General features: G+C 42.7%; 4 protein-coding genes across 11 annotated transcripts; 2 read left to right on the top strand and 2 right to left on the bottom strand.

The window, feature by feature from the left end:
* The first annotated feature begins 19,685 nt into the window (after window positions 1-19,685).
* On the top strand, window positions 19,686-21,585 carry glrx2 (glutaredoxin 2). Of its 5 annotated transcripts, none has more exons than XM_014123060.3 (4): window positions 19,686-19,731; window positions 20,486-20,555; window positions 20,630-20,806; window positions 21,238-21,585. In XM_014123060.3, the coding sequence occupies exons 2-4, from the start codon at window positions 20,487-20,489 to the stop codon at window positions 21,400-21,402; spliced, it is 411 nt and encodes a 136-aa protein (XP_013978535.1). In that variant the 5' UTR covers window positions 19,686-19,731; window position 20,486; the 3' UTR covers window positions 21,403-21,585. The 5 variants fall into 5 exon arrangements, with proteins under 5 accessions (XP_013978535.1, XP_013978533.1, XP_013978531.1 ...); XM_014123058.2 differs by lacking the exon at window positions 19,686-19,731 and adding an exon at window positions 19,738-19,777; XM_014123056.3 differs by lacking the exon at window positions 19,686-19,731 and adding an exon at window positions 19,742-19,945.
* Window positions 21,586-21,814: 229 nt separating this feature from the next.
* On the top strand, window positions 21,815-34,574 carry uchl5 (ubiquitin carboxyl-terminal hydrolase L5). Of its 3 annotated transcripts, none has more exons than XM_014122847.3 (11): window positions 21,815-22,027; window positions 22,569-22,632; window positions 23,550-23,655; window positions 24,144-24,269; window positions 24,396-24,457; window positions 31,061-31,191; window positions 31,866-31,929; window positions 32,033-32,135; window positions 33,038-33,151; window positions 33,297-33,395; window positions 33,619-34,574. In XM_014122847.3, the coding sequence occupies exons 1-11, from the start codon at window positions 21,952-21,954 to the stop codon at window positions 33,661-33,663; spliced, it is 990 nt and encodes a 329-aa protein (XP_013978322.1). In that variant the 5' UTR covers window positions 21,815-21,951; the 3' UTR covers window positions 33,664-34,574.
* A 2,700-nt stretch (window positions 34,575-37,274) lies between these two features.
* LOC106560302 (regulator of G-protein signaling 21) lies at window positions 37,275-39,261 on the bottom strand. Its single transcript, XM_014123055.3, has 5 exons — window positions 39,096-39,261; window positions 38,898-38,987; window positions 38,656-38,717; window positions 38,233-38,399; window positions 37,275-38,110 (listed from the first exon to the last, which is right to left on the bottom strand). Exons 1-5 carry the CDS (start codon window positions 39,182-39,184, stop codon window positions 37,916-37,918), a joined length of 603 nt encoding a protein of 200 aa, XP_013978530.1. The 5' UTR covers window positions 39,185-39,261; the 3' UTR covers window positions 37,275-37,915.
* Window positions 39,262-46,959: 7,698 nt separating this feature from the next.
* On the bottom strand, window positions 46,960-48,990 carry LOC106560300 (regulator of G-protein signaling 21). Of its 2 annotated transcripts, none has more exons than XM_014123053.3 (5): window positions 48,702-48,990; window positions 48,333-48,389; window positions 47,897-47,961; window positions 47,575-47,741; window positions 46,960-47,389 (listed from the first exon to the last, which is right to left on the bottom strand). In XM_014123053.3, exons 1-5 carry the CDS (start codon window positions 48,785-48,787, stop codon window positions 47,201-47,203), a joined length of 564 nt encoding a protein of 187 aa, XP_013978528.1. In that variant the 5' UTR covers window positions 48,788-48,990; the 3' UTR covers window positions 46,960-47,200. The 2 variants fall into 2 exon arrangements, with proteins under 2 accessions (XP_013978528.1, XP_013978529.1); XM_014123054.3 differs by having other exon boundaries at window positions 47,897-47,958.
* Between the last annotated feature and the right edge of the window lie 11,958 nt (window positions 48,991-60,948).

Below are 60,948 nucleotides of genomic sequence, written 5' to 3'. Positions count from 1 at the left end.
CAGTCACTCAATTAGCTATGTCAGCTAACAATTTTTAGATTGGTAAAGTAGTCTAGCCAGCTATCTAAACTTGTAGTAATCATGGCCTGATACCTACCGGTCACGCAGGACATGTGCCCAGGGGCCCTGATCTCCAGGGAGCCCTCATTGATTTTGTTAGTCACTCTCACTCAGACATCATTAACATGGTGTCAGCTAAGGCAGAATGTGTAGAATTGCAGTAAATTTGCTTTATAACTGAAAAAATGTCTCTCCACTGCATGGCAAAACGAGTGTAATTGCAGTAAATTAGCTGTAAAACTTCAAAAAGTTTCTCTGTGCCCCATTGCAAAATGAGTAGAATTTCATGAAATTTGTCATAAAATTGCAGAAATGTATCTCCGCCCCATGGCAAAATGTAAATGTATCTCTCCTCCGTCAAGAGGGGGAGGCCACAAAAACGTTTTACCCACACGTTGTAGGTGGGGGGGCCCAACCAAATCTCGAAAAGGCCTAGAGGCCCACGCATAATGCTGGCCCTGACTACAAGAACTAGATCCCTGATAACACATTATCTTCACACATAGACAGCTGCAACTCAATAATCAGCTAGGCCTATTGCCAAGCACGTTGCCCAAATTGCGGGCTTCCAAAATAGGCATAGGCCTACACACTTGTGATTTGAAACAATCTACAGCATTTATTTAATTTGAAGCTAATGATCCTCTGTGGCTAAGTCATGCTCTCCGGTGATGTATTTTGATTCATTTTATTTAGACAGGAGTACAAATATAATTTTAGCAAAACATCAACTTACTTTAGGTGAAGCCAGCATCCCAACAGTGCACTCACCAACTTCACTTTCCAATTCGCAATACGCTGAAATCAGAGATCTGTATATTTACATGTTTATAATATAGCAGACACTCTTATCCAGAGCGACTTACAGTAGTGAGTGCATACATTTTCATAAATACATGTTTTCTTACTAGTCCCCCGTGGGAATCGAACCCACAAGCCTGCCGTTGCAAGCGCCATGCTCTAACAACTGAGCCGAGAGGCTCATGTCTCCGCCCTAACAATGGGAGTCGTTGGCCCAAAGGTGGAAAGGCAGGCGACAAGCTTAGGTCTGCATGTCTAGGTCAAATAAATGATCAATATTTCACAATTTTATTTGGATGGGCAAGGAGGTACGGTAGTGCGGGCCAGGCCCCATAAGGCCCACGCATAATGCTGGCCCTGACTACAAGAACTAGATCCCTGTACAAGGGGTCCCTAATGTAAACCGAATCTCTTTCCTCCATTGGAAATGCATGCTGTCCTACTTTAGCTTGCTCAGGTTGGTAAAGTGGGACAAAAAAAAGACAATTACAAAATTGAAACATAATATTGGCAACTTTTTATGTTTTTTGATGCACCAGTACATAGTATACACATTTACATCAGAATGTGCCACTGTGATAATTTATGACAGTTTTATAACCTTAACATCAAAACAGAAAAAAAAGCTATGTCACTGATCTTACAGTATGCTTCGCAGGGATGCTTCCTGTTTGAATCTTGCTCTGCCCCCCTCTATGATGTCACAACAATGAAGTGAGTTGATTTTGATCATGTGGTTTTCTGTAAGGGCTTAGTAACAAGTTTAGATCTTTTCTTGTTGGACCAAGAAATAAACATGTCAGGATTAAGCTGTTTCGGTTTATATGATGTCCCACTCTTTCTGAATTGAACCTATCTGAAATGTGAAAATGATAAATCAAATTGCCAGACAGCCTAATGTTCTGACAAAGATGAGTCCGTAGTAGATTGCTAAACTGTATTTTATATGGATGATGAACTTAGGCCTACTCTGTTTTTGGCAGGCAAACTGGAGGAAATAAAACAAGTTATTTCTGGTCACTAATCTCGATATGTGCACCCGTCTTTGCGTGCCAATGCTGATGACCGGTCATTGGTCAACAATCAAGACAAGCATCTTTTTGGTTCTGGAGCATAGATGTGCATTTACTGCTGATTTGCACGCAGGGGGTTCAGAACAACAGCAAAAAAAGTATACAACATTTTTTTTGAGGGGGGGATTATACCACCACTAAAAAGGACACTTTGGAGACTGGAAAGGCTAAGGGGCATGTGCTCTGCACAGGTAGAGCCCCATCTGTGCACGTGCCCAGGCCGGGCCCACCCATTAGGGTCAGATTGATGAGGGCGGCATTTAGTAGTGTTTTCTTTTTCTTTTTTTAGAAATTGTTATAATTCTTCCACTTTGACATTCCACTGTGAGTATTTTGTGTAGATCGTTGACACAAAAAATGACAATTAAATACAACAACACATAAAACCAGTCACTTGGGTCAAATGTTTCGGGTAGCCTTCCACAAGCTTCTCACAATAAGTTGGGTGAATTTTGGCCCATCCCTCCTGACAGAGCTGGTGTAACTGAGTCAGGTTTGTAGGCCTCCTTGCTCGCACAAGCTTTTTCAGTTCTGCCCACAAATCTTCTATAGGATTGAGGTCAGGGCTTTGACTGAATAAGACACACCTCCAACAACACATAAAACCAGTCACTACAACCAGTCACTACACACAGGCACTACAAAGAACAGGCGTCCTTCCTAACTCAGATGCCAAAAAGGAAGGAAATGGCTCAGGGATTTCACCATGACACCAATGGTGACTTTTGAACAGTTTCAGAGTTTAATGGCTGTAATAGGAGAAAACTGAGGATAGATCAACAACACTGTAGTTACTCAACAATACTAACTGACAGAGTGAAAAGAAGGAAGCCTGTACAGAATAAACATATTCCAAAACATGCAGCCTGTTTGCAATAAGGCACTAAAATGTGGCAAAGAAATTAACTTTATGTCCTGAATACAAAGCATTACGTTTGAGGCAAATACAACACATCACTGAGAACCACTCTTCAAACTCTCAAGAATGCTGGTGGCTGCATCATGTTACGGGTATGCTTATCATCGACAAGGTCTAGGGAGTTTTTTAGGATGAAAAGAAATGGAATAGAGCTAAGCATAGGCAAAATCCTAGACGAAAACCTGATTCCGTTTGCTTTCCAACAGACACTGGGAGACAAATTCACCTTTCAGCAGGACAATAACCTAAAACACAAGGCCAAATATACACTGGAGTTGCTTACCAAGACAACATTGAAGTTCCTGAGTGGGCTGGTTACAGTTTTGACTCGAATCAGCTCAAAAATGACTGTCTAGCAATGATCAACAACCAACTTGACAGAGCTTGAAGAATTGTAAAAATAATAAATTGCAAATATTGTAAAATCCAGGTGTGCAAAGCTCTTAGAGACTTGCCCAGAAAGACAAACAGCTGTAATCTCTGACAAAGGTGATTCTAACATGTATTGACTCAGGGAGTTGAATACTTATGTAATCAAGATATAGTAGTGTTTTCTTTTTCTTTTTTTTAGAAATTGTTATAATTTTTCCACTTTGACATTCCACTGTGAGTATTTTGTGTAGATCGTTGACACAAAAAAATGACAATTAAATACATTTTAATCCCACCTTGAACACAACAAATGTGTAAATAGTCAAGGGGGTATGAATACTTTCTGAAGACACTGCGCTTTGATGAGAAAACAAAAAAAGAGCTTTGATGTGAATATGGCATATTAACAAACATCATATCCTAAAACCAGGACAGGTCAAAGTAAAATGGACAATATGGAACGGAAAATCAGGCTACTCATAACTGCTGTCCAGGAATTTTACCCTGTGGGCTAAATTGTCATGATAGTCAAGGTTTCAAGTTAGTATCCGTCAATTTTGTGACGAGATGATAAAATGCTTTTGCATTTCCTAATGTGTAAACACTTTGATTCTCATTGCAATTAGGCTCAGGATAACTCCTGATAAAGTTGGGTAGCTGATATTGAGCTTAATTAAATAGCTAAAGTTATTAGTCACAGGAATCAGGACTAATAAAGCCAATGCAACTGCCTGTTTTACAATGGTAGGCCTACCACACAGATGGGCATTCCATTGCCGGCCACTGTAGGCTACACCCCAGTTGACTGGACCAAATCTGAACCAATCATAGACATCTATGTTTCACAAGTTTGGACAGCACAGATCAGCATATCAGAGTACAGCACATAACATTACAGCGCAGTGAAGAAAATTAGAGTATAGTACAGTACAACAATAGTGCACAGTACAGTAAAGTGAAGAAAAGTAAAGTATATTTAAGTACAATAGAGTACAACAGCACAGTATAATGTACTGTATTGTACCCTACTTTACTTTAGTCCATAGGGCGGCGCACAATTGGCTCAGCGTCGTCAGGGTTAGGGGAGGGTTTGGCCGGGGTAGGCCGTCATTGTAAATAAGAATTTGTTCTTAATAACTGACTTGCCTAGCTAAATAAAGGTTAAATAAAATCAAAATCAAATAATGTACTCTACTCAAGACATCTTTTCAACTTTCGTTCAGAACCTGAAAATGAAACTAACTTCAACATCTGGAACAAGACACCTTTAAAGACGTCTTCAATGTAATTTTGTTTACTGGGACTTTACTAGTTTTGCGGGGTATAGGAGGAGGGCAGCAATTTTGGGGGTCTTGCCTAGGGTGGCAGAATGGCCAGGACCGGGCCAGCACGTGCCTGTCAATAGTATATTTTGATATTGAAAATGCATATGACACTATGTGGCGGGAAGGTCTATTGATCCCATTCCTGCGGTCAAATGACAAAATCGTCCTCTACTGACTTCATGGGTGGAATGTTATAAATATTTTTCATAATTTCACAATTCATAAACCAATTTTTTTTAAACATCCTGAAAATTCGGTGTTTCTATTTCAAACGGTTTTGTTATATTTCAGGCTTCTGTGATGTATATGAAGTGTAACATTGGGATGCAAACTCAAAATGTAATACATTTCAATTTATCTTTAACTGACATGGTACAGGTGTCTTCTTTTTTAAGACCATAACCATGTGTGAGAGGTGTATACTTTTGTTTCAAAGTAGATTTGTTTAAGACTACCAAGAAACACTCTGTGTGACCCTGATTCAGCCCACTGCAGTAAAAGGTTACATTAAATGGAATGGGTAAGCTATTGGTGGGAGAATGTATAAATTAATAATGGATTTCTTGTTTGATCAAACCTTCCAGGTCAGGGTGGGATCCGAGCTATCCAGAGAATATGAGATGAAAAATGGAACTTCACAGGGTAGTGCAATTAGTCCTATTTTATTCACATTGATGATTGATATCTTTGGGAATGTTGGACAGGATATAGGGGCGGCCATTTATGCAGATGATGGTGTCATTTGGAAAAGAGGTAGGAATGTTTCTTATGTAATGGATAAAATGTAAGGTGCTGTTTCAGCAGTAGAAGAATGGTCAAGCTACACTACCTGACCAAAAGTATGTGGACAACTGCTCATCGAACATCTCATTCCAAAATCATGGGCATTAATATGGAGTTTGTCCCCCCTTTGCTGCTATAACTGCCTCCACTCTTCTGGGAAGGCTTTCCACTAGATATTGGAACATTGCTGCGGGGACTTGCTTCCATTCAGCCAAGAGCATTAGGTTGGGCACTGATGTTGGGCCGATTAGGCCTGGCTCGCAAGCGGTGTTCCAATTCATCCCAAAGGTGTTTGACGGGTTTGAGGTCAGGGCTCTGTGCAGGCCAGTCAAGTTCCGATCACAACAATCACGAAAAAAAGTTTCTGTATGGACCTCGCTTTGTGCACGGTTTCATTGTCATGCTGAAACAGGAAAGGGCCTTCTCCAAACTGTTGCCTCAAAGTTGGAAGCACAAAATCATCTAGAATGTCATTGTATGCTGTAGCGTTAAGATTTCCCTTCACTGGAACTAAGGGGCTTAGCCCGAACCATGAAAAACAGCCCCAGACCATTGTTTCTCCTCCACCTAACTTTACAGTTGGCACCATGCATTTGGGCAGGTAGCGTTCTCCTGGCATCCGCCAATCCCATATTCGTCCATTGGACTGCCAGATGGTGTGATTCAGTACTCCAGAGAACACATTTCCACTGCTCCACAGTCCAATGGCGACGAGCTTTACACAACTCCAGCCGACGACTGGCATTGTGCATGGTGATCTTAGGCTTGTGTGCGGCTGCTCACCCATGGTAACCCATTTGATGAAGCTCCCGATGAACAGTTCTTGTGCTGACGTTGCTTCCAGAGGCATTTTGGAACTCGGTAGTGAGTGTTGCAACCGAGGACAGACAATTTTTACACACTACGTGCTTCAGCACTTAGTGGTCCCGTCCTGTGAGCTTGTGTGGCCTACCACTTTATGGCTGAGCCGTTGTTAATCCTAGACGTTTCACAATAACAGCACTTACAGTTGACCGGGGAAGCTCTAGCAGGGCAGAAATTTGACGAACTGACTTGTTGGAAAGGTCGCATTCTATGACGGTGCCATGTTGAAAGTCACTGAGCTCTTCAGTAAGGCCATTCTACTGTCAATGTTTGTCTATGGAGATTGCATGGCTGTGTGCTCGATTTTATAAACCTGTCAGCAACGGGTCTGGCCGAAATAGCCCAATCCACTAATTTGTAGGGGTGTCCACATACTTTTGTATATATAGTGTATCTCTAGGAGCTGATCCGTTGCCAGCATAGAGGAATAATTCTAATGCTAAGGTAAGATTTGAATGGAGAAAGCTGATCTGAGAGCAGTGCTGCCTTTCTTTCGATCCTATCAGTATCAACCCAATGTTGGGGAGTAAAACAGCCATCACTAACACAGAGAGGCTGCTGCCTACATACAGACTTTAAGTTATTGGCCACTTTCATAAATGGATCACTAGTCACTTTAATAATGCCACTTTAATAATGTTTATATACCTTGCATTACTAGTCGGAAGCAAAATACATTTAAACATAGTTTTTCACAATTCCGGACATTTAATCCAAGTAAAAATTCCCTGTCTTAGATCAGTTACGATCACCACTTTATTTTAAGAATGTGAAATGTCTGATTAAAAGTAGAGAATTATTTATTTCAGCATTTATTTCTTTCATCACATTCCCAGTGGGTCAGAAGTTTACATACAGTGAGGGAAAAAAGTATTTGATCCCCTGCTGATTTTGTACGTTTGCCCACTGACAAAGAAATGATCAGTCTATAATTTTAATGGTAGGTTTATTTGAACAGTGAGAGACAGAAAAACAAACAAAAAATCCAGAAAAACGCATGTCAAAAATGTTATAAATTGATTTGCATTTTAATGAGGGAAATAAGTACTTGACCCCCTCTCAATCAGAAAGATTTCTGGCTCCCAGGTGTCTTTTATACAGGTAACGAGCTGAGATTAGGAGCACTCCCTTTAAGAGTGTGCTCCTAACCGCAGCTTGTTACCTGTAAAAAAAGACACCTGTCCACAGAAGCAATCACTCAATCAGATTCCAAACTCTCCACCATGGCCAAGACCAAAGAGCTCTCCAAGGATGTCAGGGACAAGATTGTAGACCTACACAAGGCTGGAATGGGCTACAAGACCATCGCCAAGCAGCTTGGTGAGAAGGTGACAACAGTTGGTGCGATTATTCGCAAATGGAAGAAACACAAAAGAACTGTCAATCTCCCTCTGCCTGGGGCTCCATGCAAGTCGTCACCTCGTGGAGTTGCAATGATCATGAGAACGGTGAGGAATCAGCCCAGAACTACACGGGAGGATCTTGTCAATGATCTCAAGGCAGCTGGGACCATAGTCACCAAGAAATCAATTGGTAACACACTACGCCGTGAAGGACTGAAATCCTGCAGCGCTCGCAAGGTCCCCCTGATCAAGAAAGCACATATACATGCCTATCTGAAGTTTGCCAATGAACATCTGAATGATTCAGAGGACAACTGGGTGAAAGTGTTGTGGTCAGATGAGACCAAAATGGAGCTCTTTGGCATCAAATCAACTCGCCGTGTTTGGAGGAGGAGGAATGCTGCCTATGACCCCAAGAACACCATCCCCACCGTCAAACATGGAGGTGGAAACATTATGCTTTGGGGGTGTTTTTCTGCTAAGAGGACAACTTCACCGCATCAAAGGGACGATGGACGGGGCCATGTACCGTCAAATCTTGGGTGAGAACCTCCTTCCCTCAGCCAGGGCATTGAAAATGGGTCATGGATGGTTATTCCAGCATGACAATGACCCAAAACACACGGCCAAAGCAACAAAGGAGTGGCTCAAGAAGAAGCACATTAAGGTCCTGGAGTGGCCTAGCCAGTCTCCAGACCTTAGTCCCATACAAAATTTGTGGAGGGAGCTGAAGGTTCGAGTTGCCAAATGTCAGCCTCGAAACCTTAATGACTTGGAGAAGATCTGCAAAGAGGAGTGGGAAAAATCCCTCCTGAGATGTGTGCAAACCTGATGGCCAACTACAAGAAACGTCTGACCTCTGTGATTGCCAACAAGGGTTTTGCCACCAAGTACTAAGTCATGTTTTGCAACGGGTCAAATACTTATTTCCCTCATTAAAATGCAAATCAATTTATAACATTTTTGACATTCGTTTTTCTGGATTTCTTTATTGATATTCTGTCTCTCACTGTTCAAATAAACCTCCCATTAAAATTATAGACTGATCATTTCTTTGTCAGTGGGCAAATGTACAAAATCAGCAGGGGATCAAATACTTTTTTCCCTCACTGTACACTCAATTAGTATTTGGTAGCATTGTCTTTAAATTGTTTAACTTGGGTCAAATGTTTCGGGTAGCCTTCCACAAGCTTCTCACAATAAGTTGGGTGAATTTTGGCCCATCCCTCCTGACAGAGCTGGTGTAACTGAGTCAGGTTTGTAGGCCTCCTTGCTCGCACAAGCTTTTTCAGTTCTGCCCACAAATCTTCTATAGGATTGAGGTCAGGGCTTTGTGATGGCCACTCCAATACCTTGACATTGTTGTCCTTAAGCCGTTTTGCCACAACTTTGGAAGTATGCTTGGGGTCATTGTCCATTTGGAAGACCCATTTGCGATCAAGCTTTAACTTCCTGACTAATGTCTTGAAATGTTGCTTCAATATATCCACATCATTTTCCTTCCTCATGATGCATCTATTTTGTGAAGTGCACCAGTCCCTCCTGCAGCAAAGCACCCCCACAAGATGATGCTGCCACCGCTGTGCGTCACGGTTGGGATGGTGTTCTTTGGCTTGCAAGCATCCCCCTTTTTGCTCCAAACATAACAATGGTCATTTTGGCCAAACAGTTCTGTTTTTGTTTCATCAGACCAGAGGACATTTCTCCAAAAAGTACTATCTTTGTGCCCATGTGCAGTTGCAAACCGTAGTCTGGCTGCTTTTTAATGGCAGTTTTGGAGCAGTGGCTTCTTCCTTGCTGACTGGCCTTTCAGGTTATGTTGATATAGGACTAATTTTACTATGGATATAGATACTATTGTACCTGTTTCTTCCAGCATCTTCACAAGGTCCTTTGCTGTTGTTCTGGGGTTGATTCGCACATTTTGCACCAAAGCACGTTCATCTCTAGGAGACAGAACGTGTCTCCTTCCTGAGCGGTATGACGGCTGCGTGGTCCCATGGTGTTTATACTTGCGTACTATTGTTTGAACAGATGAACATGGTACCTTCAGACCTTCAGGAAATTGCTCCCAAGGATGAACCAGACTTGTGGAGGTCTACAATTTTTTTCTGAGGTCTTGGCTGATTTCTTTTGATTTTCCCATGATGTCAAGCAAAGAGGCAATGAGTTTGAAGGTCGGTCTTGAAATACATCCACAGGTACACTAATTAACTCAAATGTTGTCAATTAGCCTATCAGAAGCTTCAAAAGCCATGACATCATTTTCTGGAATGTTCCAAGCTGTTTAAAGGCACAGTCAACTTAGTGTATTAAACTTCTGACCCACTGGAATTGTGATACAGTGAATTATAAGTGAAACAATTTGTCTGTAAACAATTGTTGGAAAAATGACTTGTGTCATGCACAAAGTAGATGTCAAAGTAGATATATACTGTATTTTATACCATCTATTGCACTTTGCCTGTGTCGCTCTGTCATTGCTCATCCATATATTTATATTTATATATTCTTATTCAATTTCTTTACTTAGATTTGTATGTATTAGGTAGGTTGTTGTTGTGGAATTGTTAGATATTGCTGCACTGTCGGAACTAGAAGCACTGTCACAACGTCCACAGGTGGCGCCTCTCCCCGTTCGGGCGGTGCTCGGCGGTCGTTGTCGCCGGCCTACTAGCTGCCACCGATTTCCTTTTCTGTTTCGTTTGGTAATGTCTGGTTAGGGTAGCACCTGTTTTGTGTTTAGTAATTAGTGGGGTATTTAGTCTGTCTGTTTCGTGTCTGTTGTTGTAGGTTGGGGGATTCTTTTTTCTTGTCCTTAAGAATACGTTACGCGTTTTGGCATTAGGGTTGCTGGGCTGTGTCCCGCTACATTCCTAGACTGTGTTTGTCTTGCTTTCGAATTATTTTTACCCTGCCTTGTCGGTTCGGTTCTTTGGACTTGCATTCTTCACTAAACGTGTTTCACGTACCAAAGTCTCCTGCGCCTGACTTCACCCCTCCTGCAGAACTACTTTTGACAGAATCCCGCACCACAAATGGAGTCAGGAGGAGCTGAAGCGCCAGCCCCGTCCGTGGAGGAACAGGTCATCCAACACGCCAACGTCCTTCATCGCTTGGGGGCTGCGATGGATTGAATTGGGAGAGACGTGCTCATCCACCTACTCCAGCTACTGTCCACCACCCTGCGCCCCCCTCAGCGCCGATGGAGTCCAGCCCGAGTGGGATTAAGCTCGCACTCCCGAGGGAGTTCGATGGGACGGCCGCTGGGTGTAAGGGGGTTCCTACTCCAGCTGGAGCTGTACCTGGAGACTGTTCGCCCCACTCCCTCGGGAGAGGGTGAGTGCCCTCGTCTCTGGTCTCACGGGTAGAGCCCTGTAGTGGGCCAACGCCGTCTGGGAGGGTCCAGATTCAGCCAGGGACGACGATCCGGAGTTCACCTGCCGCTTCCGGGCGGTATTCGATCATCCCCCGGAGGGCAAGGTGGCGGGTGAGCGACTGTTCCACCTGAGACAGGAGACAAGGAGCGCACAGGACTTCGCGTTGGAGTTCCGGACCCTAGCCGCTGGAGCGGGGTGGAACAAGAGGGCCCTCATTGACCACTACTGCTGTAGCCTAAGGGAGGATGTCCGCCGGGAGCTGGCATGTCGGGACACTACCATCACCCTGGACCATCTCATCGATCTGTCCATCAGATTGGACAACCTGCTGGCTGCCCGTGGGCGTTCTCCTTGGGCCCTTTTCGTTCCACCTCCCAGTCCTCCTGCTCCAATGCCCATGGAGATAGGGGGGGCTGCAGCTAGGAGGACCGGAGGGGGGGGCCTCTCCTGTGCCCACTGTGGTCGCAGAGGGCACACTGCCGACCGGTGCTGGAGAGGCTCGCCCGGGAGTTCAGAGGGCAGGCAGAGTACCACGTCGACACCCCAGGTGAGTCAGCACCAGTCTCACCCAGAGCCCCCTGTCGGCCACATGCATCCCTTATTTTCTTTTCCTGAGTTTTCCCCGCACTCCCAGTATAAGGCGCTAGTCGATTCAGGCGCGGCTGGGAGTTTTATGGACCGTGGGGTTGCCCATAAGTTAGGGATTCCCCTGATCCAGTTGGACCAACCCTTCCCTGTGCACGCCCTAGACAGTCGACCACTTGGTTTGGGTCTTGTTAGGGAAGTCACTGCGCCACTGGTTATGGTGATGCGGGGGGGGGGGGGTCATGAGGAGCGTATCAGCCTCTTCCTCATTGACTCCCTGGAATTTCCGGTGGTACTGGGAATTCCCTGGCTAGCCACTCACAATCCCAAAATTTCGTGGAGACAGAGGGCTCTTAAGGGGTGGTCGAGGGAGTGCTTGGGCAGGTGTATAGGGATTTCCATCGGTGCTACTACGGTGGAGAGTCCAGACCAAGTCTCTACCATGCACATTCCCTCAAAGTATGCCGATTTGGCTATCGCCTTCAGTAAAACGAAGGCGACTCAATTACCACCTCATCGACGAGGAGATTGTGCGATAAACCTCCAGGTTAACGCTGCATATCCCAGGAGTCACGTGTATCCTCTGTCTCAGGAGGAGACAGTGGCTATGGAGACATACGTCACTGAGTCCTTGAGGCAGGGATACATTCGGCCATCCAAATCACCTGTCTCCTCGAGCTTCTTTTTTGTGATGAAGAAGGACGGAGGTTTGCATCCGTGCATTGACTATAGAGGTCTAAATGCCATCACGGTGGGTTTCAGTTACCCACTACCTCTCATCGCTACGGCTGGGGAGTCATTTCACGGGGCGCGCTTCTTTACAAAATTGGATCTCAGGAGCACGTACAATTTGGTGCGCATCCGAGATGGGGACGAGTGGAAAACCACATTTAGTACTACATCTGGCCATTATGAGTACCTCGTCATGCCGTATGGGTTAAAGAATGCTCCAGCCGTCTTCCAATCCTTTCTGGATGAGATTCTCCGGGACCTGCTCGGTCAGGGTGTGGTGGTGTACATCGACGACATTCTGATCTACTCCGCCATACGCGCCGAGCATGTGTCTCTGGTGCGTAAAGTGCTTGGGCGACTGGTGGAGCATGACTTGTACGTCAAGGCTGAGAAGGGTGAGTTCTCCAAACGAGCCGTCTCTTTTCTGGGGTATCGCATTTCCGCATCCGGGGTGGTGATGGAATGTGACCGCATTTCAGCCGTGCGTAATTGGCCGACTCCGACCACGGTTAAGGAGGTGCAGCGGTTCTTAGGGTTTGCCAATTACTACCGGAGGTTTATCCGTGGCTTTGGGCAGGTGGCGGCTCCCATTACCTCACTGATGAAGGGGGGCCCAGTGCGGCTGCAGTGGTCGGCGGAGGCAAACAGAGCCTTTTGTCGGCTTAAGGCCCTGTTTACCAACGCTCCGGTGCTGGCTCACCCGGACTCCTCTTTGCCATTTATAGTGGAGGTGGACACGTCCGAGGCTGTGTTGTCGCAGTGTTCGGGCGTGCTCCCCAAGCTTCACCCCTGTGCTTTCTTTTCTAAGAAGCTGAGTCCGGCGGAGCGTAACTATATTGTGGGGGACAGGGAGTTGCTAGCCGTGGTCAGAGCCCTGAAGGTGTGGAGACATTGGCTAGAGGGGGCACAACACCCTTTCCTCATCTGGACTGATCACGGTAATCTGGAGTACATCCGGATGGCGAGGACACTGAAAATACGCCAAGCCAGGTGGGCTATGTTTTTTATGAGATTCCAGTTTACTCTCTCGTACATCCCAGGTTCCTGGAACATCAAGGCTGACGCACTGCCTCGCCTCCACGACACGGAGGAGCAGTCCATCGACCCCACTCCCGTACTTCCAGCCTCCTGTCTGGTGGCACCGGTGGTCTGGGAGGTGGATGCGGACATCGAGCGGGCATTGCGGTCAGAACCCACTCCCCCTCAGTGTCCCGCAGGGCGGAAGTACGTCCCTCTCAGTGTCCGTGATCGCCTGATCCAGTGGGCGCACATGCTACCCTCCTCGGGTCATCCTGGGGTTGAGTAGACAGTGCTTGGTCTTAGAGGGAAGTACTGGTGGCCCACTTTGGTGAAGGACGTGAGGCTCTATGTCTCTTCCTGTTCGGTGTGCGCCCAGTGTAAGGCGCCTAGACACCTGCCTAGAGGGAAATTACAGCCCCTCCCCGTTCCACAGCGGCCATGGTCCCACCTATCGGTGGATTTCCTCACGCATCTCCCACCGTCTCAGGGGAACACCACGATCCTGGTCGTTGTGGATTGGTTCTCTAAGTCCTGCCGTCTACTCCCTTTGCCCGGTCTTCCTACTGCCCTACAGACCGCGGAGGCCCTATTTACGCATGTCTTCCGGCACTACGGGGTGCCTGAGGACATCGTCTCTGATCGAGGTCCCCAGTTCACGTCCCGAGTGTGGAGGGCGTTTATGGAGCGACTGGGGGTTTCGGTCAGTTTGACCTCGGGTTTTCACCCCGAAAGTAATGGGCAGGTGGAGAGAATTAACCAGGATGTGGGCAGGTTTCTGCGGTCCTATTGCCAGGCCCGGCCGGGAGAGTTGGCGAGGTTTGTACCGTGGGCCGAGTTGGCGCAGAACTCTCTTCGCCACTCCTCCACTAACCTGTTGCCCTTTCAGGTGGTGTTGGGTTACCAGCCGGTCCTGGTGCCCTGGCATCAGAGCCAGACTGAAGCTCCTGCGGTGGAGGACTGGGTACAGCGCTCTAAGGAGACCTGGAGTGCTGTCCAGGAATCCCTTAAACAGGCCGTGGGACGGCACAAGGAGAGCGCTGACCGCCGCCGCAGTGAGGCCCCCGTGTTCACTCTGGGGGACAGGGTCTGGCTCTCGACTCGGAACCTGCCCTTCCGCCTGCCCTGCCGGAAGTTGGGTCCGCGATTTGTGGGCCCGTTCAAAGTCCTGAGGAGAATAAACGAGGTGTGTTATAAGTTGCAGCTCCCTTCGTATTACTGTATTAATCCCTCGTTTCATGTGTCTCTCCTCCGGCCGGTGGTAGCTGGTCCACTGCAGGACGCTGAGGTGCGGGAGGTCCCTCCGCCCCCCCCTGGACATCGGGGGGGCCCCGGCGTACACAGTCCGGTCCATCTTGGACTCCAGGCGTCGGGTAGGGGGCCTGCAATGCCTCGTGGACTGGGAGGGGTACGGTCCGGAGGAGAGGTGCTGGGTACCGGTGGAGGACATCTTGGATCCTGCAATTGGAGAGGATGGGAATGGTGGTAAGCTTTTGCTAGGTTCCCGTCCATGTGGGTGTAGTGAGAAGGCTGAGATGGTGGCTAAGAGTGCTGTGAGAAGAGAGGGGGTAGATATTCAGGTCCTGTTGGGCCGCAGGGAACTCAAGTCCTTGATCCGGGAGAAAGGGCTCGATCTTTGGCAAAGGGAGTGGGATGCTAGTAGTAAGGGGAGGCAATTTTATCATGTGTACCGGTCAGTTAAGGATGAGGCAGGGAGTATGGAATGTAGGAGAGATTAATTTGTGTAGAGTAGAATCCTGTTAGGGCACACAGGTTTGAATGCCAAGTTGTGAATGATAGGGAGACATGAAAGAGATCTGTGTGATGAGTGTTTAGTGGAGGAAACTGTGGAGCATGTGTTGATATTTTGTGAACTGTATGACATAGATAAATCAAATCTAATTTTATTTATCACATGCGCCGAATACAACATGCTTAATTACAAGACTTACAAGACCTTAACCAACAACGTAGTTCACGAAATAGAGTTAATAAAATATTTACTAAATAAACTAAAGTAAAATCTAATCAATCAAAAAGTAACACAAGAAATGTACATAACAATAATGAGGCAATATACAGGGAGTACCGGTACCGAGTCAATGTACAGGTTAGTCGAGGTAATTTGTAAAGTGACTATGCATAGATAATAAACATTGAGTAGCAGCGGGGGGGTCAATGTAAATAGTCTGGGTGGCCATTTGACTAGTTGTTCAGCAGTCATATGGCTTGGGGGTAGAAGATGTTAAAGAGCCTTTTGGTCCTAGACTTGGTGCTCCGGTACTGCTTGCCATGCGGAAGCAGAGAGAACGAACAACTTGGGTGACTGGAGTCTTTGACAATTTTTTGGGGCATTTCTTTGACACTGCCTAGTATATACATTACCGTTCAAAAGTTTGGGGTCACTTAGAAATGTCCTTGTTTTTGAAAGAAAAGCAATTTTTTTGGTCCATTAAAATAACATCAAATTGATCAGAAATACAGTGTAGACATTGTTAATGTTGTAAATGACTATTGTAGCTGGAAACAGCAGATTCTTTATGGAATATCTACATTATCAGCAACCATCACTCCTGTGTTCTAATGGCACGCTGTGTTAGCTAATCCAAGTTTATCATTTTAAAAGGCTAATTGATCATCAGAAAACCCTTTTGCAATTATGTTAGCACAGCTGAAAACTGTCGTTCTGATTAAAGAAGCAATAAAACTGGCCTTTATACTAGTTGAGTATCTGGAGCATCAGCATTTGTGGGTTCGATTACAGGCTTAAAATGGCCAGAAACAAAAAACTTTCTTCTGAAATTTGTCAGTCTATTCTTGTTCTGAGAAATGAAGGCTATTCCATGCGAGAAATTTCCAAGAAACTGAAGATCTCGTACAACGCTGTGCACTACTCCCTCCACAGAACAGCGCAAACTGACTCTAACCAGAGTAGAAAGAGGAGTGGGAGAACCCGGTGCACAACTGAGCAAGCGGACAAGTACATTAAAGTGTCTAGTTTGAGAAACAGACGCCTCACAAGTCCTCAACTGGCAGCTTCATTAAATAGTACACGCAAAACACCAGTCTCAACGTCAACAGTGAAGAGGCGACTCCGGGATGCTGGCCTTCTAGGCAGAGTTCCTCTGTCCAGTGTCTGTGTTCTTTTGCCCATCTTAATCTTTTCTTTTTATTGGCCAGTCTGAGATATGGCATTTTCTTTGCAACTCTGCCTAGAAGGCCAGCATTCCGGAGTCGCCTCTTCACTGTTGACGTTGAGACTGGTGTTTTGCGGGAAATCCAGGATCCAGTTGCAGAGGGAGGCGCTTTTTCCCAGGGTCCTTAGCTTAGTGATGAGCTTTGTAGGCACTATGGTGTTGGACGCTGAGCTGTAATCAATGAACAGCATTCTCACATAGGTGTTCTTTTGCCAAGGTGGGAAAGGGCAGTGTGGAGTACGATTGAGATGGCGTCATCTGTGGATCTGTTGGGGCAGTATGTGAATTGGAGTGGGTCTAGGGTTTCTGGCATGATGGTTTCGATGTGAGCCATGACCAGCCTTTCAAAACACTTCATGACTACTGACGTGAGTGCTACGGGGCGGTAATCATTTAGGCAGGTTACCTTCATTTTCTTTGGCACAGGGACTATGGTGGTATGTTTGAAACATGTAGGTATTATAGACTCGGCCAGGGAGATGTTGAAAATGTCAGTGAAGACACTTGCCAGTTGGTCTGCGCATCCTTTGAGTACAAATCCTGGTAATCCATCTGGCCCAGCGGCTTTGTGAATCTTGACCTGTTTAAAGTTCTTGCTCACATCGGCTATGGAGAGCGTGATCACACAGTCATCCGGAATAGCTGGTGCTCTCATGCATGTTTCAATGTAGCTTCCCTTGAAGCGAGCATAATCAGCATATCAAATTAAATCAAATCAAAGTTTATTTGTCACGTGCGCTGAATACAACAGGTGGAGACCTTACAGTGAAATGCTTACTTACAGACTCTAACCAATACTGCAAAAAAGGTATTAGGTGAACAATAGGTAGGTAAAGAAATAAAACAACAGTAAAAAGACAGACTATATACAGTAGCGAGGCTATAAAAGTAGCGAGGCTACATACAGCCACCGGTTAGTCAGGCTGATTGAGGTAGTATGTACATGTAGATTATGGTTAAAGTGACTATGCATATATGATGAACAGAGAGTAGCAGTAGCGTAAAAGAGGGGTTGGCGGGTGGTGGGTGGGACACAATGCAGATAGCCTGGTTTGCCACTGTGTGGGAGCACTGGTTGGTTGGCCCAATTGAGGTAGTATGTACATGAATGTATAGTTAGTGACTATGCATATATGATAAACAGAGAGTAGCAGCAGCGTACAAGGAGGGGTTGGGGTAGGCTCGTGTCACTGGGGAGCTCGCGGCTGGTTTCCCTTTGTAGTCCATAATAGTTTTCGAGCCCTGCCACATCCGACGACCGTAAGAGCCGATGTAGTAGGATTCAATCTTAGTCCTGTATTGTTGCTTTGCCTGTTTGATGGTTCGTCGGAGGGCATAGCAAGATGTCTTATAAGCGTCTGGATTAGTGTCCCGCTCTTTGAAAGCGGCAGCTCTAGCTATTATCTTGGTGCGGATGTTGCCTGTAATCCATGGCTTCTGGTTGGGAAATATACGCACGGTCACTGCGGGGATAGCGTCATTGGTGCACTTATTGATTAAGACGGTGACTGAGGTGATATATTCCTCAATGCCTATGGATGAATCCCGGAAAATATTCCAGTCTGTGCAATCAAAACAGTCCTGTAGCGTTGCATCCATGTCATCTGACCACTTCCATATTGAGCGAGTCATCATGGTCAGATTTGACAAATGGAGGGTGAGGGAGAACTTTGTATGCGTCTCTGTGTGTGAAGTAAAGGTGGTCTAGAGTTTTTTCCTCTCTGGTTGCACATGTGACATGCTGGTAGAAATTAGGTAAAACTGATTTAAGTTTTCCTGCATTAAAGTCCCCGGCCACTAAGAGCGCCACTTCTGGAGGAGCATTTTCTTGTTTGCTTATGGCATTATACAGCTCGTTGTGTGCGGTCTTAGTGCCAGCATTGGTTTGTGGTCGTAAATAGACGTCTACAGATAATATAGATGAGAACTCTCTTGTTAGATAGGCTGTAGACCACACTATCATGAGGTATTCTACCTCAGGCAAGCAATACCTCGAAAATTCTTTAAAATTAGACATCGCGCACCAGCAGTTACTGACAAATAGACACACACCCCCGCCGCTCGTCTTACCAGACGTAGCTGCTCTGTCCTGCCGTCTTGGTGAAACATAAGATATTACAGTTTTTAATGTCCCGTTGGTAGGATAGTCTTAACTGTAGATTGTCCAGTTTGTTTTCCAATGATTGCACATTGGCCAATAATACAGAGGGTAGTGGTAGTTTACCTACTCGTCAGCGAATTCTTACAAGGTACCCCACCCTCCTCCCCCACTTTCTCCAAATTTTCTTCACACTGATGACTGGGATTTGGGCCTTGTCTCGACAAAGCAGTATATCCTTCACGTCGGACTTATTAAAGAAAAAAATCTTCATCCAGTTTGAGGTGAGTAATCGCTGTTCTGATGTCAAGAAGCTCTTATCGGTCATAAGAGACAGTAGCATCATTATGTACAAAATGACTTACAAACAATGCGAGAATTTTTTTTTACAAAATAGCACAGTTGGTTAGGAGCCCGTAAAACGGCAAGCATCTCATCTGGCGCTATTAATCTCTAAGGAGAGATTGCGTGAAAATGTTAGAAAGGCTGGACAGGGTTGGGGTTTGGGTAGTGTAGTGGGGGAGGGGGAGGGAAGTTGTGTTTAGGGCTCTGTTTCACTTTCTTAGAGGAACAGGACTCATGAGAATTGAATTTAAGTAGGCCGTGACTGGCCTCACACTCCAGTAGGTGGCGGTGTATGCACATTAAAAGTTGGATGCGATCTGCCAACCCAATCTCAAAGAAGAAGAAGAAAAATAACGTTTTCTCACCACCAAATATGGTAGTGAGAGGAAGTCCAGTCGCAGGTAATGGGAGATGATGGAACTAGGTGAAACTGGGCCGACATTCTGCTAATTTTGTCATCGATGAAACATCTGATCTCAATACATTGTTCTGTTCCCAAACCTAAAATATGTAACGAAAACAGTACACTAATTTGTAGAGACTTGACGGTTTGCCAAAGTTTGTTAAATAATTGCGTTTTTTAGAAGGAGCGCAAAGTCGAATCGAATTTGTGCATACGCACAGAGGCGTTCCCTAACAGAAATATACAAATACATGCTACAACGCACCAATAGGATCTCGATAGTTTGTGGTTGGCTTTGCCCACCTCCTTGCTTGTTCTGCCCACTACGCTTCATTTGCTCCCACTGTAACTGACACAGCTGAACTTTCTTGGGTTAGTTATAAATATCTTTGACCCACCCCCTCTTGTATAATAATGTACTTCCGGTAGTCAAGGTAAGCATGTGCGGCCAATTGTACATCGCAAACAGAGCAAATGGAGGTAGTGGTCACACAGAAACGCTAATGTTTTTCTACACTACTGAGTGTATATGAACCGCATGTTCCACCTCGGCCAACAGGTTGATTCTATGTTATTTGCTTTCTCTTTGCTAATGATGTTAGCGCGAGGAGGACTCCTGTCCAGATTCGTATGGAACGGTTGCCGAAGGTCACTTTCCCTGCTAGTTAACATTGAAATGCCAATATTAAATAATACTGTCAGTATAATATAATGTATGTTGGCAGCCATGTGTTATTCATTTTAAACTATCGTAATATATGTGGACGGCGAAACCTTGAAAGCTAGCGAATCAAATGTGACCAGCATGCTAATGTTTACAAGTCTCGTGAAGATAGGTAGTTAACGTTAATTGATGGTTGCGGCAATCTTTATCCCACCGCAAACTAATCCTTCAGATTAGCCAGTGCCTTGCTGTGAATGTTCGACGGGTTGCTAGCGAACGCTACAGACAGCTAGTTTACCTCAGAATGGACACACAATACAAACTGAGTCTCACCTGTTTGATTGTTCTATTATCACTGATAATGGGAATAATCTCTTCTGCACACGCCTTGAAATGTTTAAGGTTATTGCTACAATATTTTCATTGATGGGTTGGGTGCATGTCTGTATCAGTGCTTTAGCTAGCAAGTTATCTATTTACTGACATAACGTTGGCTAGTTGACAACCTGTGTGTGTCCTTTCAGGATGGGGAATTTCACATCCTTCAGCTCAAGTGGTCTGTCAAGCACAGCAGCGTGTGGTCAGTTTCTACAGGTAAGATTTAACATTTATCTCATGATTCTGTGTGTGTTGGTGACTTGGTCTGACATTGATTTTCTTCTCTTCAGGAGGTGGTGTCTCATAACTGCATTGTCATATTTTCCAAGACCACTTGTCCATATTGCAAAATGGCCAAGAATGTATTCAATGAAATTGGTGCTACATACAAGGTGATAGAGCTGGATGAACACAATGATGGAAGACGACTACAAGAGGCCTTGGCGCAGATGACCGGTGCCAGAACAGTATGTAACAACCTCATGTTTATATCATGACCAATTTGCATTCTCCATGCCGTTTTACATTGCTATGTGCTGAATTACGTATTGCATTATATATCACATATGTCATCTTAGCTTTAGTATAATAGATAATTCTCTATAACCCTGAAAGTGAAAAGTAGGTTGTTGATTGAGTACTGTTCATGGTTTACCCTAAATACAATATGTACGCTACATAGATGTACAGTATGTATCTGACTCTACTGGTGATTCTGACATTTGACCTGACTGTATGTTGCTATCTTGTTGATAGCAATAGCACTAAGTTAACACAACTGGTACCCGACCAGTAGGGACATTGTTCTTATTAATATGCACACAGAACAGCTTAACTGAACTCTAGTTTAATGAACACCATTTAGTGCTATTTTTAATGGGATTACTTGTGGTTACAGGTTCCGAGGGTCTTCATCAATGGAAACTGCATTGGAGGAGGCTCTGACACAAAGGAGCTACACCAGAAGGGAAAGCTGCTGCCTCTGATAGAACAATGTGCCCCGTGCTGCGTGAAAACTAACTCTGAAGGCTCGGGCAGCGGACAGTTTGAGTCCACCAAATGACTAACCGTTCTAATTCTCACTGTAATTTATCCTGTGTTTATTTAATGTTTCTTCGACTTTGTGTGATACATTATATGGGTTTTATGTGGTTTATTTACCAAGATGCACACTTGTTATTGTCACTCTTCGTCTACATTCAGGGAATGTACAGTATTTTAATGAATTAAACTCCAATCTTTTCAAGGGAGGACTGTGCCTAATTATTTGCATGCCTGTGAAGTAAGAAATGCATTAACTGGTTTAACATGATACACTGGTTAAAATTATGGTAGTGCTTCATAATAAAAGCAATGTTATTTTTAGCGAAATAACGTTGTAGCAGCATTTGAAATGACAACTATATATAGTATGTAGAAAATAAATGTAGGCCTATGATAAATCTGCACAGACAGCCCCCCCTTGCGCGGTTTGCACACGATTCCTGTTGAAAGACATGCCGGGAGATTTTGCTTGAACACAACGTACGCAGCGGATTGATTCATTTTACTAGCCACTACAGATATAAGCTTGTCTACTGCAATACAACTACAGTTCTTGAAACAAATAAAAATGTCTGGAAGCGCAGGAGAATGGTGTCTTATGGAAAGTGATCCTGGGGTTTTCACAGAATTGATCAAAGGCTTTGGTGAGTGTGCTATATGCTAGCATGCTACTAGTACTTTCTAGCAAGATTGCCAACAAGCCATAGCAAAGTCTGAGCTAATTAAGTAGCCTTGGCTACGCACATCCTTTGTGACCGTAGTGTTAGTTTGCAGTGCAGCAAATTTCATAAACAGCTATTTGTGAATCAGATTGAACACCATCTAGCTATCTGCTACAGCTCACGTGCTAGCGTTATTTTTTCCAGCGTGGTAGCTAACTAAGCATGATGAGATAGCATTAGCATGATACCCACTGGCTCTGTACTGGTTTAACTAGCTGACTACTGAAATTCCTTTAAAAGCTGACACATTTTTACTGCATGCTTTTCCAGTTGAATATTGTACACATTAAGGCCTAACTAGTTAGATAAACTGGTCATAGTCGATGCAATCTTCTGCGAATTCAAATGGCTAGACTAGTTAGATTGAATAGCTAGTGTTCTGTCCACTATCCGTATAGTTAGTTAGCTATTGCTTTAAATTATCATAGTAACTAACCGAGATTTCCCCTTTCTACTAACCCAGGTTGTAAAGGAGCTCAGGTGGAAGAAATATGGAGTATGGAACCAGAGAACTTTGAAAACCTGAAGTAAGCCATGCCCTAATCTCTTTGCTTCGAAACACTTCACAAATGCATAATATTGCTGTGATGCTGTTGACTAACCCCATTCCATACAAATTTGCGCAACCCATTCAAACGAGGCTGCAATGAAAACTGGACTGTTGCGTCAATCTGGGGTGTGAACTACGTTTCTATTCAAGCGTTGATTGACATGGTAACAGCCCGATAGTATTGGAGAAAAGTAGAAAAAACGGACCCTCTGACGCTATACGTTAAATTGTGACCTGTCATGACGTGCCGTACATCACGCATAATGCAACTCATTCTGTGTCGTACAACCTCTCTCCACCAGGCGCAGCGCTTCTCTCGCAGATTAAAAACAAGAAAGGGACAGGGTGACGGGGATACCTAGTCAATTGTACAACAGAATGTATTTTTGCGTTATCACTGCAAGCCATCATGAATCTCAAAAGCCGCGGCAGCCGCTGTTTACTTCTGAAGATAACTTTAGCGCCGCCCTAAAAACCTGATTCAAATCCGACACTAACCTTCAAATAGGTATGTAATGACACATTATATAAACTCTATAGTTTTTTAGTTACATTTTAGAGGTGATAAATTGGACAGATTGAATGAAAAAAAAAACTTTTCCCTACATGGCTTATCTACCCCTTTCCCTATCATGCAGTAGGTTTCGCTTCCCTACCCGCCATTTAAAAAAAAGATCGACGGAGCTCATTGCTTTCTTCAATCATGCAGAGACGGGCAGCATGAAGGTTTCGTCATTGATTTTGCTGGAAAGGGGAGAAATTGTGCTTTTTGTGAAATTACAGTTGACCTGGAAGTATTCCGTTTTTTGGGCGCGCTAAAATTAGGTCGAATAGTAAGATACAGCGCAATGTACAAAAGTGTGTTAGCAACTAGGCTTCTCTTTCTTCCTCCAGACCAGTTCATGGGTTGATCTTCCTGTTCAAGTGGCAGCCAGGTGAGGCACCAGCAGGCTCTATCGTTCAGGATTCAAGACTTGATAACATCTTCTTTGCCAAGCAGGTACATGGTTTGGTTAGACATATTTGACAAGGGGGAAATTATATATTCATTGTATGTATTGCAGAGTTTGCACATTTTCAAAATCCTCAGAAGTGTTTTCAGAAGTCACTTTCTTCCTGGCACTGATTCTGCTGATAGCAGAAGAGAAGTCTACTTGCAGTAAATGTGTTAAATGTATTGACTGCATTTGGGATCCTGAGTGGTGAGGTGGTCTACGGCACTGCATTGCAGCGCTAGAGGCGTCGCTACAGACCCGGGTTCGATCCTGCACTGTATCACAACCAGCCGTGATTGGGAGTCCCGTAGGGCTGCGCACAATTGGCCCAGCGTCGTCCGGGTTAGGGGAGGGTTTGGCCGGGGTAGCCCGTCATTGTAAATAAGAATTTGTTTTTCACTGTATTGCCAAGTTAATAAAAAAATAAAAAGTCACTCTGGTTAAGAGCATCTGGCAGGATCTCATATGTCTGTCTGTGTGTGTGTTGTTTCAGGTGATAAATAATGCATGTGCTACCCAGGCCATTGTGAGTGTGCTGCTAAACTGCACTCACTCTGACATGCTGCTGGGAGAGACACTCACAGAGTTCAGAGAATTCTCACTCAGCTTCGATGCTGCTGTAAGTTGTGCATGATTCTGGGTGGCGTTTACTTTGTGCAGGCTGTTCTTTCTTTATTGTCAGTCTGTGTTTTGTCCTTGGGATGTGCATAACACCCACACATTGATGATATTCTCTTCTATAAAGATGAAAGGTCTGGCTCTCAGCAACTCTGAAGTTATTCGACAAGTTCACAACGGCTTTGCCAGGTGAGTTGGCTTTTACTTTTGTATTTTTTTAGACCTTTTTTTTAACCAGGTAGGCAAGTTTGAGAACAAGTTCTCATTTACAATTGCGACCTGGCCAAGATAAAGCAAGCAGTTTGACACATACAACAACCCAAAGTTACACATGGAGTAAAACAAACATACAGTCAATAATATAGTAGAAAAATAAGTCTATATACAAAGTGAGCAAATGAGGTGAGATAAGGGAGGTAAAGGCAAAAAAGGCCATGGTGGCGAAGTAAATACAATATAGCAAGTAAAACACTGGAATGGTAGATTTGCAGTGGAAGAAAGTGCAAAGTAGAAATAATGGTGTGCAAAGGAGCTAAATAAATAAATACAGTAGGGGAAGAGGTAGTTGTTTGGGCTAAATTATAGATGGGCTATGTGCAGTGATCTGTGAGCTGCTCTGACAGCTGGTGCTTAAAGCTAGTGAGGGAGATAAGTGTTTCGAGTTTCAGAGATTTTTGTAGTTCATTCCAGTCATTGGCAGCAGAGAACTGGAAGGAGAGGCGGCCGAAGGAGGAATTGGCTTTGGGGGTGACCAGAGAGATATACCTGCTGGAGCGCGTGCTACAGGTGGGTGCTGCTATGGTGACCAGCGAGCTGAGATAAGGGGGTACTTTACCTAGCAGGGTCTTGTAGATGACCTGGAGCCAGTGGGTTTGGCGACGAGTATGAAGCGAGGGCCAGCCAACGAGACCGTACAGGTCACAGTGGTGGGTACTATATGGGGCTTTGGTGACAAAACGGATGGCACTGTGATAGACTGCATCCAGTTTATTGAGTAGGGTATTGGAGGCTATTTTGTAAATGACATCGCCGAAATCGAGGATCGGTAGGATGGTCAGTTTTACGAGGGTATGTTTGGCAGCATGAGTGAAAGATGCTTTGTTGCGAAATAGGAAGCCAATTCTAGATTTAACTTTGGATTGGACATGTTTGATGTGAGTCTGGAAGGAGAGTTTACAGTCTAACCAGACACCTAGGTATTTGTAGTTGTCCACATATTCTAAGTCAGAACAGTCCAGAGTAGTGATGCTGGACGGTCGGGCAGCGATCGGTTGAAGACCATGCATTTAGTTCTACTTGTATTTAAGAGCAGTTGGAGGCCACGGATGGAGAGTTGTATGGCATTGAAGCTAGTTTGGAGAGTAGTTAAGTGTCCAAAGAAGGGCCAGAAGTATACAGAATGGTGTCGTCTGTGTAGAGGTGGATCAGAGACTCACCAGCAGCAAGAGCGACATCATTGATGTATACAGAGAAAAGTGTCTGCCCAAGATTTGAACCCTGTGGCACCCTCATAGACTGCCAGAGGCCTGGACAACAGGCCCTCCGATTTGACACACTGAACTCTAACAGAGAAGTAGTTGGTGAACCAGGCGAGGAAATAATTTGAGATACCAAGGCTATTGAGTCTGCCGATGAGGATGTGGTGATTGACAGAGTCGAAAGCCTTGGCCAGGTCAATGAATATGGCTGCACAGTATTGTTTCTTATCGATGGCGGTTAAGATATCGTTTAGGACCTTGAGCGTGGCTGAGGTGCACCCATGACCAGCTCTGAAACCAGATTGCATAGCGGAGAAGGTGCGGTGGGATTCGAAATGGTCAGTAATCTGTTTGTTGACTTGGCTTTCGAAGACTTTAGAAGGGCAGGGTAGGATGGATATAGGTCTGTAGCAGTTTGGGTCAAGAGTGTCCCCCCTTTGAAGAGGGGGATGACTGCAGCTGCTTTCCAGTCTTTGGGAATCTCAGACATCACGAAAGAGGGGTTGAACAGGCTAGTAATAGGGGTTGCAACAATTTCGGCAGATCATTTTAGAAAGGAAGGGTCCAGATTGTCTAGCCTGGCTGATTTGTATGGGTCCACATTTTGCAGCTCTTTCAGAACATCAGCTGACTGGATTTGGGAGAAATGGGGAAGGCTTGGGCGAGTTGCTGTGGGGGGTGCAGTGCTGTTGACCGGGGTAGGGGTAGCCAGGTGGAAAGCATGGCCAGCCGTAGAAAAATGCTTATTGAAATTCTCAATTGTAGTGGATTTATCGGTGGTGACAGAGTTTCCTATCCTCAGTGCAGTGGGCAGCTGGGAGGAGGTGCTCTTATTCTCCAAGGACTTTACAGTGTCCCAGAGCTTTTTTGAGTTTGTGTTGCAGGAAGCAAATTTCTGCTTGAAAAAGCTAGCCTTGGCTTTTCTAACTGCCTGTGTATATTGGTTTCTAACTTCCCTGAAAAGTTCCATATCATGGGGGCTGTTCGACGCTAATGCAGAACGCCACAGGATGTTTTTGTGTTGGTTAAGGGCAGTCAGGTCTGGAGAGAACCAAGGGCTATATCTGTTCCTGGTTCTAAATTTCTTGAATGGGGCATGCTTATTTAAGATGGTGAGGAAGGCATTTAAAAAAATAACCAGGCATCCTCTACTGAAGGGATGAGGTCAATATCCTTCCAGGATACCTGGGCCAGGTCGATTAGAAAGGCTTGCTCGCTGAAGTGTTTCAGGGAGCGTTTGACAGTGATGAGTGGAGGTCGTTTGACCGCTGACCCATTACGGATGCAGGCAATGAGGCAGTGATCGCTGAGATCTTGGTTGAAAACAGCAGAGGTGTATTTCGAGGGCAAGTTGGTTAGGATGATATCTATGAGGGTGCCCGTGTTTACGGCTTTGGGGTGGTACCTGGTAGGTTCATTGATAATTTGTGTGAGATTGAGGGCATCAAGCTTAGATTGTAGGATGGCTGGGGTGTTAACTTCTTGGGGCTATGTGGGACGCTAGCGTGCCACCCGTGGTGCACCCTATCAACAGCAGGTGCATTTCAAGAGCGGCAAATTTGAAACCAAATAAATGTCAAAATTCAAATTTTTCAAACATACAACTATCTTACACCCTTTGAAAGATAAACATCTCCTTAATCTAACCACGTTTTACGATTTCAAAAAGGTTTTACGGCGAAAGCATAAATTTAGAGTATGTTAGGACAGTACATTTACAAGAGTTGTGTGTAATGTTTTGTCAAGTCAAAGACAGGGTCACCAAAACCATAAAACCAGCTAAAATGATGCACTAACCTTTTACAATCTCCATCAGATGACACTCCTAGGACATTATGTTAGACAATGCATGCATTTTTAGTTCTATCAAGTTCATATTTATATCCAAAAACAGCGTTTTACTATGGCATTGATGTTGAGGAAATCGTTTCCCTCCAATAACCGGCAGTCAAGTCAGCACCACAAATTAAATAATTAAAATTAGAAAACATTGGTAAAATATTATATTGTCATTTAAAGAATTATAGATTTACATCTCTTGAACGCAATCAACTTGCCAGATTGAAAAATAACCTTACTGGGAAATCACACTTTGCAATAATCTGAGCACTGCGCCCAGAAAAATATGCTTTGCTATACAGACAAACGGCCATGTTGGAGAGATCTAAAATCGAAAATACTATGTAAATAATCCATTACCTTTGATTCTCTTCATCAGATGTCACTTCCAGGAATCCCAGGTCCATAACGAATGTAGTTTTGTTCAAAAAAGCTCATTTATATCCAAAAAGCTCCGTGTTGTTAGCACATGATCTAAGCCAGCCGGACTTCTCGTCATGAAAGAGGGGAAAAAATATATTTACGTTCGTTCAAACATGTCAAACGTTGTATAGCATAAATCATTAGTGCCTTTTTTAACCAGAACATGAATAATATTCAAGGTGGACGAATGCATTCTCTTTTATAACGTATTGGAACGAGGGTACCCAACATGAACTCGCGCGCCAGAGTCTAATCGGCCATCACCGTTCCATGGCTCTTGTTCGGTCAGATCTCACAGTAAAAGACTCAAAACACTTTGTAAAGGCTGGTGACATCTAGTGGAAGCAATAGGAAGTGCCAAAACATTAATCAACCCCTGTGTGTTTCAATGGCATAGGCTTAAAGGTCATTCAACACATCAGGTATCCACTTCCTGTCAGAAAATGTCTCAGGGTTTTGCCTGCCAAATGAGTTCTGTTATACTCACAGACACCATTCAAACAGTTTTAGAAACTTTAGGGTGTTTTCTATCCATATATAATAAGTATATGCATATTCTAGTTACTGGGTAGGATTAGTAACCAGATTAAATCGGGTACGTTTTTTTATCCAGCCGTGAAAATACTGCCCCCTAGCCCCAACAGGTTAAGCATGTCCCAGTTTAGGTCACCTAGCAGCATGAGCTCTGAAGATAGATGGGGGGGCAATCAGTTCACATATGGTGTCCAGAGCTCAGCTGGGGGCAGAGGGTGGTCTATAGCAGGCGGCAACGGTGAGAGTTGTTTTTAGAGAGGTGGATTTTTAAAAGTAGAAGTTCAAATTGTTTGGGTACAGACCTGGATAGTAGGACAGACCTCTGCAGGCTCTCTGCAGTAGATTGCAACACTGCCCCCTTTGGCCGTTCTATCTTGTCTGAAAATGTTGTAGTTAGGGATGGAATTTTCAGAGCTTTTGGTGGTCTTCCTAAGCCAGGATTCAGACACGGCTAGGACATCCGGGTTGTCAGAGAGTGCTAAAGCAGTGAATAAAACAAACTTAGGGAGGAGGCTTCTAATGTTAACCTGTTGGGTCTAGGGGGCAGCATTTGCACGTCTGGATAAAAAAAATGTACCCGATTTAATCTGGTTACTAATCCTACCCAGTAACTAGAATATGCATATACTTATTATATATGGATAGAAAACACTCTAAAGTTTCCAAAACTGTTTGAATGGTGTCTGTGAGTATAACAGAACTCATTTGGCAGGCAAAACCCTGAGACATTTTCTGACAGGAAGTGGATACCTGATGTGTTGTATTGAGTTTAAACCTATCCCATTGAAAAACACAGGGGTTTAGGAATATTTTGGCACTTCCTATTGCTTCCACTAGATGTCACCAGCCTTTACAAAGTGTTTTGAGTCTTCTGGAGGGAGATCTGACCGAACAAGAGCCATGGAACGGTGATGTCCCATTAGACACCTGGCGCGCTACTTCATGTTGGGTACCCTCGTTCCAATACGTTATAAAAGGCTATGCATTCGTCCACCTTGAATATTATTCATGTTCTGGTTAAAAAAGGCCCTAATGATTTATGCTATACAACGTTTGACATGTTTGAACGAACGGAAATATATTTTTTCCCCTCGTTCATGACGAGAAGTCCGGCTGGCTTACATCATGTGCTAACGAGACGGAGATTTTTGGACATAAATGATGAGCTTTTTTGAACAAAACTACATTCGTTATGGACCTGTGATACCTGGAAGTGACATCTGATGAAGAGAATCAAAGGTAATGGATTATTTACATAGTATTTTCGATTTTAGATCTCCCCAACATGACGTCTAGTCTGTATCGCAACGCGTATTTTTCTGGGCACAGTGCTCAGATTATTGCAAAGTGTGATTTCCCAGTAAGGTTATTTTTAAATCTGGCAAGTTGATTGCGTTCAAAAGATGTAAATCTATAATTCTTTAAATGACAATATAATATTTTACCAATGTTTTCTAATTTTAATTATTTAATTTGTGACGCTGACTTGACTGCCGGTTATTGGAGGGAAACGATTTCCTCAACATCAATGCCATAGTAAAACGCTGTTTTTGTATATAAATATGAACTTGATAGAACTAAAAATGCATGCATTGTCTAACATAATGTCCTAGGAGTGTCATCTGATGGAGATTGTAAAAGGTTAGTGTATCATTTTAGCTGGTTTTATGGTTTTGGTGACCCTGTCTTTGACTTGACAAAACATTACACACAACTCTTGTAAATGTACTGTCCTAACATACTCTAAATTTATGCTTTCGCCGTAAAACCTTTTTGAAATCGTAAAACGTGGTTAGATTAAGGAGATGTTTATCTTTCAAATGGTGTAACATAGTTGTATTTTTGAAAAATTTGAATTTTGACATTTATTTGGATTCAAATTTGCCGCTCTTGAAATGCACCTGCTGTTGATGGAGTGCACCACGGGTGGCACGCTAGCGTCCCACCTAGCCCCAAGAGGTTAACATGCATGAAACCAAGGCTATTACGGTTACAGAAGTCATCAAAAGAGAGCGCCTGGGGAATAGGAGTGGAGCTAGGCACTGCAGGGCCTGGATTCACCTCTACATCACCAGAGGAGGAGTAGGATAAGGGTACGGCTAAAAGTTATGAGAATTGGTCGTCTAGGACGTCCGGAACAGAGAGTAAAAGGAGCAGGTTTCTGGGGGTGATAAAATGGCTTCAAGGTATAATGTACAGACAAAGGTATGGTAGGATGTGAATACAGTAGAGGTAAATCTAGGCATTGAGTGATGATGAGAGATTTTATTTCTAGAAACATCATTGAAACCATCATTTCAGAGAATGATAGTCTCACCGCAGACATCACTAGACAAATCAAAGGCTTCGCTATAAGCAGACAAACTGCCATTTTGTTTGCATGTAGTTTTTCAATAGACAGAGTTTGGGAGGAAAAAAAGGCTTTGGTTTTAATACGATGTTAGTTGCTCTGCTAATGAGATATAACTGTCAATTTCTTATTTTTGCCATCTTATTTTATTGTTTCTTTTGTTTTCAGGCAGCAGATGTTTGAGTTTGATGCCAAGTCTTCAGTGAAGGATGAGGAAGCATTCCACTTTGTGAGTTACGTCCCTGTCAACGGCAGGCTCTATGAGCTGGACGGACTACGTGAAGGGCCCATCGACCTCGGTATGCACATACAGGTCATATACACTGAGTATACAAAACATTAAGAACACCTTCTCTTTCCATGACAGACTCACCAGGTGAATCCAGGTGAAAACTATGATCCTTTATTGATCATTGGGTTTTTCATACTCAACAGTTTCCTGTGTTGATCAAGAATGGTCCACCACCCAAAAGACATCCAGCTAACTTGACACAACTGTGGGAAGCTTTGGAGTCAACATGGGCGAGCATTCCTGTGGAACGCTTTCGACACATTTTAGATTCCATGCCCCGATGAATTAAGGGCGGGGGGGACTCCATTTTAGGAAGGTGTTCCTAATGTTTCTCAGTGTATTTAGATTTATAGAGAGAAAGTTGTTTTATTGTCCTACATCATTTTACAAGTAATAGAGAGAACTGAATTTGAAATAAGCTGCCGTTTCAGATTCTTTTGGATGGCAATTCAGCGTTTTTTCTAGTGAATTGGGATTGTGGGTAGTGATGTCTTGAACCAGACAAACCCTATTCTACACTATATGCTTGTTGGCCATTGATGTATAGATTTTCTCTTTGGTTGTATGACTGGGAAAAGTAGGATACATGCTTGCATGTGTCTAGTCACTGCTCTACCATGAAATGTATATTTATTTAATAACGTTATTTATAGTTTCACCCCCTCTTGTTTTGTGTTTCAGGTGTATGCAACCAGGACGATTGGATCAACGCAGTTCGGCCAGTGATTGAGAAAAGAATACAGAAGTAAATATTTTGGATCCATTACATTTTGACCACTATTGAATAGTGTCATATTGATGCTGTTTGTGTTTATGCTTGCTCGTGTATCTTCCGTCACTCTTATCAGGTACAGTGAAGGAGAGATCCGCTTCAACCTGATGGCCATCGTGTCAGACAGGAAGATGATTTATGAGAGGAAGATAGCGGAGTTGCAGATCCAGCTTGCAGAGGTACTGTAAGTGGTGTCACTGTTACCCATGATGCCCATGGGGCAGCCTTCAGGCCAGGACCTTTCAATTACCAGCCCTCCAGGGCCATGGATAGACTTCTACCCATGTCACTGTCATTTATCAAGTCCTTTAAAATTGCTGCTAATGATGAAAGAAAGATGTAGTCTAACTGCGGTAAGTAACGTTGGTCTCATTCCAGCGTTTTCCATTAGCCGGTAATTGTCGGCTTTTGGCAGATAAAATGAATAAATAACCAAAAAATAAAAACATTGCAGCCTGGCAGAAAATATCCTGATAAAAAATAAAATCCTCTATAAATCACATTGCTATGCATGGAGTTTGGGTCAGGTTGTATTTCAATCGTATCATCTCTACTCTATCGTCTCTTGAATTTGCACTCTCGCTAACAAACGTAAAAAATTGTATCATGGTACTATCACGCAAAGTTTCCCATCACCAGTCAGTCAGACACTGCTGTATGCAGGCAGAGGATAAATGTTTAGCTAGTTTTTGATGTTTTGCTAGATTTAATCCCCCTTACAGACATTTACACCAAGGAGGAGTATTAAGACGAAGTGATTTTTGCTTTCCTTCTCTTCCTCTAAGCTGCTCGACCAGGCATTAGATATCTTAAAAATGCCAACTGTACAAATCAAGCTAGCTAGTCAACTAGCTACTATATCAAGCATGGAGGCACAGACATTTGGAAAGATAAATTGACACGGAAACAGAGGATATTGACAAGTGGGCACTCCTAAAAAGCATTACCATCATGTGGTGGCATTCAAATGGTTTTCTATTTGTTATGGTCGGGAAATCTTACATCTGTCCGGAAAATAAACATCTGGTTGGACATTTGACCGAATGGAAACACTGTCTCACCCTTCTTTTTTTTCCCCCAGGAAGAGCCAATGGACACAGACCAGAGTAGCACCCTCCTCAGCTCGATCCAATCAGAAATTGCAAAGTATCAGCTGCTGATTGACGAGGAGAATCAGAAACTCAAACGATACAAGGTGTGTTCACTGACCATGGGTCAAATAGCCGACAAATACAATGGTATGGGCATTTAGCCAACAAAAACGATGATTAGAGCATTTAGTGAGGTTATTACACATTTTAATGTTTGCCTTAAATATAATTATTTTTACTTTGTTATAGATCGAAAACATCCGACGAAAGCATAACTACCTACCCTTCATCATGGAACTGCTGAAGACACTGGCAGAATACCAGCAGTTGATACCTTTGGTGGAAAAGGTGAGATCTCTAGCCGATGCAGAAACTTGAATTTTGTGTGTATAATTTTGTTGTATGATGGTAGTTGAAGGTTCTCTACAAGGTACATGCAATATATGGCAAACCTTTGTATTTTTTAACTGTTTTGAAGTATAGTGTTATAACTTATATCCACTAGAGGGTGATATTTACCTCTCACAGACAGCTGCTCACTGGCACGAACTAATGTATGTCATTTCCACAGGCAAAGGAGAAGCAGAGTGCCAAAAAAGTCCAGGAAGCCAAGTGAACACAGTCACTAGTGCTGAGTGATTAACCAACATTTTTTGGGGGGGGGGGGGGGTTATAAAACAACTAATTGACCGACTTCAGTTTAATTACTTTAATTCCATTTAGATTGTTTTTTTTGTTGTTGTTGTGAGCCCAACGTAGAAATCAAGTCAAGAACTGTGGGACGCTGGTCTGAAGGTAATTAGATACACATAGACCCACAACGACAAGAGGGATAGAGACAGTTTGTGAAAGTATGCCTTAGCTACTTTGAAGAACTAGTAAAATGATTTCATCAGACAGCTCTGCATCATAGGCTACTTAGGCAGGCTAGCTAAATATGATACTAAAGACAGTACATTATAGGGAACACATAGATAACGTTACTGACTGCTACTGCCTGAGCAGAGATGAGATGATGACTTTAAGGAATAATGAAGTAATAAAATAAAAACTTAGTAATATACACAACTGAAATATTGTATTATTTCATAGTAATTTTCTATTTTTCTATTGATGACAGAGACAATGGAATATTTTTAATGTTTTGGCAATTGAATGCTTACTATTTTTGGCTTTGGAATTTCCATTTAAAAATATTTATTTCATAATGCATTTAATGTTGGAAAAAATAATCAAAATCACAATTTATCTTTTTTATAATTGAACCGAAACCGAACCAACCTCAAAAAGCACAAATCACTCAGCACTAACACTCACACTCATCAGTCGTCGTATTCATGTGACCCCCTTCCCCACCATTGTATCATGTGACCCCCACCCCCCACAGACATGAGCACACGGGCAGTGGGACAGACAAGAACTGTGTTGACTCCCACCCACGTCTACCCCTAAGCTGTAATGTATGCCTGGAAAGATATGTTTAAATGAACCTGTCTTATTTTCATAATAAAATGTGTTGTAGTTTGATTAATTGCATTCTGTCATAGTGTAGGTCCACATGGTCAACTTTGTGTGTGTGCAAGTAAGTTTGCAGGTTTAATAGTGTTCAACTCCCATCATTATTAGTATCCATAAATAGTCATTAATGTCACAGATCATGTTCTATCCCATGGTGTATGATCCCCAAATTCCTTAATGCTGCTGGTCTTATCAGCAGGTTAGCATTTTTCGTCATGGATCTTGTTCTGGAGGCAGCTCTGCAGTGGGCACTAGCTGGCACAGTCATAAAATCAGATTTGAATCCTAACCTTAACCACACTCCTAACCCTGACCTTAAATTAAGACCAAAAAGCTCATTCTTGTTTTTATGAAATGTTTATATTATAGCCAATTTTAACTTTGCAGCTGGTCTAAGAGGAAATCACTCAGACATGAGTCAAGACAAATGTCAACCTGTGTCTAATCACTAAGAGCCGCCTACGATGTCACAAATATACAGGCAACTCTGTATTGCACCTATCAATAATTGACTACACAAGCAACAGTTGTCACATCCAAGTGCCTTTAGATAAGTGCCACTCAATCTAAAATAAGAATACCAAATCAGGTTAAAATTCTTTATCAGGACGTTTAGTCATGTTTCACCTTAGGGACCATTACTGAACCTCTTAGCTGGCGCAGTGAGTTTTGACCATGTGACGTTAGGTTGACACAACGACGCAGAATTCTGACGCAGAGTTGGCTAGTTGTAGTCAGCCATGTCCACAACACTGGCAGACTATAGCTAACTGCATCAAACAGTAATTTCCTCCTTTTACCTTCTGCAGATTGTGCCTTACATAGGGCCATGACTTGCAGACAGCCAGATGCACACAGACACTGTCCTTCCCCTGTTTTTCACTGATAGCCATGTTTTGTGACCAAATTTGTTTTTCATTTTTTAGTACTCGTAACTTGGTTTTAGTATGCCTGATCTGTAGCCTACAGCTTTAAAGTACACTAAAGTTCTGCCAATGAACATGTATTTATATATGGTTTAAAGCATGCTTATGAGGAATTGTTTTTCTGCAATAGATACGATTAGAACATTTATTTGTTTCCTTTTAGTTGGGTGCTGTAGATTCTGTTCTCAAGTTGCCAACCTACATTTAGCAAAAACAATGAAATCTTGACCTTTTGAGTACTGTAAGAAACTTGGGAGTCCTTTTCAATCATGAAACCTCTTCAATCTTACGGCTCCATGTGTACTAATAATTAAGAAATGATGTGCCTGATGCTTTACTCATGCCTTTCTGGGTTTGAATTTACTGTACTTAGGCTGACGTTTACAACTTACCCTCTTCTATGTGTATCCTTTCTGTGTATACAAGAACCTAAGCACTCCTTGGAGTAGAATTTGCTGTTTGCAGGCCTGCCCAGTTCCACTGTAGGAGCAAATAAAACAAGTTTCGCAATCCACCCAAAAGAATAGAAGGAACACTTACTTCCTGAAAATAGGCCACGTGCATGTGTCATGAATAGATAGTGTATGTTTGGAATACATACCAACTGAGCTTTAAGATGTTATTTTAAGGTGTTAAGTGCTATGTCACTGACATCTCTGCACAGTTAGAGCATACTTTGTAATACTCTGTTTTCCTGATATGGGTGAGTCCATATATAGTTTAAGCACAAACTCAGAGGTAGAAAGACATGCAACGTTATGTTTTCTGATTCTCGTGGTGGTGTATTAGTATCCACCACGATAGTTCTTGCACAGTTTTGACTGGATGTTTAGTGGGGGGAGAAACTGCCCTTTGCAAAACTATTAGCCCGTTGCTAAGAAACATATTCAGTTGTTTCTGGTCTGTTTGGACTAATGTGTTAGATGGATGTCTTATTATGCCTTCATGTTAGGAGTGTAGGGAGTTATTTTTGAGCTGTTTGGGTTGAGATGTGTTAGGAGAGAAATTGTCCTATATTAGGCCTGTGAAATATCAACACAAGCCATGGGTCCTAGTACTACAGGCCAGCTGTCAGAGAGGAGAGGTGTCTGGCTGTCTGCTCAGTGTCAGCTTTTACTATGAGCTCATGCACATCCTTACTAACAGCGCTCTGTCATGTCAGGAAAGTGACACAAAGTCTGCACATCCTCAGCGGTACAGAGATGCAGTGCCTTACGTCAGTCATGATGTTCTCGTTTGCATGTGGACCTCAGAACAATTCTTACTGGAACCTCTTAATATGGCCCCATCCCACTGCGGGAACACACTGTTCCAATGGAAGCAGAATTACATGTTCTGCAGACGTTATTTTACTGGTAGAGTACAGTAGATGGATTTCATCCAGGAGTTGTGAGAAAGGGAATTGATCTGATGCCGGTATTTATGTCTTTGATGTTTGAGTTTGTTGAGTAAATATTAGGCCTGGAAGGGAGAAGACTGGGGAGACCTCATATGTAATCTCTTTACACCAAAACATTGCCTTCCTCAGCTGCCTCCAAGGTAGGCCTACTGCTGGGAAGTTGTAAGGTATAACGTATAGTTTATCATGTCATGGACAGTCATTCGCTCTCATATTGAAATTATGGTTTGTTATTTCAGTTGGATCTGTGGTCTTTTTGTCATTACTAACACTGTTAAAACCTTCAGTGCCCAGTAACTAGAAAATACTTTGTTTCTGAATTCAACATTATTTTATTTGACATGTATATATTTAACAAATGATAAATAATGAAAAACAATAGTGTTGCAGTCCAGCTGCCACCATACCTTTACCTCTGTCATTTGTTTTATTTACAGCAAGTTCACCCACGATGAACTGAACTCATTGGAATGGTTAAAACCATTTCCGCTACAATGTTTAGTGTAAACACCTCTATGCAATGCAAAACATTCACCTCTCCAGCGAAACAGTTGCCAATGTAAACCTATATGACTGGTCCCAGGAAGTACTTGCGCGCATCATATACAAACAATTGCAAACAGTTAGTAGCCAGTTATTTACCGGTACTGGTGTTTGGTGAAACTGACTAAAGTGCATTCAAACACAACTGGATAAGCAATTCCATTTTGAGCCAATATCAAAACAACTTTACATCTTATCTGCATAATCATGTGCACAAAGGTCCTGGTGTTGTTTTGTCTGACTGCAAAACCAAGGATGCACAGTTGAATGAACATTTTTCAAGTGTAAAGGCAAAGCTATTTACAGCTAGATATTCACTGTACTTCCTACACTACAGTACTGTTTATAAATAGTGCGCTACAGCATTGCCAATGACCACATGGCTCAAATGTAAAATGGTTTTACATTCCATGTAACTTCATGGTGTCAGTGCAACTTCATGTAATGCGTGACTACATAGCCAATTCTTGCGAGTAGTAATCTTAAAACTTGAGATATTTCCCCTCTCCCCTGGCGATGGCACACAGTTCCTTGTAGAGCTCAGAGTGGATGAAGCGAGGGTACGAGTTGTTCTCCATCAGGTTAAACACCTTCTTCTGGGCCGACAGGAAACACGTCAGGCTGGGCAGACGCAGGCTCTGGATGATAGCATCCTTTGTCTGGTAGTCCAGGTTGATCTGCAGCCAAACATAGAGACAAGAACCACAGTAAGTCTTTGTACAATCAGAATGATCACATAATGGCATTAGATAGTTGTTTTTTTCCCAAATCACATCTGCCAGTAGTGAAAGAATCTCACCTCTTTAGGAGCATCACACTGGATGAACTCTTCATAGATGCTTCTGGCCCTCGACGACAGTTTCCCTAGAGACGTGATGGTCCTGAACTCCTCACAGGCCATCCAGAACTCTATGTTCTCATCACAGAACTCTGACTTCAGGAATATCTGAAACGCTGCCTTTCCATCTGCAGGACAGAAGGAGGAAGGAATGAGGGAGAGAGAACAGAGGGAATGTCAAAGCAAGCAGTGAAAGAGGCCTTCAAGCTAAGTTGAGGTCAAGGGTCAAATATCAACCAATCAGGGGTGCAGTTTAGTTAACTGTACTTCACTTCAAGTTGACTCACTTAATTCGTATACATTGTTACCCAATGACCTTTGTGCCAGTTTCATACAATCACGCTGCTATCATATGAGCTATAACACTCAGGGGGTGGCACTTACATTTGTGACTCAGGAGTTTGTCAAGTGACTGTGCCCATTGGTTGACTTCCTCCACTGTTGGCCTGAGGAAGGAGAGAACAGTCATATTAGAGCAACATGTACAAGAAGCATACTGTGGTAGTAGTTGTAAATACTGCTTATAGTGATACATATTAAGTTGGATCATTATTAGAAAATAGAGTCTTAACATAGTCCTTAATTTACTTCCATAATAGTACATAATTCAAATCCCTGAGCCTCACCTGTAAGATCTTCCTGCCATGCATTTTGAAGAAGAAGAAGAAGAGGTGATCTTCAAAAGATAGCGTATCCTTGTCCTCCAGTTTCTCTTCCTGAAAAATGCAATAATTTCTGTTAGGATAATGTGACTGCTATCATTGCTGAACAATGTCATAACAACCAGCTTTAATAACACAAACATTAATCATTAAATAACTTACTTGATTCCTTTTGTATCAATAGAGAAATCCGATTCCTTCATATAGTCTGTACACGCCATGTCCCTTTCTGATACAACACACTCTCTCATGATTCTGTGGTGAAACACTGAATATAGTCCTGACTATAGCAAGCAAGTTAATCGACCTCCCTCTGGAGCAGTCAGAGCACTTTATAGTTTCTCTCTGATATCGTCATGCTAGAAAGGTGGGCTTAGAGTAACAGATCTGGAACCTGATTGGCCAACTCTATGTAAACAGTTGACTAGCCCATCTGCTGATGGTGAGAGCCTGAAGGAGAAAAAGGCAGTGCTAGGGAATGTGATTGGCTGTTTAGTGTAAATGTTTACACTACTGAGAGTGCTTGTGCTTCCATGTTTAACTCAGGGTGAGGCGGTGAGCCAATGACGTAGAGGCACAACAAGGCCCTCCAAAACCATAATAAAGTTTAGAGGACTGATGAGGATAGGATTGGTCAGAGGGTGAGTTTGAAACCTTGTTTTGACAACATGAACATTTGTTCATCATGGGGCCTTGATGCCTTTTCTGAGTTGGGGTCTTTCCTATCCACTTAAACTGAAACTCTCCAAGTCTCAGGATAAAAGTTACAGCAACATCAAAGGAAATTACTGTAATACACTTCATACAATTAAAAATGTATTTCGCTCCTAAGCGCAAGTCTCAAATCCCCCCAACCCCCACCCATAGCAGTTGTAGAGACAAACATATATTTTATTAACTAAACCAATCAGATCTAATCAAGCAGTAGGAGATGTCATAAGAAAAGAATGCATGGAAAGTATGATAATGTGGAGGACTGAACATGATGCAATATCCGCTTCACAACACAAGTATAGGCCCTACCGTAAGATGCATACTGATTGGAATGCTGTAGCCCATCAAACACATTTCCTTACATTCCTGTTTCTTAATCATTAAGATACAACCAAGACTCTATTCATAGAGTGTAAAAAATAGTAACATGGGAAGAAGGGGTTGGAAATAAATTGCTTGATATTGTACTGCACTGTTGAGGGAGCTAGAAAGTAAGCATTTCGCTGCACCTTTTATACCTGATGTAGACCATGTACGTGATGAATACAATTTGATTCTCCAATTTTTATTCTAAATTTTTTCCAGTTAGAAATTAGCTAACCTGCAATTAACTTAGTAACCGCCTTCGTTAGATTGATATGAAAGAGGAGGGACATTACCGGATGCAACAATGTGCCAGGTAATGCAGTAAACCACTATCTGGAATAATTAGGAGGTTCACTGGTCAGGTTTTGAGGTTAACCACTTTGTTTTCTGTACAGATGACCTAAACCCTTTCACCTCTGAACTCTTACCTCTGCTCTCCCCCTCTCCTCTTTCTCCCTCTCTCCCTACTTCTCTCTTCTTACCCCCGTTCTCTCTTTCTCGCACTTTCTTTCTCTCTCTCTCTCTCTCTCTCTTTCTCTCTCTCTCTCACACACACACACACACACTCTCTCTCTCTCTCTCTCTCTCTCTCTCTCTCTCTCTCTCTCTCTCTCTCTCTCTCTCTCTCTCTCTCTCTTTCTCTCTCAGTCTCTCTCTACCTTCCTGAATAGATGGTTGTATTCGTCCAACTGACTCAGAGTGATAAGTGAGTTATCAGCATAGTGCTCCAACCTGAATGACTGGTTCTTGCCCCACCAGCATGGTAATTTAATAGCGCACACATCACCTGGCTTCGCGCTAGCTTTGCATCTTTCCACACTTTTATTTATTTTACTATGTTAATATTTATTTGAAGCTGTCAGAAGATGTCTGGGTTCATGCAAATGCATGGTGGATGTGATTTGAATATGTTTGTCCTTACCCAGAAAGTACAGCATACTGCAGGTGGAGTACTGTATGTCACTGTGGCACCACCCAAAAAAGTAATGGAAAATCTGTGAATTTGCATAAATACGGGAACAATGTTTTAAATGTTCCGTAAACACAAAGTGGTATATTTTACATCAGTGTCATTTAATTACTGCTCAACGTCATAGGCAGAATTCCTCAAAAGAGACTACAAGTGTTTGGATCTTGCCATGGGATTGATACCAGAGGGCTAGTGATTGAATTCAGATTGCCCATTAACAGTGTATCCGGAAAGTATTCAGACCACTTGACTTTTTCCACATTTTGTTACTTTACAGCCTTATTCTATAATGTATTAAATATTTTTTTTCATCATCAATCTACACAATACCCCATAATGACAAAACAGATTTTTTAGAAATTTTTGCAAATTTATAAAAAAATTCTAACAGAAATGCCATATTTACATAAGTATTCAGACACTTTGCTGTGAGACCGGAAATTGAGCTCAGGTGCATCCTGTTTCCATTGATCATCCTTGAGATGTTTCTACAAGTTGATTGGATTCCAGGTGGGTAAATTCAATTGATTGGACATGATTTGGAAAGGCACACATCTGTCTATATAAGGTCCCACAGTTGACAATACATGTCAGAGCAAAAACCAAAATATGAGGTCGAAGGATTGTCCGCAGAGTTCCGAGACAGGATTGTGTTGAGGCACAGATCTGGGGACGGGTACCAAAACATTTCTGCAGCCTTGAAGGTCCACAAGAACACTGTGGCCTCCATCATTCTTAAATGGAAGAAGTTTGGAACCAACAAGATGCTTTCAAGAGCCGGCAGCCCGGCCAAACTGAGCAATCGGAGGAGAAGAGCTTTGGTCAGGGAGGTGACCAAGAACCTGATGGTCACTCTGACAGAGCTCCAGAGTTCATCTGTGGAGATGGGAGAACCTTCCAGGACAACCATCTCTGCAGCACTCAGTCAGGCCTTTATGGTAGAGTGGCCAGACGGAAGCCACTCCTCAGTAAAAGGCACATGACAGACCGCTTGGAGTTTGCCAAAAGGCACCTAAAGGAACCTCAGACCATGAGAAACAAAATTCTCTGGTCTAATGAAAACAAGATTGAACTCTTTGGCCTGAATGCAAAGCGTCACGTTTGGAGAAAACCTTGGCATCATCCCTTCGGTGAAGCATGGTGGTGGCAGCATCATGCTGTGGGGATGTTTTTCAGAGGCAGGGACTGGGAGACTAGTCAGGGAAAGATGGAGCAAAGCAAAGCACAGAGAGGTCCTTGATGGAGCAAAGCACATAGAGGTCCTTGATGAAAGCCTGCTCCAGAGCGCTCACAACCTCAGACTGGGGCGCAGGTTCACCTTCCAACAGGACAACAACCCTAAGCACACAGACAAGACAATGCAGGAGTGGCTTCAGGACAAGTCTCTGAATGTCATTGAGTGGCTGAGCCAGACCCCGGACTTGAACCCGATGGTACATCTCTGGAGAGACCTGAAAATAGCTATGCAGCGATGCTTCCCATCCAACCTGACAGAGCTTGAGAGGATCTGCAGAAAATAATGGGAGAAACTCCCCAAATACAGGTGTGCCAAGCTTGAAGCGTCATACCCAAGAAGACTCGAGGCAGTAATCGCTGCCAAAGGTTTTTCAACAAAGTACTGAGTAAAGGGTCTGAATCATTAGGTAAATGGGTAACACATTTTTTTTATACATTTGCTCAAATTTATTGTGTGCAGATTGATGAGGGGAAAACACAATTTAATCAATTTTAGAATAAGGCTGCAATGTCATTTTTTTTTTAAGTCAAGGGGTCTGAATACTTTCCGAATGTACTGTAGTTCTCTAGGATGTGGTCTTGTGGGAGACACGGCGGAGACACTGTGTTGCTGTTGAGTGATTTAAAGTGGGGGGGAACGGGAACTGCTCTTAAGGCAATGCTAAAAGCTTGTTAAGTTTGATCCATAATTTGAGAGTGGCTATCGACGACAGCCACACATGCTGGCAATCACACTGTTAGGAGGAAATCAGAAAATACCAAAGTGTCCTCTGCAGGATAGAAAGGGCATGGGAAGAAATTACACAACCACATGACAAAATATATACAGTTGAAGTCAGAAGTTTACATACACTTAGGTTGGAGTCATTAAAACTCATTTTTCAACCACTCCACAAATTTCTTGTTAACAAACTGTAGTTTTTGCAAGTCGGTTAGGACATCTACTTTGTGCAAGACACAAGTAATTTTTCCAACAATTGTTTACAGACAGATTATTTCATTTATAATTCAATGTATCACAATTCCAGTGGGTCGAAAGTTTACATACATTAAGTTTACTATGCCTTTAAATAGCTTGGAAAATTCCAGAAAATTATGTCATGGCTTTAGAAGCTTCTGATAGGCTAATTGACATAATTTGAGTCAATTGTAGGTGTACCTGTGGATGTATTTCAAGGCCTACCTTCAAACTCATTACCTCTTTGCTTGACATCATGGGAAAATCAAAAGAAATCAGCCAAGACCCCAGAAAAAAATTGTAGACCTCCACAAGTCTGGTTCATTCTTGGGAGCAATTTCCAAATGCCTGAAGGTACCACGTTCATCTGTACAAACTATAGTATGCAAGTATAAACACCATGGGACCACATAGCCGTCATACCACTCAGGAAGGAGACGCGTTCTGTCTCCTAGAGATGAACGTACTTTGGTGCGAAAAGTGCAAATCAATCCCAGAACAACAGCAAAGGACCTTGTGAAGATGCTGGAGGGAACAGGTACAAAAGCATCTATATCCACTGTAAAACGAGTCCTATATTGAAATAACCTGAAAGGTCGCTCAGCAAGGAAGAAGCCACTGCTCCAAAGCCACCATAAAAAAGCCAGACTATGGTTTGCAACTGCACATGGGGACAAAGATCGTACTTTTTGGAGAAATGTCCTTTGGTCTGATGAAACAAAACTGTTTGGCCATATTGACCATCATTTTGTTTGGAGGAAAAAGGGGAGGCTTGCAAGCCAAAGAACACCATCCCAAACATGAAGCACAGGGGTGGCAGCATCATGTTGTGCTTTGCTGCAGGACGGACTGGTGCACTTCACAAAATAGATGGCATCATGAGGATGTAAAATTATGTGGATATATTGAAGCAACATCTCAAGACATCAGTCAGGAAGTTAAAGCTTGGTCACAAATGGTTCTTCCAAATGGTCAATGACCCCAAGCATACTTCCAAAGTTGTGGCAAAATGGCTTAAGGACAACAAAGTCAAGATATTGGAGTGGCCATCACAAAGCCCTGACCTCAATCCTATGGAAAATTTGTGGGCAGAACTGAAAAAGCTTGTGCGAGCAAGGAGGCCTACAAACCTGACTCAGTTACACCAGCTCTGTCAGGAGGAATGGGCCAACATTCACCCAATGATGAAACACCTTTACATGCAGTGTCATGTTGTCATAGTTATTAACACAAGGATCACAGTCTCTTATTAGATATCCATTAACTGTAAAAACACATTACTTCTCATAATCACCATGGTCTTGTGATGAGAAACTGAAACTCAGCAGCTCTTCCTGTTTCTGTTGTTCATGATGCAGAATTTTTTTTTTGAAACAAGACTAGTTTTTCAGATAAAAACAAAAGCATGTAGAATAGAATAGACATTTTAGAAAAAGTATAACACAGGAAGGCACAATTTGTAATACAATATTTACACATGTATCAGGTAAACGGGGGATATGGGGCAAGTTTTTAAATTGTGCATTATTAGTCATAGTAAATAAGAGTCTGGTAGCAGCAGATGTATGTGTAGCATGAATGTATATAGACTCACCGGCCAGTTTATGAGGTACACCACCCCATTCACAAAAATGAATCGCTTCTACAGACTGTGAGTCACGTGGCTTGCTATATAAAGTAGGCAGACAGGCATCGAGGCATTCAGTTACTCTTCGATTTAACGTTAGAATGGGCAAAGTGAGTGACCTAAGCGACTTTGAGCATGGTATGATTGTCAGTGCCAGGTGTGTTGGATCCAGTATCTCAGGAATGGCTGCCCTCTTGGGCTTTTCACGCATGACAATGTCTAGGGTTTTCCCGAGAATGATGCGACAAACAAAAAACATGCAGTCAGTGGCATTCCTGTGGGCGACAACAGCTCGTTAATGAGAGAGGTCAAAGGAGAATGGCAAGAATCATGTACTCTAACAGGCGGGCCACAAAAAGACAAATATTGGCACAGTAGAACAGTGGTGTGCAGAACAGCATCTTGGAATGCACAACTCGTCGATCCTTGTCATGGATGGGCTATTGCCGCAGACGACTACACCGGGTTCCACTCCTATCAGCTAAAAACAAGAAGAATCCGCCCCAGTGGGCATGTAGTCATCAACACTGGACAAATGAGGAATGGAAAAACATTGCCTGGAACATGACAGCGAGTTCAGTTTACTTGAGTGGCCTGCGCAGTCCCCAGACCTCAACCCAATAGAGCATCTTTGGGATGAGATGGAACGGACTGTTCACAGCATGAATGTACCGCCGTCCAATATGCAGAAATTGCGTGATGCCATCGCGTCAGCATGGACCAACATTCTTGTCGAACATTTACCCGACAACTTGTGGAATCCCCCGAACAATTCAGGCTGTTCTGGAGGCAAAGGGGGGTCCGACCCAGTACTAGATGGGTGTACCTAATAAACTGTCTGGTGTGTGATTTATTTTTATTTTTAATTTAGACTTCTTTTTTGCACATTGAGATGATTTCACATGCATTGGAGACCATCAAGTGTGCTCAAACTCATGATTTACTATATGGTAATAGCCCTATCACTACTTTCTGGGAAGGTGGTGTGTCAAGGGATAACATTTAACATTAGCATGTGACATTGATTTGGCAGTACTATTGCCACACATTTATAAATGTATACCACGCTTCATGGAATAGTGATATTATACTTATGTTTTGCTGGTAAAACATTGTCGTGATAAATCATGGACTGTCTGAGACATTTACTATGTAATGAGCTGTAAAGATTAAAGCAATCGCTATATGTAATGTTGGTTTTTAATTTAGTTGTTGAGAGTGAGCCAGAAGACATTTTTGCTAATTAGTGATTGACAACAAGTACCTTGTCTGCAAATAATTTAATCATTTATTGTCATCCTACATAATCATAACTTTTTTTTTTACAAGCATTACAAAAGTCAGCATCCAAACAGTAACTGTGTGTTATAAATAGTACAACATGCAAATCTGAATGACTAAACATTCTATTGTGCAAGCTCAGTAAGCAATCAGAAACATTCTGTATCAAATAAGTAGGAGTTAAGTTCAATATACAAAGTTGGACATAGACTATTCTTCTCTCTACAATTGCACAACTTAACCTATACTTCTCAATAGGTAATTCTTAAATGATAGACAGCGTAAGAAGTCTTTAACTGCCTTACAAGTGTAAAGATCAAAATTCCTTTCACAAAACTTGACTGATTTTAGAGACTAAATATTCATAGTGTAAAGGAGAGTATATTCTGTTTATCCGCTGTATATCCGCTGAATACATGCTCTTTCCTTCATTACATTCCTCCTGACCACGTAGGTTAGTACTGCTAGAGAAAGTCCACCCTGCATCTCATGTCTTATCACAGTATCATAGGCTTCCTGTTACACACACACACACACACACACACACACACACACGCACGCACGCACGCACGCACGCACGCACGCACGCACGCACGCACGCACGCACGCACACACACACACACACACACACACACACACACACACACACACACGCGCGCACACACACGCGCGCACACACGGACACACTCTTCTCTGTCTTTATCAAGACAGGAAGCACCTCCGGTTGAGTGGGGACTGCATGGTTCTCTGACGTTGTGTTTCAGTTCAATCGTCATTCACTATGTGATTCATTCACTGTCAAAGACGATCTGATCACTTATGATACGACATGTCACTCCCAGAGTCACTGATAGGACAGCAGCATCCAGTTCAAACACGCATCACCGTAGAGTTCCCCATATCCTCTCTGCTTTTCCATCTGTCTTTGCTTCTTTATTTTTCTCTTGGCTAATCCTGCTTGCAGAGTGTTTCAGGGTGTGGTCCTGCATTGTGGGAACCAATCTTGTAGGGCATGGCCTGTCAGTCTCTTTGTGCTTGGTCAGCCTTCCATCCTGTAGAAGCCCAAACATTCCAGTTACTGTTTTCATGTTCTCCTGTCGTCTTCTCCTCTCCTATCATCCCTTGATGGCGTCAGCGGCGAGGGACTCCAGGAGGGATCTGTAAATGTCTGAGCGCAGGAAGCGAGGGTACGAATCTCTCTCCATCAGCCCATAGACAATCTTCTGGGCATCGTCGAAGCATTGGAGGGTAGGAGTCTTCACAGCCCTCTTGATCTGCTCCCTTGTGTAGTAGTCAATGTTTATCTGGAACAAGATTCATTTAGATTTACAAAGTACAGAAGCATTTCATATAGCATGTCTGGAGACATTTGAGGGTGGTTTAATAACTGGATGGTGTTGATGAAATACATTGAAACATCAATGAGGTTACAGAGGGTTATTTGAATCTCTAACATGTAGCCATGTACTGTAATACATAACAGTCTTACCTCTTTAGGAGCCTCAGCCTTTATGAACTGCTCATAGATTTTCTTTGCCTTCGATGACATTCTGAATGATGACTTGATTTTCTTGTACTCCTCACACGTCAGCCAGAACTCAATGTTCTCATCGCTGAATTCAGACTTCAGAAAGGTTCTGAAGGTGGCCAGTCCATCTGTGGGGAAGAACAAAAACAAACCAAGGCATGAAACACTGATACAGCCCCAAGCCTGCACACATGGAATTTTTGTTCCACATTTTTAGATTTTAAAAATCTGATTTAGCTACTTATCTCTAACTATTTTGATCGTCTCGTGAAGTAAAACTTACATTTAGACTCAAGGAGTCTCTCCAGTGACTGAGACCATTGTTGGGTATCTTCTAAACTTAGCCTGCTGGGAAGAAAATGTGTGTTTGATGACTCAACTAGAGTCAAATCTGGGTAAAAATAAGCTGGTATTTGATGTGAGGACAAAAGGGCACATAGAATCAACATAATTAAGAAATTATTATAGCCGCACAGTTATCAAGTTCTTTCACATATCAAACACTTGGGCCTTGTGTGTGTGTGTGCGTGCGTGCGTGCGTGCGTGCGCCTGTGCTCTGCCAAAGTTAACATAAGTCCTGAAGTTTCATTTGAATCCGCACACACTACCATAGATGGATGCTAGAACACACATGGTACTTGAACAATAAAATACATGCAAAATATTAACAATTAGCATCAATGCAGAGTGACAGTGTAAGGAAGAGTAAGAATCCTTACCTCTCAGATGTGGAGTGTGAGAACATGCATTGCAGTCGGCAAATAAAGTTCTTTCCCCTATGGAGAGAAAAAGAGAAATGTCATGATCGTCTCATAAAACAAGACTTATTCCATTGCTGTATAAGGACATCTCAGTATGTAGTATCTAGGTAGGAGGTATTTACAGGTTTAGTATAACATATACGTATGTAAAAGCATTGTAAAAGAAACTATACAAAGTATTTTATATTTAGAAAGTATATTACAGATCCTTAGTATTACTAGACTACATTGAATATTTATCCTTATTACTTATACAAAAGCTCCACAATACATTTTCCAAATTCCCCAGCTGTTGACTGCATAAAAAAATCTATAAGCTAAACTCACAGGTTCTTGTTCCTCCTCCTGTCGTCCTGCTCCATATTGAAGTGCTGTGTTTGTGTCAGTGTCTCTGTGATGATTAGGCTGGGCATGTTTTAACTCCACACTCTCTGTCTCCTGGTGCTGCTCATGCTGCGATGGATCACTCTCTGTATGGAGGGGTCTCCCCCCACTTCAGGCCTTATATGCAGGGCGCCCCGTTGCTTATGGGCTGGATGGTGAAACACTGAAACATCAGATCCAGCCCAGCAAACCGTAGCAAGAGAGGAAGCCTCCACGCTCTCTTTCTCTCTTCCTGTGACATGCTCTCTCTCTACCTCTGTTTTTAAGGGAGGGTCTAATGTCTCCTTGTTAAAAGCATGCTCTGTATGTCCACAGTATTTTTTATCTTCGCTGCTCAGATGCAAATGACAGAGACAGTGAGAGTGATAGGCAAATCATGACCTTCGCTTACTGCGTTTTGGTACCCTGTTGAAACATCATTGGGATGTTTAAGTTATATCCAAAAGCATCATATGCACCACAAGTTGTGTTTCTTTCTCTAAAGGTTGACAGTTTACAGGTAAAACCCCTGTGAATGGATTATCAAAGGCAAACTTGCTCTATTGACAAATATTAACAGCAGTTTTGGTCTGATCAATATAGAGCGATTACAGTAGGCAACATCAGATTTTTCACTCTCTTCTAACTAGCCTTTGCGTACAGTAGCCATAGTCATATAAACCTCACTTGCCAAATGATCTTTACCAGTAGGCAGCCATGTCCAATTGCCTGTCTGTCATTCTGCACAGTAACTGACTTGGTCCTCCTCAACTTGCCCAAAGATGGCCACAAGCAGTCAAGCCCAACCAAGGGACACCAAAACATGTCCAATTATATTTAATGTGCCTTGTGCCCTCTCGTCCACACCACCACAACTACCTTTATATAATACAGTAAAGCTCAACTGACCAGAGGTTTTAAATGAACACACCGCAATCGCCTGTGTGATTAACACCATACAAACACTATCCATTCTAGAGGTTCCTGAGTGACGGTATTGAGTAACTCAGACAGTGTCTGAAATGCACTGCACATTACCCACTTCCCTTCGGCTGTTATGACAACCGCTTGGGACTGAGCAAAACTGTGTCAGACTGTGTGTGAGGGACAAGGTGGCGTGATGTCGCCTACGTGCTGTGGTGATATAGGAGAGGTGAGCTCTTGGTCATTTAGCAAGAACATCGCCTTACACCAGCCGCCCTCAGCCCCTCCAATAAATAAATAAATAATGTTTGTAAATATAATATATTATACCATGCTCTAGGCTTACTGAGCAAATTAATAGTAAGATAAGGCACTATTGTCTGGTCTTCCCTCTATCCAATAGAACAACAACTCTCACATAATACAATCCCATTGAAGTCTGCTTTTATTCATAACCTTGTATGTGTAATAAATTGTAGTTTATCTCAGAATCATCATGCAATACTCAATTGAAGATCCTGCTGAGCTAGCCTTGTGTCTTTCAGCGGTTTGGACATCTAGATGGAGCGAAGAAGTGTGCATAGTTGCTAAAAGTCGCCATCGAAAAAAAACTGTTGTTCCTTGGTGATGAGATGACTTCCCTAACAAGGGGACAAATTCAGGGTGATTTGCCACGCATCACGGCATATGACTGAATCCACTGGTGGGTGTCCTGAGTCAAACTCACAGTTATTGTTAGAGCCATCCAGATGGCCTTTTTAAGACACAACTTTGAGGAATAGAGCCATCTACAGAGAGGGGTCAAGAGTGACAGGGCAATTTTTTTCCCAACTTCATGACACAGTTGACATGTGAGCACAACAGCCTTACAGGTAGGCAGGTAGCAGGCTGTGGGAAATGTTTTTGTGTGAGTCTCCATGCCCACCGACCACAGACGATTACTCAGTGTCATAGGACAAGTCAATGATAACCCTCCATCCTGACAACATTTACATCCTGATTTGTGGAAGTATAATGTACATTGAAACTGACATGATACATCCATGCTATATTAGTATTAACAGAGTTAAACAAATAACTGTTATTCATATTTCATATTGTTGACGTATACATATAATGCCCAATTAGCATGGAATGAAGAGAGATTTGTTCCTATTCCACAACAAAGGACACTTTAATAGAAGATTTAACAGCCTCTTAGTTCTGCATTTTTGCAACCATATGCAAGTTATTTCTGTAACCATTCATAACTTAAGTCTTTCCATTTAGACATGCTGTACCGTCATTCCAATCTATAAAAATTCCCTAGAATTTGACTTTTGACGCAAACGCCACTTTTGACTTGTCAGTCAGTCTACAGCAGGGGTGTCATACTCTTTCCATGGAGGGCCTAGTGTATGCAGATTTTTTGTTTTTCCTTTCAATTAAGACCTAGGCAACCAGGAGTCTTTAGTGACCCTTATTCATTGATCAAGTACAAGGGAGGAGCGAAAAACACGCATTTACTCGGCCCTCCGTGGAATGAGTTTGACACGTGATCTAGAGGTTTGAATGAATGTACTGTTAAGTACTCTGAATCATTGTCACCACTCATCACTACACACCACTCATCTCTAATCCTTCTCCATACTTTATATTAATTTATTCTTCATCTACAACTCATAAGTCATTTCCTGTGGTCATTCTCCTTGTTTGACTTTGTGAATCTTGACTCTGAAACCCTTGATCCCTGACCTCTACCAGAGGGTCCTGGCTTTGCGTCTGAGCCCTAGGTAGGCGTCTGACCTGAGGAACCTGGGGCATGAGTCTCTCTCCATCAGTCTGTACACATTTCTCACTGCCTCATCAAAGCAGCACAGACCAGGAGACTTCATGGATGTTTTGATCTTCATAGTGGTGGTCAATGTTATATTGTAGGGGCGAAACACAAACCATGACAATGAGTGTGAAGGGAAATTTTATGAAACGCCTGAGCGGAACGATATGGTCATCTTTCCACCCTAAGCTTGCCAATTCATTCATTCATTGCATGAGCTTGCTCAAATCATATATTGTCCCATCTGCTTGCTATTTGTATTTTGAAAGAGTAATTTTCCCATGTCAGAAAGTTACAATGGTTGTCAAATGATTCTGATGAGAGGCTGTTATCTTTGCCCGTCATCTTGCTATCTCTATTATGAAATAGCCTTTTCCCACATCAGCAAAGTACATGGTATTATCTAGTCACACTTTAGGAATTATACCTACATTTGTGGGTATGCTACTTTAGCTTGTAATATGTTATCATTTGGATAGCTGCTACTACCAAGGTGAAAGCTGAAGCATAGCCTGACTAACTGACCTCTCACTGGGCCTGGGGATGGAGGAACTCCTGGTAGATCTCTTTTGCTTTTTCCAGGAGAGGTCGGCTGGTGAGGTGTTCTCTCTGTAGTCACGGCATGCTAGCCAGAACTCAATATTCTCCTCACGGAATTCAGACTGCAGGAAGGATCTGCAGGCTGCAAAGAACCCTGTGGGATTAGCATGCTAAAGTCAGAAGGTGGTCTTATGAGACTGTACTATTGAAGATAACAAATGTACTCTGGGCCAATGTAGTTAAAACAGTTGTCCTTACTTTTGTCCTTCAACTCTTTCTCAAGAGTTGTTTGAATTCTTCTACTGTCCGCTTGACGACACGTTTTTGGATTAGATGGGTTTTGTAAATCAATATTACTATTTGACATGTTATTGTTGTGAAATAGTCTCTACTGTTGCTGTACTTACTTGATTTTTGTAGAAAAGGAGTCATCATTTATCTTCTGTACCAGAATACACTGAATGTCTTTTTTCTATCTTTTTCGGCTTAAAAGGATATCGATCCTGTGGAAATTGAGGAAGTAGTATACATTAAGATCTGATCTTGATATATTACCAACAGCTTCTCTTTATTTCTGTATTGGTGTAAATATAAAACACTTACTGCATTTCGTTTTATTATATTATATTTGTCCTCATGTGTTTGTATATATTGAATACTTAAAATGCCTCTTTCCTAGATATATACAGTACCAGTGAAAAGTTTGGACACACCTTCTCATACAAGGGTTTTTCTTTATTTTTACTATTTTCTACATTGTAGAATAATAGTGACGACATCAAAACTATGAAATAACACATATGGAATCATGTAGTAACCGAAAAAGTGTTGAACAAATGTGAGATTCTTCACCGTAGCCACCCTTTGACTTGATGACAGCTCTGCACACTTGGCATTCTCTCAACCAGCTTCACGAGGTAGTCACCTGGAATGCATTTCAATTAACAGGTGTACCCTGTTAAAAGTTAATTTGTGGAATTTCTTTCCTTCTTAATGTGTTTGAGCCAATCAGTTGTGTTGTGACAAGGTAGGGGTGGTATACAGAAGATAGCCCTATTTGGTAAAAGTTTATTCAAATAAGAAAAGAGAAACGACAGTCCATCATTACTTTAAGATATGAAGGTCAGTCAATGCGGAACATTTCAAGAACTGAACGTTTCTTCAAGTGCAGTCCCAAAAACCATCAAGCGCTATGATGAAACTGGCTCTCATGAGGACCGCCACAGGATAGAATGACCCAGAGTTAAGTTCATTAGATTTAACTGCACCTCAGATTGCAGCTCAAAGAAATACATCACAGAGTTCACGTAACAGACACATCTCAACATCAACTGTTCAGAGGAGACTGCGTGAATCAGGCCTTCATGGTTGAATTGCTGCAAAGAAACCACTACTAAAAGACACCAATATGAAGAAGAGACTTGCTTGGGCCAAGAAACACGAGCAATGGACATTAGACCGGTAGAAATCTGTCCTTCTGTCTGATGAGTCCAAATGTGAGATTTCTGGTTCCAACCGCCGCAGAGTAGCGTCTCACACAGACATGTGTGTTGTTCCCACCATGAAGCATGGAGGAGGAGGTGTGATGGAGTGGGGGTGCTTTGCTGGTGACACTGTCTGTGACTTATTTAGAATTCAAGGCACACTTAACCAGCATGGCTACCACAGCATTCTGCAGCGATACTCCATCCCATCTGGTTTGCGCTTAGTGGGACTATAATTTGTTTTTCAACAGGACAATGACCCAAACCACACCTCCAGGCTGTGTAAGGATTATTTGACCAAGAAGGAGAGTGATGGAGTGCTGCATCAGATGACCTGGCCTCCACAATCACCCGACCTCAACCCAATTGAGAAGGTTTGGGATGAGGTGGACCACAGAGTGAAGGAAAAGCAGCCAACAAGTGCTCAGTATATGTGGGAACTCCTTCAAGACTGTTGGGAAAGCATTCCTCATGAAGTGTGCAAAGCTGTCGTCAAGGCAAAAGTTGGCTACTTTGAAGAATCTAAATATATTTTGAGTTGTTTATGAACACTTTTTTGGTTACTACATGATTCCATATGTGTTATTTCATAGTTTTGATGTCTTCACTATGTAGAAAATAAAGAAAAACCCTTGGATGTGTAGATGTGTCCAAACTTTTAAAAATGTTTTACCCCTTTTTTGTGTTATCCAATTGGTAGTTACAGTCTTGTCTCATTGCTGCAACTTCCTTATGGACTCGGGAGAGATGGAGGTCGAGAGCCGTGTGTCCTCCAAAACACAACCTCTTGACACAATGCCCACTTAACCCGGAAGCCAGCCATCTGTTGGAGGAAATACCGTACACCTGGCAACCGTGTCAGCGAGCACTGCGCCCAGCCCACCACAGGAGTCACTAGTGCACAATAGGACAAGGACATCGGCCAAACCCTCCCCTAACCCAGACGACGCTGGGCCAATTGGGCGCCGCCCCATGGGTCTCCCAGTTGCGGCTGGCTGCGACAGAGCCTGGACTCGAACCAAGAATCTCTAGCGGCACAGCTAACACTGCAGTGCCTTAAACCACTGCGTCACTCGCGGGGCCTGTGTCCAAACTTTTGACTGGTACGGTACATTAGCTTACCTTCTCGTCTGTGTCATATTTTGCAGCAGATCCTTAAATTCATTGATCTGTATCTTTGAAAATAATAGTTTTGGCATCTTCACGTAAATGACAGTGTTTCCTCCTAGGAGATAGCTGTACACTGTATGGGCATCTCAGGAGTCTCAGGAGAGGTTTGTTCTTGTGACATTTGGGACTTGCTGGTGCAAGCCACCCCTAGATACTGTACCTCAGGTATAAACACACAGCTTACCATAACTCCCCTAGGGCATTTACATTCCTGTACAGTTCTAATTTCAAATTTCTTCACATTTTCCCCGCTTTCTTCCACCGTTTTTTCCATTCATCAATATAATGGAACTTTTGAGAGATATTTCCTACAGTGTTTGTGTTTTATAGTATAAATAGTACATATATTACTAAATCACACTCTATGAAGACACATCTTTCATGATTCAACACTATAATAATTCCCTCTGAAGACATTGCATGCCAGTGAATGGAAATGACCATATTTTAAAACAGGAAGATATTAAGGAGCAGTGTCTGTCTGCCCACCTTAATATGATCGTCAGGGTTTACTCACATCTATACTCCTCCACATACAACTTCCTGAGAACATCTGTCATTTACTGTGAATGGTAACTTTGGTAACATAAGAGGGAGAATAATATGTAATAGAAAAAGGGGCCATGGCCATGGCAATCTGAATGGGTAACCATCATACTGTCCTATCAAGGTGTGTCTGTAAAACTGGGAGTGGTCCAATATTCTCATCTATTGCAACAAGGCTTGTGACTCAGATTATGTTGATCTTCTTATTGCTGCTTTATTTTGGCTTAGGTTACCCTAGCCATAGATAAGAATAGAAAGACTCACTGAAATCGTAGTCATATGGAATTTCATAACATGCAAATCATTTTTTTGAAGCTTCCCCCCGAGTTCCCCCTAGAGTGTTGTGGTGTGTTTGTGGACTCCTGTGGAGAGATCGGCTGGTCACATCTACCTATAGTTAGTGTGAGTATTTTGAACTTTCCTAGCTACAAACCCTGGTACTGACATGGTGTGTGATGTGGAGGGGTAAAAGCAGAAGGGCAACCCACCTACTGAGAATCGCCTCATGTGTATCTCATTTGACATGCTTGACTAATGGCTGGGTCCCAAAGGGGGTCACAATGAAAACATATAAACCCTGACATCAGAGGATATAAAAATTCATGTTGTTTGTGCTAGTGGAAATGGAAAAACTAAACCCCAGGAAGAAATAATTAATATACTCACATAGATGTGACCTTTTGTGGTGATTTGATTTGTGTTTCTTGTGTTATGTGTTTTGCACCAATAATGTGGTTATATGTTGATTTATAATTCCATACATATTTTAGGGATTCATTGTGAACTAACTAAGTTTTCCATTAGATACATACATGCAGATACTATGAAAATACATTGTCTTACACAAATACAACTAAACTAAATAGAGGTGTGTCTTGGTGAATCAGATTTGGACAAGGATGAACAGATGAGTCATGCTCTAGGTACAGTATGTACTGTAGCGTACGTGTGTGCCTGTGTGTGTGTGTGTGCGCATGTGCGTGTGCAGCATTCTCTCACTCTACTTCCACTCACATAAACACCAATGACCAGCCCCATATCATATCACTACCCTTGTGTTGACATTGTATCAGTAACAGAGTAAAGGTGTGAGAGAAAACACAAAATGGTATCTTATGGGGAAAACACTTTGGTAACACAATGTTCCATGGAAGTCCTGCCTGTCACTCTCAGTGAAGATTAGATTATGAATCTGAGATGGATGACTGGTTCTTAACAGAAGGAATCTACAATGACACCCTTTGAGCTCTGTGAGTATTTTGTTTTGTTTATTTTGAAGTTTGTGTAGCAGGATGGAAAAGATCACTATGGGTGATCCAGACACTCATCCAATGTTTATTGATGTGATTTACTGGAGCGGAAGTAATTGTGTTTTCCTGTTTGTTTCTTTTCATCCATTCCATTCAGGTGTATCAAATTTCAGGGTGGTAAAGAGGGACACCAACACATGCAACATGTGTGAACAAGACAATGTGAGCAAGACAAAGGAGCTGATCATGTAGTACAGGAAAAGGCGGGCCGAACGGGCCCCCATTAACATCGACGGGGCTGTAGTGGAGCGGGTCGAGAGTTTCAAGTTCCTTGGTGTCCACATCACCGACGAACTATCATGGCCCAAACACACCAAGACAGTTGTGAAGAAGGCACGACAACACCTTTTCCCCCTCAGGAGACTGAAAAGATTTGGCATGGGTCCCCAGATCCTCAAAAAGTTCTACAGCTGTACCGTCGAGAGCATCCTGACCGGTTGCATCACCGCATGGTATGGCAACTGCTCGGTATCTGACCGTAATGCGCTACAGAGGGTAGTGCGTACGGCCCAGTACATCACTGGGGCCAAGTTTCCTGTCATCCAGGACCTATATACTAGGCGGTGTTAGAGGAAAGCCCAAACATTTTTCAAAGACTCCGATCACCCAAGTCATAGACTGTTCTCTCTGCTATCGCACGGCAAGCGGTACTGGAGCGCCAAGTCTAGGACCAAAAGGCTCCTTAACAGCTTCTACCCCAAAGCCGTAAGACTGCTGAACAATTAATCAAATTGCCGCACCCCCCTTTCGTTTTTACACTGCTGCTACTCGCTGTTTATTATATACAGTATGCATTAGTCACTTCACTTTACCCTTACCTACAAATTACCTCCACTAACCGGTACCCCCGTCATTTTTTTGGTATTATTTCAACATAGGGTGTGAAACTACCAGTCAGCCATGATGTTGCATCATAGGATGTGGACATTGGGACATGTCGACTTGCAGTCCACAGTCAACATGATTGACAGAGAACTATATTGATACTGTAAATGGCTGCATTTATTTTATTTTTGTATTTTATTTTTACAATACAAAACTAAACATACACATACAAATGACAACATACAGACACACACAAACATCCACAACATCATCCCTGGCCAGACACAGCTGCTCATACCCCCATCTCCAGCGCCAGCATCACTCTCGGCCACATGGCCTCAAACTGTACCATTTCGTTTCTCTATGTCGCCCACACACTTTCAACATTTAGATAATAAATAAGTTGACATTTCCACTGTGTTAACTATGGAGGATTGGTTGATTTCCCATTTTGAAGTACTGTATATGTTTTTTAGAAATGGTTAATGAGAAAAGTATCATCCAACCCAGCCGGTATCTCACTGCGCCCTCATATGCCATGTCTTGAAATATACAGACAGACAGATTAAAAGTACATTTACATTGTAAATGGCTCAATTCTTAGAATGTGTATTTTTACGCTAGCACTTGAACACATTATAGCAGGCAATTACTTCAGTCAAATTTCATTCGATTTTTTTTTACAATCGAAGTCAACATTCATTCAACTTCATTTAATTACTTACTATATAAAAGGTAATTGTTGACTGTAGAGGGCAACTAAAAATCCCCCAAAATTCCATTATTAGTATTTGTAGACTATGACCTGGAGGTTAAACCCTGACAGAGGGATTTATTTTGTGATATCTGATGTGACATTCCTAAATGTTTAGTGGAACTGTACTGTGCTACTGTATCTTCCAGCAGAGAAAGTTACCCTTAGAGCAGCTATTCCTCTTTCTGCCTCTCTCTCTCTCTCTCTCTCTCTCTCTCTCTCTCTCTCTCTCTCTCTCTATCTCACTCTCTCGCTCTCTCGCTCTTGCTCTCTCTTTCTCTCTCGATTTCTCTCTCTCTCTCTCTGTTTCTCTCTCTCTCTCTTCTCTCAAGTGGAGCCTCAGGCTGTGACACCTATTATGAGGTCTTTAGATGACTGGCTAATTAAATGTAGCTGTAATTAAATTATAATGAGTAGCTAAGAGACAGCAGAGGAAACAGTCAATTCATTAATTGCCTGGCCTGTGAATAGAGTAGGACCATGTTAGCTCTGTTAGTCTGTCTGGGTCTATCTGGGAGAGGGACGGCCACACCACTGTCCATAACGTACATTGAACCCAAACAGTTGTATTTGTGGTAGAGCATGAAGTCTTGTAGAGACAATTTGTTCTGTTCTGTAATTTTGATATTGTGTCAGCAGACAGTTGGTAAGGTTATTGTTTTGTCATTGACTTGTCTGCTTCCTTGTAAGATGGTGTGGTACCAAGAGAGAGGTTCTAGATGTGCTTAGTAAATATCATTTTGGTTTACAAAGAATGCACTCAAATCAACTTGCACCTAATCATCTCTGACATGACTAGAAACATAACCTTTCTCACATTCGCAATAACCATGAGTGAACTAACGCCTCAGGATGTCAATGTAACCGTTTATTTCCACCGATTACAGTGTTTTGGCAATCCCTATTGTGAAAGTGCTACTGATTTTAACTCAATTTAGCAACATAGCGTCAATTGTGAAATTCTGTACTTCAATATTCAACATTTTGAGAAAGGAGACTCAGTCTTGCCTCAGTTCTCAGTTTTCAGTTTTGTTCTTACTGTCAATAATATCTGACCTGCTAGCAGGAGTTGTTGCATTGCACTAGCATCTCACTAACATCTCATTAAATAAATCATCTTTACAATAATAACCTAGTAACAACACAGTCATTTACATAGTGTAAGAACAGGAAGGCAGATTACTACAGCGTTACAACATGAAGGTACAGTAGACAATGTAAAGAGGCATATTATCGGATAACTATTGTATATTGGGGAAAAACTGCAAATATATGAGGACAATCTCATCTCAGGAGTGCCAATGTTATTGTCAAACTATGCAAAGCAACTTTCAAATGCCAGTGTGCTGCTGAAACTTTATTGACACATAAAACAAGTGGACGTGCACACCCTTACTATTCTGCTGCCGCTTATGACGTACACACCTACGATAGGTGAGGCTATCATAGTTTTGTGATGCATGACTCAATGTGGGTCCCAATAGTCTTAAGTGGCTTCCTGTTCTCCTCCTTTCCTTTACCTGCAATCGGAAAACCAGTGGAGAGGTAAAAGCACTATGGACTAGGTGCTGCAGCAAGCTGGCACCCATTGTCAGGCTTATAGAGTGTTAGGATGAGGGACACCATTTTCCACAGCTCTAAGTGTTGGGATGAGGGACACCATTCTCCACAGCTCTGAGGACAGGCAGGGTGTCTGTGTCTGCAAAACCCTCACAGACTTCCTCTGAACTGAGGTGGAAGTGAAACGGCTTGGCATTCAAGGAAACACAGGAGATTCAGGAGAAGTCAGACTGACAGTGTTATATTTTGTGGTTTCTGAAATCCCCTCATAGAAAAAACAGCTCAGGCGTTATGGTTCAAATTCTCATGTCTGTCGGGCCTAGGTCAGCAGAATCTACAGTGTGGTTGCAAGGACTAGAGATTTGGTTCACTTGTTCACAAAAGTGAAAAGAGTTTATGCAATGGCATTATTCAGAAACAATAGCATATGGCCCTGTTAAATGTATAGGTTGAGATAAAAAATATATTTAAAAAAACTAAGCTGGTCCATGGTTCATTTGCTCATGAATTTCAATTTCTCTTTGAAACTTTGACTCGTAATTCATAATTTGTTCAGAAAAAGTTATGCATGAAATTGTATGAAATGTATGCACTCACTACTGTGCGTCGCTCTGGATAAGAGCGTCTGCTAAATTACTAAAATGTAAAATGTAAATGTAAATTTGAAATGGCGTCTTTGCTGCCATCTAGTGGATATTAATAAGAAACCGAGCTGTACATTCAGTAGTAGTTAATGCTGAGAAGGGAGCAAATATGATAAAATAATTTCATTTGAAAAATGTCTCCTCAAAAATGTATCCTCAAATACTGACTTTCCAAACATACCTGCAAACCCTTCATCATATATACTGAACTGTTAACCTTTACTGTCAAAGCAGCATCTGGGGTGAGGGAATCAGAGGTGAGGACTGTGTGTGCGTGTGTGTGTGTTCAGAATGGGGTGTTCAGAAGGAACTAGGGATAAGGTATGTTCCCAGATAATGTAAGAAACCCATTTCTAAACCTTTAATGCTTGGTATTAGAGTGCAGAAAGCCCTACTGCAGGAGGTAAGCTGTGAAAGGACTTCAGCCTTTCCCAGTCAGGACCAGGGACAATTTGTGGGACTCAGCAGAGTCTCAGACACCTTATCTCCCTCCCTCCATGAGTTCTTCCGCTGCTACTTTACCAGACGCAAAGTCCCAGGGAGTTATCTCTTCTGCTCTGCAGCCCAGAGAAGGCCAACCTGCTGGGGCCTCACGACCTCTATCCCCTCCCTGTCTGTCTCCCAAATCAGCACCCAGC

This window comes from Salmo salar, chromosome 10, assembly GCF_965601325.2.
Source record: "Salmo salar chromosome 10, fSalSal1, whole genome shotgun sequence".
NCBI classification, from domain to species: domain Eukaryota; kingdom Metazoa; phylum Chordata; class Actinopteri; order Salmoniformes; family Salmonidae; genus Salmo; species Salmo salar.
Note: the sequence above shows the minus strand (reverse complement) of the source record. Positions and strands in the feature narration are given on the sequence as shown.

Coding starts and splice junctions, on each gene's coding strand:
- LOC106560302 (XM_014123055.3), bottom strand. CDS start 39,184: ATGAGAGAGTGTGTTGTATCAGAAAGGGACATGGCGTGTACAGACTAT. Junction 38,988..39,095: donor ATTGATACAAAAGGAATCAA/GTAAGTTATTTA, acceptor TGCATTTTTCAG/GAAGAGAAACTGGAGGACAA. Junction 38,111..38,232: donor AGTGTGATGCTCCTAAAGAG/GTGAGATTCTTT, acceptor GTTTGGCTGCAG/ATCAACCTGGACTACCAGAC.
- glrx2 (XM_014123056.3), top strand. CDS start 19,827: ATGAACCGCATGTTCCACCTCGGCCAACAGGTTGATTCTATGTTATTT. Junction 20,556..20,629: donor CGTGTGGTCAGTTTCTACAG/GTAAGATTTAAC, acceptor TCTTCTCTTCAG/GAGGTGGTGTCTCATAACTG. Junction 20,807..21,237: donor AGATGACCGGTGCCAGAACA/GTATGTAACAAC, acceptor TTGTGGTTACAG/GTTCCGAGGGTCTTCATCAA.
- uchl5 (XM_014122847.3), top strand. CDS start 21,952: ATGTCTGGAAGCGCAGGAGAATGGTGTCTTATGGAAAGTGATCCTGGG. Junction 23,656..24,143: donor ACATCTTCTTTGCCAAGCAG/GTACATGGTTTG, acceptor GTGTTGTTTCAG/GTGATAAATAATGCATGTGC. Junction 32,136..33,037: donor TGCAGATCCAGCTTGCAGAG/GTACTGTAAGTG, acceptor TTTTTCCCCCAG/GAAGAGCCAATGGACACAGA.
- LOC106560300 (XM_014123053.3), bottom strand. CDS start 48,787: ATGCCCAGCCTAATCATCACAGAGACACTGACACAAACACAGCACTTC. Junction 48,390..48,701: donor AGGAGGAGGAACAAGAACCT/GTGAGTTTAGCT, acceptor TTCTCTCCATAG/GGGAAAGAACTTTATTTGCC. Junction 47,390..47,574: donor AGGCTGAGGCTCCTAAAGAG/GTAAGACTGTTA, acceptor ATCTTGTTCCAG/ATAAACATTGACTACTACAC.